We start from the raw sequence: 60,948 nt of genomic DNA, 5'->3' as shown, positions 1-60,948 counted from the left end.
CTTTTGATCTTGTGATCGTCAGAAACACAGTAAGTCAGAACAACCAGACAGTGAATAAGGCATATATAGGATCCAAATTCACTCTGAACAGAGCCACCCACTTTAAAAAAATACCATCTTTTTACGATAATCTCTCGAGAAGATTTTCTCCCGTGTACTTTTTTTTTCAAATTCAATATGTAAATAGTTATATAAAAAACTGACAATGTTGAGGACGGTGACATCTAGCACTCCACCAAAAATTAAGTTCAAATTCGACCTATACATAGAAAAAAATAAATATAGGTGAACTTGTCTTTTTCATATCTTAATTTGTCAGTTGAGTTTAGATATAAAATTTATGAAGTGGCATATGCATATGTTATATGTATGTTTCCAAATTTTTTAAAAGAAATTCTCATCACTATTTGAATGGTTTATAGTCTTGTAGATAAACGAGTGGACATCCACTTGAGAAGAAGACGAGAAAACAAGATCACACATTGTATATGCGGCAGTTGCAGCGATGCACGCATGCATGTATGCAGAGCATGGTTTGAAATTTTCGAAATTTTGGTAATTTCGGCCCCTACCGACAAGCACAAATTATTCTGAATTTTTTTGTTTTTTTAAATATTTGTTCAAATTCAGTCACAATACGTTAATATTAAAAAAAGGGCAAAAAAAATTCTGAAATTATCGAAATTTCTGTGATTTCGGTTCTTTCTGTCCCCACCGGCAAAAACCCATGTTTTGAAATTGCAAACCCTCATGCAGAGAACACCACCGATCGATGGGGGGTAGGAACGAGGATTACGTGCAGAGAGAAGCAAAGCGAGATCGATCAGATTCGCCGATCGAGAAAAAAACGTAGGCAGGCACAGGGGCAGGCACGGGAACGGGGGACATATGCCAGAGACGACGTACGAGTTGCAGAGAGAGAGACAGGTCAAATCCGGGGGCAGTACGTCCCATCCACCGATCCACCGATCCATTCACGTCGTAGAGGACGAGAGAACCAGGGGAATCCGGCAACAGCGCGCGGGGAATAAAGCTTAGCTAGCGAGACGATCGAAGGCCAGATGATGAAAGAGGATGAGTGGCGAGGAGGGGGGAGGGAGGCGTGGGTGACCGGGGGGTGCGGGGTGCTGCTGCCGGGGAGAGGCGCGGCAGAGGCGGGCGGGGGGCACACCGCATCGGTTCCGCCTGTCTGCCCCGCGCTGCCTGACCACGCGCTCTCTCAGTCTCAACGCAAAGCTTGATTTGGAGCCGTGCGGTGCCGCCGCCGTGGTCCCGTGAGCAAGGGGGTGAAAACGGGACGGGTATTTCCTACATAAATTGAGGCTCACAGATGTAGAGGAAAATTAACGGGTGTCACTAGTGTTTGTATCTTAATCTAAAATCTACTAAGGGATTATTTGAAACGCGGGATTATTTGAGCATATGAATATATAGAAAACATGTCATGTAAAACGGGTCCTAGTGTGTGAATGACGAGGATCTCGCCCCTAATTGTGAACTGCGCTATACATTTCGGTATGCGGAAAAGAACATGATCAAGTAAATTCATATCAACTCAGAAGGTTTTGAACGGAAAATTTTGGAATTTCAATAGATTTTTACGAATTCGAACAAACATTTTTCTAAATGCACATATATTTAAAACTTTTAGCCGGTGAAACGTCCTGCCGAAAGGGGTGGTAATGGGCCTAATTTTATAGTTTACAAAATCTGAGAACTGGTTCTAAAATAAGGTGGACTGACCTTTTATACGTTTTTACTTTTAAAATTTCGGATCCACGTGTGGATCCTAATTGTAAATGTTCATCATCCCAAAATTGTAATCTTTCTCGAGCGAAAAGTCTTCTATATATATGTGTATGACATGAGCCCTGGGTCGGCCTATAAGGTCAGTGAAACGCGAAGAGACAAATCCTGAACATGATTGATGTCTAAAAGATCCTTGGTTTTGTTCACACTACGTCCTACGATATATACCACCCAAGTAGTGCATGGCCATGTAGGGTCCCTATCACGTTTACCTCATCTTTTGTTCTTCTGACCGACCAACTAAGCGATCGGCACATTCCCGTGCTCACTGAATCTTATCTGAATAATGACTATGTGCCACCATCAAATTGCAAACATCTGCCGCCCAACTTGAACCTTGCAGCCACCCCTGCACCATGCATGCAGCCACTGCTGAAACGAATGCATCTTGCAACAACATGCTTACATAATTATATTAGTCAAGAGACCAGTGCAAACGTTGATCTAAATCAGGTTCCCTTTCTGTCCTCAAAGATTGATGATGATGCATATCTATATAGTACATATATCCTGCCTACTGGTTGATGGAGAGTTGTGAAAGTCTAATCTCAATTATTTGGTGTTTACTGTTCCAAGATGAGCATTTGAATGTCTCCTGTACTCTTTGGGAAGAAAGGAGAGAGAGGGGACTATATAAAGTGTGTTGAAGGCAAAGTTGCCAACTTTTTTGTATGTTTTCCACTGAGAAAACAAGTGTGATGTGAAGTGATTAGAGTTGTTATTACTACTAGCTTCTAAATAGGAGTACTAACAACTATCAATGTATGGGGAACCATGCATATTTATATATCATCAACAGATCACTTCACCAACCGTTTCTAGGCAGCCCCAATTGGACTACTCCCGACTTGTACTAATACTTCCCTACAAGCCTACACAGAGTCCTACACCATCAGAGGAGGACTGAATAATAATTTAGCAGCAATCAGTACACTCCATGACTACAATTTGTCTGCCTGAAACCCAACCAAAAGTACACCAAAGTAATGGCAATGCAACAACTAAGATGATTTGATTTTGTTTTTGTTAAGAGTTGCTTCGAGCTAAAGATATGATCTACTACTACTCATCGATCTAGTGTGACACGCATGAACATATTGTAACTCTTTATCTCCCTCCGTCTCCTTTGTTATTTGACAAAAGTTTGTAGTTCTAGCTGTCAATGGATCCTAGTGGTGCATATCAAAACTTTGGATCTGCCTTTCTTTTTTGACTGCTTTCATAGAAAAAGGAAACTAATTTGGGGTGATTTTAATATATGCCAAGGCTAGAAAAGGAAAAAAGAAGCTCCACATGATCCATGCTCCAAAGCATAGAACAGACACACTGAAAATGAATCAGGGAATATAAATATATATTATATGATCTAATTTTCATGACACTACAATTTGTTGGCATTGATGGGCCCATGGTTCAGTTGTTCAAGATGCAGAATTATATGCACTCTGTTCTTCTGCTTAATGGACCACTGTCTGGTCTGTCCCTCTAATATTCTGTTGGGACTCTGAAACAGAAGAAACCAGCTCAGCTTCTGAATGTATACAAAATCTAATCAATGTGCTGTGCTGATTGAATAACCTTAAACTTTTCTTAGAAGTAAGTGACCATGGACGTTTTGCCGTTTTCAGTCAGGTATAGTCAAGATCTGATAGAAAACTTACTGAAACCGGGTATTGATCCTAGTTTAGCCTCACTGTTTGGGACCATTCAGCTAACTATGCCAAGACAACAGTCATCTGAAGTAATATCATCATGAGCTTATCATCATTTAATTACTACTTCACTGCTGAAAGTGAAAGTCCAGGAGTCAATCTGAATGCACAGGTGATGAGGTGAGAAAAGATGCCCTTGATTTCTGAACAGGAGTCTCCAGATCGACAGCCCTGAACCTGATGCCTGGAGCTGCATCGATCACTGTTCTTCTGCCTGTTCTACATAGCCCAATTGTCTCTCTCTCTCTCTCTCTCTCTCTCTCTCTCTCTGTGTCCACAAAGAAAAGATACCGACAACCTTCACTGACACAACTCATAAAGAACAGATCAGGCACAGATCACGCAGTAACTTTGGAATGCTAATTGCTAGTAGTAGTCATATTACATGGTGATCAGCTGCAGGTAGGTAGGTATAGATCATAACAACAGGTTAAAAAAAATCACATGAAATCTTGACACTAGCAGCTAGACTATAGCATCAGTAGCAGTGTTAAACTAATCCAATCATGCATACGGTGTTAATCAAATGGAATAATAATGGCTTCCATCTAACGACAAGAAAAGCTGGAGATGGATGAGAGGGAGAGGGACATGGACGCCAATATTCCCGCTGCTTTGGTAGGGAGACAAGCCATGCAGAGGGTGTATGATGGATCACCTAAGAGCCCTACAGGGATAGAGCAAGCATCGCTTATATCTAAGTGGAATCCTGTGAATCTTAGGCAAGATTGTCTAATTAACTAGTACTCCCTCCATCCCAAAATGTTTGACGCCGTTGACTTTTTAAAATATGTTTGACCGTTCATCTAATTCAAAAAATTTAAGTAATTATTAATTCTTTTCCTATCATTTGATTTATTGTTAAATATATTTATATATATATATATAGTTTTACATATTTCACATAAGTTTTTGAATAAGACGAACGGTCAAACATGTTTTAAAAAGTCAACGACGTCAAACATTTAGGGAAGGAGGTAGTAGCATTTATAAATTAATCAGGGCAGGGGTGTTCGATCATCATTAGGGAGGGTTGTTTATTAGCTGGGTGTTGAGAGGGTGAGTGGCCAACTAGTGACATGGGCACATGGCTGACTCGAGGATGGCAATGCAAGACTTTGGTTATTTGCCTCTAATGTGGCAATGTGGACTGAACAAGTGAAGAAAATACATGACTTGATTGGTACAAGTCCTTTGTAAATTCTGATCTTGTAATCTTCTGGATAAATACTGTCATTTTTTATATAATTTTAATATAGTGGAGTAGGAGTCTCTCTTGCTGCTGTTTTTTCGTCCCAAACAATACTGATACTTTATAAACACCTATCAATGTATTATTATATGAAAATTAAGACCTATCAGTCTATCACGATGTTCAGCCTTGTTGGAATATCTCTGGCGTGAAGCAAATTTAACAAACGAATTGTTATGTTCTCTGAATTCGTACTTGAACTAAAAACGCAAGCTGTGCTCCCTTAATTCCTCCATTCTCGCAGGAGCTAAAAACGCAATAAAACTCTACAAGAAAAATACCCGCAAGAATTAAGATGAGATGATGAATGTCTCTTAAGAAAATTCTCTGCAGGGATCCAACACCTCAAAATTCCTATGATTCTGCTTTCTAACAGATGGAAGGCTCACCTAAAAAATTCTATTTCTGGCGCAAGCATGGTAACAATAGAAGAAGTTCATCCTGATTGCAACTAACATAGCAACTAGAACAATAGAAGAAGTGGCAAGGATAAGCAGTTCATGCTATGATTTTGATTTTTGCTAATTAAGCAGTTCCCTGCCGTACGTTGATCCATGACTTTAGTCTTCAATTATATTGCTGCCAAGTGTCAAACAATACTGATACAGAAGATACAACGTAGTAGTTCCTTGTGTTCATCACCAACATAGTTTTTGCTGGATCGTGGATAAATACCAACGTAGTAGTTCCTTGTGTTCATCACCAACATAGTTTTTGCTGGATCGTGGATAAATACCAAGTATCTATTGGGTTCTGTAGTATTTGGGCGTGTAATGCGGCTTGACAACGAACCCGGTTTTCATCTAAAATACAAGACATGACATACTGAAGAATTGCTAGCGAGCATAAAGCTGAAATTACAAGTTCAACGATTCCGTGTGATAAGTTCTAAGTTTCGTCAGAACTGCTGTACATCATAATCCAACGTAACAGCAATCTTTGTGCTTCTCACCAGCTTGGTATAAAATTTCCGTTACAAGTAGCTGCATAGTACCTAAGAAAAAAAGCAGGAATGCATTAGATGAGTAGGCAGATAGTACCTGCTACTAAAAAACGTGCTTTCTCAATTACAAATTTATAATGTATTTCCATAAATCGATGGCATTGTTTCCAGCGATGGTGGTTGCAACAGCTTACAAGCAGAAAGATGGTAAAGGACGTTGTGGACTTTGCAACAAATCTTTTAAAAGCCTAAAAGATGAGTGTTACTGATATTCTTGTAAAAAAAAAAGTGTAAACAAAGGATCGAAATGCCCAACAATATCCCTCCAAAAGTTTAAGTTAGTACAATGTCATATTGTCATTTTCTAATTATTATTGTCATGTTGTCATGGGGATCTTTTTTAGTCTGTAGAAACTCACGGAATGAATCTCGGTTCTATTTGACAGTACAGACAGGGGGTTGCATGAAATAAACTAAAATATTCCGATTCTACTTGATTAGGGTAGAATAAGCCACAACTGACTGACTAGAAACAATCTAATACATGTACTCACATTCTGTTCTGTTCACACCACTTTATGGCATTGTATAAGTGAACTATATTGATGCATGCAGAAGAATGCTTAAAGCTATTTTTCAAAAAAAAAAAATCCTCGTTTCATTAGGTGATGGAACTAGCTAGAAACTTGAACAAATAAATGCCTGATAAGCTGATGACAAGTCTAGTTGACATGAAAAACTATACTGAAACAAGCTAAAAGACCTAAAACCCTAAAAGATACTAAATTGGTTTGTTCCTACGGACAAGAGAATAGATCATCATGTCATCATGTGAACAATTAATTGGTCTGCTACAACTGTTGAGATCAGAAACCTACCCCAGCACCCAGCACATTATAATTAGATCAAGGATACAATCTACCAGCAAAACACAATGATCCAATATGCACAGTAAATACAATAGAATTAGCTAAAGTTTCAAATAAACTTCCACGCAGCAAAAAACACATTGCGCCACGGCATAAACACCATTTACTCATTAATTGTTTACCTAATTACCTTGCTTCCTGGTTCCAATGAAGGTTAATTAGATGACTAGCCAACAAACAAGCAAAGCAAGGGAAAAACCATCATGTCTTTAAACATAAAGCCCAAGCAAAGAATTGTACCACATCCCTAATCTTGCTTTCCTCATGTATAGTAGCCCTAACTCATTGACAATAAACAACCAACATTTCATTTCATTGATAAATTGTAACTCGGCAACAATCAACTTTACTTTTGTCTATGATAAATGGTACAATTTTCTAGATATAGTTTTTATCTCTTGTTAGGCTTGCCAGGCTCAAGAAAATTTCTGGCTCCACCACTGATTGGAGGAGATGCTAGAGCAGGGGAGGAAGTTGATTTGGTGGCACTCCTCTCGCCCCTGGCCTTGAGATACCCCTGGGTGCTCCTCTCTGCTCATTGCTCAATGCTGGCAGGGGTAGTGGGGGCTAGGTTTGTTGCTATAGTATCCCTTCACCTAATGAGCTAGGCCCATCCCATGTTTTCACTGCCTGCCAAATCCATGGGCCAACAATGAACACTCTATCTGTGAACAGGTCGCCCACCTAGACTGACCTTACGACTAATCTACAACTAACCTCGACTAATCACACGACTTGCTATTTGGTCAAGTCATGGCCCTCTAGTAGTGTGGGACCGACTTTACGACTAATCACACGACTTGATAAGATCTAACAAAAACACAAAATATTCAAGTTATGCATCCATCACTATATATAGCAATTTAGCAAGTCATTCAGGAAGTCAGGATGCATAGCTCAATAAAATAAATAAATAAATAATAGAAGTTCAAGAGCATATACCTTCGGGAAGTGATATTGCCAAGCAAGAACTTCAAAGCTACCTTTGACAGCATTCAACACGGAGTCACATTACAAGGCTAACCAGAAACAAACTTGTCATATCTTGCATGAGAACTAACGAAACCCATTGCTCATTTCATTGATTTTTGCGCTTTTGTACTGTCATAGATCAACAAGGGTAACAAGGACAAAAATGTTAACGAAGCATAAGCGCAACAGGCAGTAATACATTACTGAACGAATGTTCACTTACCTTTCTTGGGGTTATGACCACTTGCCAAATCTTCCAATCCCTCTTGCTTCCTCTTCTGAAATAATTCATCAAAATTTTAGAGCACATGACAAAGTGTGAATCAGGTAGGCTGACTTTTGCATCAAGCAGGGTAGATAGAACAACCTTCTCATGATGTTTTTTGGAGCGATCAGCTCCTGAATCGTGATGCGCACTCTTATCCTTCTTCTTTTCTTTTTCCTTTTCTTTTTCTTTTTCTTTTTCTTTATCTTTACTCCGATCTTTATGGCGATGTTTGTGCTTCTTCTGATCCTTGTACTTGTCCTTGTCTTTCTCCTTGTGCCTTTTATGCTTCTTTACTTTGTCTTTGGACTTGATCTTTGATTTACCCGATATAGTTGGCGTACCTTTTTCAGCCTGGTGAATACAACAGCGTTGCGATAAGAAGAAAGAGTAATTGCAGCAAACGAAGTAAATGTTCTTAACAGAAGGCAAATTGCAAGAAATAAAATATGCTCTTAAGAGAGAGATATTACAGAAGGCAAATCTATTGGTGCTGTTTCTCGCAGCTGAAATGCTTGTCCAAGTGTTTCCATGTCAAAGGGTTGAATGTAAGAGGTCTTCTCCCTTAGGTATGCATCCTGAAAGAGTTGATCAAGCTCCATTCCTTCCCCTTTACGTATTTCTGTGTCTCCCACAACATTGTGAAGATAATTTGTATCGGAAATTGCCAGTGGCAAAGGTTTCTTGCAAAAGAAACTATGATGGTTCAGGAGCTTGTAACGGCTAATTAAGTCAACAGCACCAGTGAGCTCCCGTGGACCTGAAATACCAAAAGCAAACGATATATTTTTTTGCATGCAAAACAGTGATAGCACTAGATGGCTATGTGATTGAGTGGCAGCCTTCATACTGTGACAGTTAAAAGGATGTCCTACATGAAGTGACTTTAATTGTTGCGAATGCATCACTGACACATTGTTCTAGTCAAGATCTACAAGTATGACAAGCAGAAAAGATCATAACTTACTCGGATCAAAACTACCATAAGGCATATGCTTCTTTCATTCATTCACTTATGTATTTATCCGATTTATCTAAACACTAAATCTTATTTCAAATCTGTTCAACATGGTAGACCCAGAGATAGCCTACACTTTTTTCCTTTGCTAGTAAGCATTAAAAGAATATAAATTAAAATTGGTAAATATAACTCCACAAATATATATATTTTTATATGGATGTCCATGCACTACCTTATTCCTATGCACCCAATGTGCACTAAGATTTGTGCAATGATATAAAAAATTAGTATGAGATGTTGGCTTCAGTTTTGAAAGTTTGCTTCATATCTCAACGCATATGGATGCATATCCATATACATGTGGAGACCCACTCATGTTAAAAAAGCAACTAAAAGCTCACCTTTGCCAAAATTGCCATCAGAACCCATCCGATTAAACCCTGACATTTGTAGTGTGCATGTCCACGGTCCACCTAAGAATTAGTTTGACAAAAGCACACAATGAGCAACCCAGTAAACAGAAGTGAAGTTAATTGCCACATTCAAGATAAATGTACTAAGACTGGAAATAACTAAACCCAACACTATGAATAGAGGAGACTAATTTGACATAACAAAATTTTAGTATGGATAAAAGGCTTTCTTTCCATACAAATGGTCATATTTGTACATCTAGTTGTTGCTTAATTATGCGTTATAAGAGAAAATGTTCATGATGTAGGTCTCTCAGACAAATACACAATCCTTCAAAATGAAGTCACAACTAGGGGTGTGACCAAGTCAGATTCAATCCATATAATGGTCAAACCATTACCATTTCCATAAGTTTAGTGGGACTCGAGTACGAATAGTATGTATGTTGAATACGAATCATATCGGTAGCAAAAATGAATTCGCTCAAATTAATCTATTTCAGTTGGATTTGAATATCACCATAATGGTAATTCAAGTTTCAACTATATATACAACAATAAGCATATATGCATACCCAAGCAGTGGCGGATCTAACATGGGACGGGGGGTTCAGTTGAACCCCGAAACCTTTTTGGGAACCATCAAACTGTTATTAGTATTAAGGTTAAGGCAAATTTCTAGAACAGAAGCTAGGGTTAACGCAAATTCGAGAAAAGAGTGCGTGGGTGGAGAGAGAGAGAGAGAGAGAGAGAGATGGGAAAGAGGATGTGCGTCACCGATGTGGCGGAAGCAGCAGGACGAGCGACGGTCGCTCGCTCGCTCGCGCGATGGTTGGGGGTCGGCGGTGGCGGAGGATGTGCTCACCAGGATGGATGTGGCAGGAAGAACAACGGCGCCCTGCTCGCTCGCCGGATGGATGGGGATCGCCGGAGGCGGCAGCGGTGGGCAAGGGGGCAAAGTGACGAGGAGGCCTCCTCTATCAGGATAACTCACTCACCCACGACAGAGGCGTCAAAATGGCGAGGGTAATTTAGTGATTTCGCCTAGAACTCAATGCACATGAGCACATCCCATCCTCACCCTGGAAATCTGAAAAATAGACCCATCAGTCCTAATCTTATTTTTCAAATGTAGCCTTTCAGATTGGATTTTTGGGACGATGGATTTTTATTTTATTTTATTATAGGGTTGAGATGGTGGATAAATAATATGTATATTTAGGCATTGGGTAATTAGGCACGGCTCACCGAACGGGTTGTGCCGTGTAGGCCCGCTGGAGCTCAAGCACAACTTAATAAGATGTCGGGTCATGTCATGTTAGCCTGGCACGATTAGATTATATGGGATGTGTGGAGGCCAGTTAGCCCAAATTTAATATATACCAAGAAAAAAATATAAACAAAGTCCGTTGCATCTTGTTGCACAAACTTCGGCAAAGCTCTAGCGAGTCCTCCGTACTCCGATGGCACATTCCTCTTCCTACTCGTCAAGCACCATCGTGGCCCTTCACTTCCTACTTCCTTCGCCCTGACTCGGTGAGCTCACAATGACCAACAATACTTAGTGATTGTGTTCGCAAGTGGGACAGGCCACGCTACGACGCCACCGTGCAGGCCTATGTCGACGAGCATCCACCATCGATTCCTCTGCCTAAGCCCCTGGCTTTCTCGATTCTTCCGATCTCCTTTCCTCATATGTCATGTCCTGATTTTCTTTCGGTTAAATTCTTTGTAGAAATTATATTAAAATTCAAACCAATTTATCAAGTGAAGTAAATGTGGAAAATAAAATTTCCTTTAAAAGTCATGGCTGAGAATAATTTGTAATATTCTCCATGTCCTAAAATACTCTTTGAAATTTCCTGAAAAATTTTAATAATACAAAGTTCATTTCATCAATTATTTAAACTGAAAAATCCCCTCCTTTCTCTAGGGCCATTTTCGGCCCAAGTCTGCTTCCCCTCCCTCACGGCCCACCGTCCCCAAATCCCTCTCTCAGGCCAGTCTTCCAATCTCTCTCTCTCCCACACGGCCTGACCCTCTAGCCTCTCCCCTCTCTCTAGAAGTCTATTTCGCCTTCCTCCTATCTAGCTCTCCCCCATGCCACCGATAGCTGGGGCCCACCTGTCGAGCCCTTCTTCTTCCTCTAGCCGGTGGAGCAACAACCGCCGGCCACACCCCACATCTCCCTACCTGTGTCTGACTTTTCCACGCGTGCATAGCCCTAAGTTGTTGCCCACCTTCCCGCGCCCCACTGGCCCATTTCTCCCGAAAAAAAAAATCTGACGCTCGTTCGTGCCTTTTTCCCCAAGCCGCCATCCCCACTCCCCCTCCCCCCCCCCCAAATCCGCCTTTCCCCGCCCTCCTCACCGCCTCCCGAGCATATAAACCCATCCCCGTGATCCCCTCATCTGTTTTCCTTACTCACCCGAACTCGTCATGCCCAAACCTCCTCTCTGCGCAGCTCTCTCTTCCCGCCGCTCACCACTGTACTCCGGTCACGTGCCACCGCCGCCCTAGCCGCCGTCGCACTTCGCCGTTTGCTTCATAGGCCCTGCCACGTCGAGGGCTAGCTTGGCCGCAACCTCCCGAAGCTAGAAAGCCATCTACGCGCCCTCTCCGCCGGCCACCAGAGCTCCGCCGCCATTCCACCACCTTCGGGCATTGTTCATCGCCGTTCGACACTGCTCTAGGCTGCCTCGTTGCCTCCCCCATCTTCGCAGGGTCGGGTGTCACACCCTAAAATTCAACTAAATATAAATTGTTGTGTAAAATGAATTTCTAGAAATTATTTAATAATTAAAGAAAGTGTTTAAATAAAAATCTATGAAAATTTGAACATCAAATTGAGCATAGAATTTTTAAATACTTTCGTTGTCCAAGTATTTTTCAGGATTTTTTAAAAAAATTATTTGAGCATCGGATGTACTTTTAACAAATGAAACATCATTTCAGCATTTTTTTAAAAAAAATTAAAAACGAAATTAAAATCCCTTCCTAAGTATTGGGCCAGATCCGGCCCATTCCCCTTTTCCTCTCACCGCTGGCCTGCTCCATTCCCCCTCGGCCCAGCAGCTGCGTTGGCCACCTTGTTGCGAAAGTCCACCAAAGCATCTCTTTTGTCCCTCTTCTCTCTGTCGCATGGGGCCTACCCGGCTGTGCAGTCTTCCTCCTCAGCCCTCAAGGTTTACCTTATCGTTTGAGCCGAGGTTGTCACCACCCCACGGTAGCACGATAACCGTGATAGCCGCGCGGTAAGCACCAAAAATCGCACAAAAATCACATCCAAAAATTCGAATTCAAAACTCGGTGGTTTCACGGTTTCACCGCAGTTACCGCGCGGTTATCGCGGGCTGTGTAGCTAAAATCATGTAAATGTAAAACAAATAGGGAAAAAAAATAAAAAATACGGATGAATATGTGTAGAAAACTACTAATTTGAGAATAATTGGAAGAATATGTAGGATACTTAAGGCCCAATATTGTCTTCCTTTTTTCAATTTATAAACGTTTTTCGGTTTTGCCCTCAAATTTAAATTTAGCTTACTCTATTTCAAAAAATTTCTTCATCATTGGCAAGTACAAATCAAGAACTACATCTATGATTTTTTTTCAACTTTTTTCCAGAATTTTGAATTTGGTCAAAATTCATTCAAACCATATCGCCGGTTTCCCCTACCGTACCCACGGTAAGCGCGGTAACCACGGTAATCACGCGATTACCGCGCAATAAGTGAAACACTGGCTGAACTATCTCCCATGCACGCCATAGCTACAGTTAATCTTGACTTAAATAATTAACTATTTTAATGTTTTAGTCCATAAATATTTACAACCGTCTTTATGCAATTAGTCATAAATCTCTCTTTGTCTCTCTTGCACGTTCGTGTCATTGGTGTAGCTTACCAAGTATGGTGGTTGTACTCGGAAGTTTACTGCTTCTGTGCTAAATACGAAGTTAAAAAACCAAGACTTGTTGAATTTTGCTTGTAGAATGTGTCGCCGAGTGATACTCATAGACCGGATGATTAGGGTATTGGGGTACGTTGGAACGAGGGTCTACGTGATACAACATAAAGCAAACAGAAGACAAGAACTATATTGGTTCAAGCCCTTTATCAGGTAATAGCTCTAATTCAGTTTATATGGGATTAATATGAAAAACCACAAAATACAATGGAAGCATACGAATTCGATGATACCAATGAGATCGTAGTCGATGTATTCGACAAGATCTCCCGGCGACTTGGCTCTGTGAACTCCAACTTCGTAGACTATGGTGGGTGTGTTGCCGATGGGATTTGATGCCTTGCACCCCTCCCTGGTGGGCCCCTTTTATACCGTGGATCATCTTGATCTCCAAGTAAAACTCGGAGACATTAGATCACGTACAATATAATATATACTATATCACCTCCGAGTAGGACTTTGTAAATCACCCAACTCGTAGAGATATTTTCCATAATTCGTAACAGATTCCTACAACGCATATAGAAACAACCCATGTACGTGAAGGTATACCATACTCGTATATTCCATAAGTCGTAGGATATGAAGTATGCCTTATTCGTAACCATGACAGAGTGGAACTGAAGCCCTGATAGAATTATCCCCTTTTCCGCTACTGTTTTCTCTTTTTAGTGTGAGTACTAAGTGCCTCTTCTATCATTATTTACGCTTTATTTACGTTTGGATCTATATATTGATTTGTCGTTTGTATACCCTAACTTAATTTTTGACAGAAATTTATATACAAAATAGTTTGAAAATTTGGCTAAATTTCTATTTGTGACATTTACACAACATTTTAGGTTTTCATGAAATTTTAGCCTCCAACGGTTCCTTTTCTTTTCCAAAAAGAAATCGGCATTCCCTTCTCCGTTAATTTTGCTCTCCACGAGTCAGGAATCGCTCTCACTCCCAATTTCTTCTGCTATCACAATTTAGCATGCACCAAATCGAGATGTCCCGTTGGTATCCCCAACTCTCCCACCGTCGGCTAGAAACCCTATGCGGTTTCGCCCCAAGCTCGCCACTTCGGTTTTTCCCACCTTCGGCTAGAGGTCAGCAGTCGACGGCCCTATCTGGCACGCCCCACCCAAGATGGTCAAACATCCGTTGCCTTGATTCATCCCTCCACCTGTCCTCCGACACCGTAGCATTGTTATATATTTCATTCACTATTTATAACAATTATATAGTGAAGGCATGCATACATAATACTCCATGGAGTATATATATTTATTTCTATCGAAATTAAGTACACTTAAAGCAGGTACAATAGCAGGCTATAAGCCAGCTATAAACATATTTTAAATAGATAAAGAAAAAGAGAGAAAAGCAGCGGGCTACAAATCTGTAGCCAGCTGCAGCACGGGCTCCAAAACGTAATGTGTGTATGACAGGTGGGACCAGGTATTAATAGTATAGTAAACAACTATTGTATGAATTAGCTATTATATTGGCTATAGATGATTTAGAGCTAGTAGTGGGGTATACTATTAAATTTGCTCTTAGCGTGTTACAATTAGAGCGAGTGACGTGTGGTACCACTGAACCTGCATGCATCGAAACATGAAAGTGTATAATTAGTTAACAATTAAATTACATTTACGATGCAAACTTATGTGGTGGGTAAAAAATAGGTGCAATAGCTTGCAAAAACATTCAATTGAACGCAATAATTTGCTTAGTTTGTACTCCCTCCATTCAAAAGTCTGGAACTATCTAAAAAACTGCCACAAGGTTTTTAAAGAAAAAACTTTTAAATCTAACTATAGTATAATTGTAATATAATTTCACTATAACTATACTATTACTATAATATAACTTGTATATAAGTATTAAAATAATACATGTAACTTTATATCTAACTTATATAGAAATTACAATATATTTACATATTTACAGTGTAGTTACAATATAACTATGGTGCAGTAAGTACAACAACTATATTATAGTTATATTTGATAGTTTTTATCCAAACAACTTGCGACTGTTTTTTAGCAATTCCAAAAGTATAATTCCTAGTATTTTATTTTTTGATTTTTCCAAAAGTCTAAGTTCTATGTATAATCACTATGTGCTATCAAATTATTGATTGGAACCCGAGAAATCATCCTAGGACTTATTATTGGTTGTATGTTCATTAGTTTTGTCATATGGTGGGAATGAGTTAATTACTTATTGGTCCTGGTGAGATAAAAGGAATAGGGCTTGGATGAAGGGAGTACATAATAGGTTCAAAATGCACCATGCAAGTAAATTAACGACGTTTTACTATAGTAATTACAGTCCTATGTTGGTTTTGCAGGCACAACCCGCCAAAAAAAAAGCATGAAAACCGCCAGTAAATATGATTTTGTCGGCTAACCTTATAAGATACTCCCTCCAGACTAATAATACTCGTCGTTTTAGACAATGGTGGAGGTCAAACTTTAAAATCTTTGGTTATGAATCATTTCTAAAATATTTGTCTTTAAAATATAGTGACTATATGTATAGATTAGTATTAAAAAATACTACACTAAATCATATATCTGTTAACATTTATATATATATTATAATAAAAAATAATAGTTAAAGTTTTTTTTAAGATCGTGCCATTTTTAAAACGAAAGTATAATCAACTCGGTGGGACGTATACCTGCAGTCGTGGATAGTGGAGTTGTTGTATGGGATGGGGCCCCGATCCTTGAAGCGGCACAGGCGAGGCAGATTGGCGACCCTGTAGAGGTAAGGGCGAAGCGACTCGCTGATGACGAAGCCCCTCAGGCAGCGGCACACGAAGCCGAGGTCGACGGCGGCGTCCGTCGTCAGGGCATCGTACACGCTCTCGGCGCCGTCGCAGCACGCGTCGTTCAGGAAAATCAGGCTTCTCTTCAGGTACCCGGTGCAAGACCTCGCCACCGACTCCAGCTGCTCGCACGTCGTCCCCGCCGGCGCCGCTGCCGCCAGCATCACGGCGGCGATCACCACCATTGCCCTGACCTGCAGCTCACTGCAAAGAAGAGCCATATACTATGTCGTATGTGTAATTTGTGAAGATCGAGAGATATATAAGTAGAAATAATCTCTTGAAGATCAATGATTAGTTTGCTGATCGATCGATATAATTTTGTACTATATCGTCATCGGTCGATCGCCCAGGGTATAAATAGGGAGATCGATCGAGTAGCCACGCACGTGCCAAAACATGAATAATAACTCTAATAATTAATTGAATGCATGACCCGACCTGCCTCTTCAGTCGCTGTTGTTGAAATTGATTCTTCCATTTCTACAAGCTACTACCTTCGTCCCAAAAAGAGTGGAGTTTTGTACTGTTTATATTTAACGTTTAACCGTCTGTCTTCTTTGAAAAAAAATTTTAGATTAGTTTTTGTTGTTATTTGATGATAAAACATAAATAGTATTTTATGTGTGATTTTTTTTATTTTTTCATAATTTTTGTAAATAAGACGAACGGTTAAATGTGAACACTGGAAACTTACAACTTTACTTAAATTGGGAAGGAGGTAGTACTATATTAATCCACTCTCTAATCCTTATTTTTTCAACAGCTCTCTAATCAAAGAAATGCCTGAAAAATTGATTATTTTTTCCCCTGCCATACTGCTCAAGAAAAATAAATACGATATATACTGTGGCCACCGTAGCGTTGTCAAAATCGGTATATATGACTATCGGACGGATGAGATATCGATAAGCAATCAATCAGAATACGTACAATCAACCAAAATTATATGGCAATTTGGCGTTATGTGCATGTATAGATTCAATAGTTGTTTACATGGTCATGGATATATTTTAACACATTATATTGTCCGTCCATATCTATGCTATAATATAAATTGGAACAATACTGCGAGCTCGAGGTGCTCGTCGAAGGCGTCCGTGGTGTCACGCCCCGGCTTGGCCATGCACGTGCGCCGGGTGGACGCCGCCCGCCGCGGAGAGCCCGAGCACCACCATCGCCACGGGGGCGAACAGACATGACGCAGCAGCCGCGCGGCAGCATAGGAGCATCAGAGTGCGCGTGGTGTGGCGAGGCAAGGCAGAAGAAGATAGGGCAAAACTGTCATTTTGATCTAGTTTCTCTCTTATTAATTGGGTGAATATTATATTTTAATGCGTTCAGTGTCCTATAGAAAATTACCAAACTTTTGAAGTGTCCTCAGGTAAATTCACGTTTTTGCGATGTCCCACAGCTAATTACATATTTTTTAGGTTTCTGTAGCAAATTTTGCATTTACTTTTAGAACTTCTCATGCAAACTATTATATATATTGTGTAAAAATAATCATATCATTACTAGAAGTAAATAAGAAGAAGAATATGATTTTTTTTGTTGTAGATTAATTAATTATCCAGCCTAGCTAGTTGACTTTCAAAAATGAGGTTGATACATTAATTAATGTATCACAGGAGGTTTCTTGCATCTTCAGTACAAGGCATTATTTAAAGCTATTCAATTTAGACAAAAGAATTATTTTTATTCCTTTCATTTATTAGTCTGAAATTTGGCCCATACGAACGATGCATTTTTGGAAACAAATCGTGAAGTCATTTTCACGTAATGGAGTTTGGAGACTAAGTGCACCCTTGGAGTTGAAAATGCATACATGAATATAGTTAGGAAAGTACCAATAATGTCTCAAGGCGTACCATCATATTTCAATCATTCCACAAGAATAATATGGCTACATTTTCTAAAGAAAAATAACCATTGAGACAATTAAAATTCAATGCTATGGTGGAAAGCCAAAGTAATATATAGGAGAATTCAAAATATCACACAAGTATTAAAAGAATTTAAGAAATGTTGCGAAAATATTTGCATCTGAATGGTTGCATTTATCAACAAAACAGTAGTGTTAAAAGAAAAGAAAAAGACGATTAAGGATATAGCAAACTCTATGCTCCAATGAAAAGGTATGACTACATCTACGTATATAACAATTTATATTTTCAAATAGAAGTCCTACTAAAACAATTTATATTTTAAATTAACTAAAATATATGGTCAATCCTTAAACTTGTGGGGTGATGTCACTTAGATCCGTAAACTTGAAAATCACGTTTAGGTCAACTTGGTTTAATGTACCATGCCCCGGTTCAATAGCCCTTTGACTACTGCGATTAACTGCCAACCTAGCGCTCCACGTAGGCAACACTTTTGCACTCGGCCCTCTCCGCATTACAGCATTTCACAAATATTGCCTATACCCCCCCTCAAGACACTGTAGCAACCCGAACCCACCCCAACCCCCCTCCCAAAAAAAAAATCCCCAAATCAGCCACCCCCCCCCCCCCAAAAAAAAAAAGAAAAATCCCCAAATCAGCCACCCTCCCCCCTCCCCCCAAAAAAAAAAATCCCCAAATCAGCCAAAGTTTGGATGTTAGGTGGTGAGGAGCGGTAAAGTGCGGCGAGGCTATGGTGGGAGGCTACTAGGTGTGGTGGCAAGGTCGTGACGGGAGGCAACAAAATTCTGGCTTCAACACTTAGGTTTCCCATTGCTTCACCAAGCTCGTCATCGTCTTGTAGTCTCCGGACTCGTCGTGGTCACCCTACTCGCTGCTCTCCCTGGGAAGCCTCGTTGAATTGGGAGAAGAATGCGAGGGAGCAAGCCGGTTTGTGTATTTTGGAGGATTCTAGTTACTACAGTGTCTTGAAGATGTTATATGTTATATTTACGGAATGTTATGCAGAGGGGGTTGAGCGCAAAAGTGCTGCCTATGTGGTGTGCCACGTTAGCGGTCAGCGATCAAAGGGCGATTAAACCAGGACATGGTACATTAAACTAAACTTACGGATTTAAACATGTAATAATTTTTAAGTTCACGGATCCAAGCCGCCAATTTAAGTACTTTACTCTTTTAAATTCTACCAGCAAAATGCTCGTGCTTCGCTACGGGTATAATGACGGGTTAAATGATATAAATACACAGTTGACATGTATATAATAATGTTCTAAGATAGATAAATTGTTCATTGGGCTAATGATAATTAGGACTGATAAGAAATACTATTGCATATTGATATACTCATATTGTCATAACACGTTCTCTCTTAACTCTTGTATGGCAAGCGCATGATATAATTTCTAAAATCGAACATGGGCTTGTGTGGAGACGACTTGTTTTCATGGCTCATGCGTGGACGATAGATGGTGCGAACTCTAATATGTCGTTTTTTTTGCAGATGATGAAAAGAAAAAAAAAATTATGTTTAATTTTGAAATTAAAAATTGGTTTATTATAAGATTTCAGAATCACTAAATATCTATTGAAGAAAGAGGTGCAAAACTTTTGATTTTTCAGCCATCGGATGCATGGTAAGCGTTTGATATAATTTCTAAAATCGAACACGGACTTACGTGGAGACGAATCGTTTTCACGGCTCATGCGTGAACGATAGATGGTGCGGACTCTAATATGTCGTGTTTTGCAAATGACAAAAAGAAAAAAAATATGTTTAATTTTTAAATTAAAAACTGGTTCATTATAAGATTCTAGAATCACTATATATATGTTGAAGAAAGAGGAGCAAATAGATGGTGCAGACTCTAATATGTCGTGTTTTGCATATGACGAAAGAAAAAAATAATTACGTTCAATTTCTAAATTAAAAACTGGTTCATTATAAGATTTCAGAATCACTAACGTGCTAGTGGCGGAAAGAAAAAAATTACGCAACAATCTAGCGAGAGGCAAAGTAATAATAGGATTTGGGATGTGGAGGCAAAGTAGGCGGAGAAAAAAAATTGCGCAGCAATCTAGCCTAGGAGAGGCAAAGTAATAATAGGATTTAAGATGTGGGAGGCAAGACTTATTCCGAGTAGTATTTGAAATGTGGGAGGCAAAGTAATAATAGGATTTGAGATGTGGGGGGCAAAGTAGACTTATTCCGAGCAATCTAACCTGAGAGAGGCAAAAAAAAGTAATAATAGGGATTTTAGTTGTGGGAGGCAAAGTAGACTTATTCCGAGTAGGATTCAGATGTGGGAGGCAGAGTAGACTTATTCTGAGACAAAGTAATAATAGAATTTGAGATGTGGGAGGCAAAGTAGACTTATTCCGAGCAATCAGCCTGAGAGGCAAAGTAATAATATACACGTGTAAAAAGGGAGAGGTGGGGGGAATTAAAAGTGGTGGACAGGTTGAAGATTTCCTCCACTAACCAAGTAGGCAAGCTGCTAGATGTGATTGGTGGCTACATGAGCGTTAGATATTGTATATCAATCGAGGTTTTGAAGTAGATTAGAAAAGGTCCGATCCGACTATTAAGCGAAGTAAAACGGATTTTGGCAACGTGATCTGGATGACGGACGAAAAAAAATCCGGAAACCTTACTTATTTTTTTATTAGGTATATAGAGGTATAGATATAGATATAGATATGCTGCTTGGTTCGTTGCTTAGGATAGAGGTGTTGTTTTTATCTCGGACTTTTTTTTAATGAGATTGCTGCTTTGGTACAGAGATGTCGTTTTTATCTCTGCCCTTCTTTTTAAAATGAGACTGCTGCTTGATGGAGGCCCACCACAACCTAATATGTATGGCCCATCACCTATCTAGCCCAAATACAAGGCCCACAAAGAGGGAATAAGTTCACTTTGACTCCATTAAAAGCGACCCGAATCTAATCCGTGACCCTCAACCGCAAACCAGATAAAATGACTCCCCGAACTATTAAAACCGGTGCAATTTGACTCACTTGGCGGTTTTGAAGAGCGATTTCGCTGACATGGCGTCTATGTGGCAGTGTTGACCTAGTCTAACATTGACGTGGCGCTTAGGTGGCATTAGAATTAAAAATATACATGTGGGACCCAATTGTCATTCACACAAAAGAAAAATTTTGTGGGGCCCACTGACATGTGGGTCTATCCCTTCTTCCTCCTCCCTCTCTCTTCCCCTTATCTCTCTTTCCCCCTATTCGGCAGTTCGGCGAGCAGGGGCCAGCACGGCGGTAGAGTGGCGGCGGCGTCGAGAGAGACGAGCCAGAGCTCGAGGGGGCCGTCGGCGCGCCACCCCAAGCTTGCGGGAGCTCCATCAGGACGACGACAGCAAGTAGCAGACGCCAGCAGGCCATGCTCTAGGGGCTCTAGGAGGCAGCGACAGGATGGAGCTCGGTGAGGGGGCTCTAGGGCGGTGGCGCCAGCAGATGGCAGTGACGGAGCGCGAGTCGGCGACCGGTGGTGGCGACGACGGCAGCGGGACAGAGCTTGGCGCTAGGCGGAAGCGTCGCTGCAACCGGCGGGACCAGCGGCGGCGCCTGACGCCCAATGGAAGCGTCGCAGCGACCGGCGAGACCAGTCTCCGCTCCGGGGTTATCGCACGCCGCCGGAGCCGCCGCTCGACCCGCCTCCACACTCCTCCACCTCCCCCCTCCCCACCCGCGCCACCGAGGTCACCGCACACCGCCGGGGCCGCCGCTCGACTCGCCGAGTTCCTCTCCCGCTCATAGAGCGCCTCCGTCGTCGACGTCCCGCGCCCGTCGCTGCTGCCGCGGGGTTTCATGAAGCCCCCCGCCCTCGGCCTCGGCGGCGCTCACCGTCGACGCCCCTCCAAGCCAACCGGCTCCGGATCGACGCCACCAGCGCCCCTCCCGGACGACGACGATGCCCCTCCCCGCCGACCATCTCCAGATCGATACCGCCGGCGCGAGAACGCCCCTGCCTGCCGACTGCGTCACGAGGTGAAGAGAAAGGGGATCAAGATGTGGAGAGAGAAGGGAGGAGTGGGAGGAGGAAGAAGAGAAAGAGAGAGATGACATGTGGGCCCCACATGTCAGTAGGGCCCACAACCTTTTGTGTTTGTGAATGACAAATGGGTCCCACCGATATTTTTTTAATTCTAATGCCACGTAAGCGCCACGGTGGGATGAATACCAGGTTAACACCGCCACGTCAGCAAAACCACCCTCGAAAACCGCTGGGGGAGTCAAATTGCACTGGTTTTGATAGTTCAGGGAGCCATCCTATCCGATTTTGTGGTTGAGGATCATAGATTAGATTCGCGTCACTTTTAAGGGAATCAATGTGGACTTATTCCCGCAAAGAGTCTCCTAAGATGGAGGCCCAGCTGATGGTCGTGCACCTCGACCTCGACGGCGGCGCTTCGTCTTCCTCATCAGGTGGGAGCTCCAGCTCCTCCTCGAAGACACGAAGCCCAGTTTAATCCGAATCGAATCCCCACCCACGCATGGCAGCAACCACAGCAGCAATGAGATCGAAGCAGAGGCTCCAAAAGCCTTCGCTCAAGTTGCATTGTTATTTGGCATTGAGGAACAAAAATGCCTCCAAATAGGTACCAGTAGTAAGTTTGAGTTATTCCCTTCCATTGTTTGGTTGTACTATTCTTGAGATGTTCAATAATACTCCTACATGTTTTCAACTTATACTCTTTTGTTTTTTACGCGCATGAACTGCTAAACGGTATATTCTTTGCAAAAGAATTTATATAGGAAATTTACTTTCAAAAGTCATATTAATCATTTTTATGTTTCATAGCTAATATTAATCATGTGCCAATGAACCGTACCACTATTTTGTGTGTACCGCAGAGTTTTCCAACCTTCACTCCCAAATACACCCATTGAAAAAGCGAGCAGAAATCAAAAATGTTTTTTTTATGAAATCATGCCATGTACTTGAAACACATTGAAAAAGAATACGGAAACTCACGTGTCCTCGAAGTTATAGCAAAAGCGAGCAGAAATCCAAACTGTTTTTTTTATGAGTTGCAAGCTAAGGAGACATCTTGTCCAGTTGGTAATAGGTTGGTAAAGGACCAATTGATAGTTGGGATCTTCTAACCAAGTACGACCCAGTGTAGAACTGGGATCTCAAACACCGTTTCCCTTTTCTTTTTCTTGTTGTCAATCAATTGGTCAACCTTGGATCAAAATCCGTATAAAAACGTGAATATTGGGGAATGACTTTATATCAAATAAATATAAGGGGTGAGGCTTTAAACCCAAGCCGGCTAACCCACCACCTTCTGGAGCTAGCCGGAAGACTCTTAGACGTTTCTCATATCAAAATCCGTATCAAGTAGTGATATGTTTCATCAAGTAGTGTGATATGTTTCATTTAGTAATAATAATCTGTCCCATAAAATGTCCCTCCGCATGATTTCATCAGAGTTAAGATGCTCCCCATGAAAATCCCTTCTCAAATAAATTTGGAGTTGTGCATCCCGTGAAATTTTGCTGCTGCACGTTCAGAAAATTGTTTTGTTACTACAAAACAATTATTATTATTATTCTCTGACAGTTATCAAAGGAACTACCTTTAATTTCATAGTTTTAACCATTTTGAGGCACAACTGTTGCCGTGCAAGATTGATCTGCACATTTTGCCAACACTCTGTCACTGAATTTCTGACGCCTTTCCTGTTCATATGCAATGCAGGTGTGGCCCAAAGCTGCTCCAAAGCCCAAACTGTTGCTGTATCTGTATGCATATGACTGACTACAATTGAACTGGAATCAGCTGTCCTCTAGTTGCACCAACTTATGCTTCTGGAACCATGCGATCCAGCATGCGACCAACAGCAAAAATACCCTACCATCTACCGTACACTACCGTCAGTTGAGGAGGAGTGCCCACTAACCAGTCACATTTGCTGGCACCTCCATTATCTCAAACATGCTTGTTTTAGCTAGCTATCTGTCTCAGCATCCTTTTCTGAATGTCAAATGGTTAGTTAAGATATGCCATCGCATTCGCTTGGCTGCGTTGCCTGTCACTGGTGATCCTTTTGCATAGAGATGTTCATTGGAGTGGAGCCATTTCAAAAAGGTTGTGTGATCAATTTGACTTGGAGGCGGTAGCTAGTTTCAGACAGGCTAAGGATAAAAGAGGAAAAATATGTAGTGCAAAACTAAAAACTATCATAAGATATACAAATGGAGGTCTGAGATTTATTCACGTCATCGTTAGTTTATTTTTTTCTTACGGATTTAACCATAAGTAAGAAAATTACTCATTGTGCGGAGAATCTCAGATACCCATTTATGTATTCTAGAGTCATTTTTAGATTTGCACTATATGTGTAATTTGCACTACATAATAGGGATCAGATCATATCATCCCCAACCATCTTTCAGTTGGGGGTAGCATGCAGCAGCAGCAGCACAGGCCACACCACCACTTTTTGTGTGGTCTCAGACAGCTTGCAAATGCATTGCATTGCAAATCTGATTGGCATGTGATGGATGCTCACCTTTCTGGTACCAGATGATGATCACAGGAAAAAAGTGGCGCAGATATTTGCCGGTATGATATACGTACGCTTCATCGATCTGTTTCTGTTTGATGTTTCCATTTCGTGGAGGCCTTGCCTTGGAACAGAATTTGTACGTTTCCGGATGCTCGTGCCCGTATATGTCGTATAAACTCAATTGCAGCATGAGCGCAATATAATTTGGGGCTCCATCGATTTACCACTACAGTGGCAAAGAACTGTGATAAATGTTCAACTTTGATTATTTCGGATTTGTTATCCTATTAAAACATATTTGTTTTCTTCTCTCAATGAATAAATCAGAGTTAAAAAAAACATTAATGTACTTGGGTATCATATTTTTAGATAATAGAAGCTTTTATTAAACCCAGCTAATTACATCAAGTTGATACAATTTTTCTAAGAACACTTCCGGTCTCTGCATAACTAACTAAGATGCACACAACTGAGTTGAGTAACATATAGTTGTAAGCAAGAATAAAGAATTAAGAGTTTGCTAAAATGGGAATATCATATGATAGTAAAATGGACTGATGAAAATAACAAAAAGAGTATAATTGAAAATTTTAGGAAAATATACTCGAAACATATGGGTAACAATGATTTCAAGTCTCAAATTTTGAAAATGTTAAATAGAAATTAAAATTTGTTCATGTATACAAATTATGTTTAAATCCTACTGTGGAAATATATGACATCTAATTGATTTATAGTCTGAACGCTAGTGTTTTAATATCAAGTTCATCATTAACATGGAGAATAAGGGCTATTTTGAATTGATGCAAAAACGTACCCTACTAATAGATATGGTGGTTTTAATTTAATTAAAGCCAAACCATTGGTATTGTCAATGTTCAATGGGGTACTTTGGAGATTCTACTTAAGGTTTAGCTCATATTGGCATCAAAAGAAACACAACCAAATATAACTCTTGTCACACTTTGGCACTACTAACATTTTGATATAGTATTGAACAAAAATGCCCTAAAACAAAGACAAAACAACAACACCGCTCAGCATATTCCGATGTCAAATTTCCATAACCACACCTCACACATTGGAAGCGGCGGAGCTAGCTCTCGTAAACGAATTAGGTGGCAATTTTGGCTTGATGTTGGCGTATGCTATGATCAGCTGCCGCTTTGGGCGTATTCTTGTAAGATTGTATCTGATGGACTATGAAGTTGTACGGTTGGTGGTTATGACATTTGGCTTGATGTTGGAGTATTAGACAAGTTTGATCAAGGTAGCATATCTATTTTGTTCCTAGACATACTTAACAAGAATCATTTTTTCACCCATACCATTGAAAAACAAATTTGTTGCAAGTTTGTATCGTAGTAGTTAAAGTATGGCACCCACCTCCAGTTCTTCGCCACCACGGCCTCCTTTAAAATGAACTCTGCCATCTTCAACCCTAACCACAAAACCTCGCGGACATTTGTTGGAGATTGTCGGAGCTCATGAGAGTCTGCTAGTCTCGAAGCTAGAGTCTGGTGGTGCATGAATCACAGAGCAAAATGCAAGATCAGAAATTCACATGATTTTGCTCCCTTTTTTAAATCTCATATAGCTTTTATCTTGTTTTGGTCTTCGATCAGTACAAATTTGCATAGAATTTCTACTACTCAAGTATTAATCACCCGACTTAACTAATCCGATTAAGATCGAACTTCAACCCCTAATTAACAAATCTTGTCTTCAAATTAATTAAGGATCGGAGCAGAGCCAGCTGATCGAGTTTTATTTAATTTGCCGTAGAACTGAAGAAGGACAGCTCGCCTCTCCATGTCCACGCACACAACGACGCACGGCACCGATCGACGATCGAGCTGAATAGCTGATGATCCGTCGAGACGGCTGAGAAAGTGGGGAGGCAGGATTCCTGGCTTGCCGGCGCGGGCGCGGGCGCGGCGAGGCGGCCGGGCGCCATGTGCGCGTGCATGGGAGAGCGAGCGCGCGATCGATCGCCCGTGGACTAAACGGCAAGCAACGAATCACGCGCGCGCCCAGGCCGCGGCCGCGCTGACTCTCTCTCTCTCTCTCTCTCTCTCGCGTCTTGTTCGTCGCGCGCCTCGAGCGTTCCAAGTCCAAGACGGAGCGGGATACGGATCGAGCGAGCTGACCACCACCATGGCGTACGTACGTGCGCGCTCCGGAGTTCGGGACGGAAGGCATCTCTGCACGCACAAGCAAAGCTTTTGCTGGCGAGCTAGCTTCAAGAGCTGGAAGGCTATTAGCCAGCTATAAATATATTTTAACGGAATTGTTAAAACTCTGTCGACAGAAAATCCTACCTCAAATCTTGCAAATTTTGGATCACTGGATATGCTTCACGATTCGTGCTATTCTTCTCCAACTCCGGCGACCACCTCTTCTTCTCCGGCGCCGGTGAACCCAAACTTCAGTAGAGAGTCGACGAATTAGGGTCCCGGGGTGGGGCGGGGGTGGGGGGGGAGGGGAAGGGGGAAGAGGGGAGAGTTCGCCGGCTTTAAAGGGATGGCCGTGGGAGGCGGCAGCCCGGCGGTGGGCGGCGGATCAGGCGGGCGGCGAGGCGGCGGCGGCGCCGCTGAAGCCGCGGGGCTGGAGGAAGGCGGGGGTAAAGCGGAAAGAGTGGGGAGGAGGCGGCCAGTGGTGGCGCCCCGCCGCCGGCGACGGGGAAGACGACGGACAGCTCGTCGCCGCCGGCTTGAGGCAAAGGAGAGGAGAGGGAGAGGGAGGGGGAAGGGAAGGGGGAGGGGGCCGCCCGGGGGGGGGGGGCTCGCCTGCGCCATTGACACCATTCGGCCAGCCGGCGAGGTCGGGCGGCGGCGCGCTGGGGTGGCGGCGGTGGCGGAGGCGCTGAGGAGCGGCGGCGCGTGAGGAATCGGGAGAGAGAGGAGAGAGGATTTTTAGGGTTTGGTTGTCTGCACGAATCTTAAAGCAATCGGATGGTCCAAAATTTGCAAGATTTGTGAGGGGGTTTTCTATCAAACGATCTTTAGACAGTCCCATATTTTAATGATATAAAGGAAGAGAAAGAAGAGCAGCAAGCTACAGATATGTAGCTAGGTTATAGTACGAACTCCAAGACACAATGTATGTATGACATGTGAGACTATATATTAATATTATAGTAAGCAACTATTATATAAATTTGCTATTAGATTGGCTATAGATAAATTAGAGCTAGTAGTAGGCTATACTATTAAACTTGCTCTAAGCTACGTATACTCTCCCTCCTTACCAAAGTAGGCCAGCCTCTCAAAATAACTCAACTTAAAATATATAAAATGATTAATCTTAGTATAACAATTATCATTATTTTTGGATATATATATCGCATCATAGAAATAACTTAAGATATGTCGACACCTTTGCTTGTTCGTCGTTGCGATTTGCGATGGCTATGGGGAGGAGGGAATATTTGCTTGCTCTAGACTTCACCGGAGAGAGATCATTAATGACACGTAATACTAATCTATGGCGATGATCAACGCATCATCTTGAGTTGAGGGAAGCAAAATGACACTAGTACTGTATTTAACATCGATCTTAGGTAGCATTGCATGTCGTGAGAATCTTTTCCTCCATTGGAGTGAAATTGAATCGAATGTTTTCCTCTTCTTTTTCTTTTTTTTAATCCACTCGCTGGGAGGTCCATGCATGTACGTGCCGTTTCATTAGAAGGAAGAAGAGGTTTGACAGAGTTCTTACAAGAGCTTATTTAGGCTGGAGTTCGGCATGGAGAGTTCCCAACTCTCATTTGTCGTTTTCTGCGCGCACGCTTTTCAAATGGCTAAATGGTGTATTTTTTATAAAAAAATTTTATAGGAAAGTTGCTTTAGAAAAATCATATTGATCTATTTTTTAAGTTTTTTTCTAATACTTAATTAATCACGCGTTAATTAACTGTTCCGTTTTCGTGCCAGAGGAAAACGTTCCCATTTCCCAACCATCAAATTCGAACACAGCTTTAGAATACAAGAATGTCATGAGATAACACGATCATCGTTTCGATTATACTGATTTTAATCCATAATGATTTGTAAAAAATAATTTATGAATAAAACTTTTATAAGTGTGTGTTCTCAGTAATTTAAAAGCATGGTTGCTTAAAAGTAAACTAAAAAAAACCTTAGTTGACTTTAAAATATTTAAAAAAATTTAGCTTCGACTTATAAGGTGAAGGGTAAACGATGGGAATGTTAATTTAATTTGTCTAAAATTCCTTTAAATTTTTCTCTATTTGGGAAAGAGCCCAAAGGTTATAAAGGCAACTAGGCTGGTTCTCCCTCCATGCTTATACTGCAGGGAAAAATGTCAACTGCTCCATATGTATTGTTTTTTAAGTGGAGTACTCCAGTTCTGCGATGATGGTATGGATTAGTAGGGGTAGTAGCAGGGAACCTGTGCCGTATGATGTGATTAGCACGTGCTCGCATGCATGTCGTCAGAATCACCTGCGAGGCTGTGACTGTAGCAGGTTCCTTCTTCAAATCTCCCGCCACTCACATGGGCATTAGCTGCACCCATCAATCAGACAATTAACTTTGGTAATGATGGTTCATGTTGAAAGAAAGCAACGTACTACTTGGCATAGGGAGAAAATATCTCATTTTTGTTTGAAAAGGCTGTTAATACTCATGTAAAAAGACATTTTTGCCTTTGTCGGCTTGGCTGGTCTTTTCTTATAGACGTATTGCTGCCGACATTTTCTTCCCTCATTTTTGGTTCATGACCATTACAAATTGAACTTTACCATCGAAACTTTATGTAGATAAAAATGTGAAAGTATGTGAACGGTCAATAAATCCAATTTAATTTTAGTAGCTTTCATTTTTGTAAATTTGAGCAAATAAAAACAACTAGTCGTTCGTAAAAATAATATATAGGTCTTATCGTTTATCCTATGGGTTATAAGTCGTCGTCAAAATTTGAATTTTAAAACTTAATTATGAAGTTGATTTTGATGTTTTTAATGTAGTTTCTGTTTCAGCATTGTCTTTTAAGTCGCTAAAAGTATATATGTAAAAGTTCTATCAAAAAAATATTTTTTTAATCACTAATAAGCCGTTATGGCTTCTAATAAACCATAGGCAACCAATGAGGTCAAATTATCTTTAAATATACCAAACCATTCATATCAATACTTGATGTCAACCGAAATTGAATGGTGCAAATAAGGCTATAATTGTTTTAAATACATACCAAGGGCAAAGTACCATGAATTCCATAATATTTTCTTATTAATTTTAATAAATGAACAAATACCACATATCCTATAGACACGTAAAGCCAGACAAAATACGCTTACGCCAAAAGTTTCGTAATAGAGCATAAGAAACGAATTTCGCTATGCTACATTTTTTGGCACCGACAAAACGGAAGATTCCGAGACAACCATGCTATTAGATATCCTATATTTTTGGCCTATGTTAGAACTTGGATAAAAACTGGCTATAGTGTGTCTACTCTTGTGCCATGCCATGAGTAAAACTATTTTCTATAACTCTCATATGTTGAAATAAAACGGTTGAGATTATTATTAGCAAGAGTTATTTTAACTACGAGTGGCAGATTTTAAATATCATGATCATTAATAATACTCCATTTTCTTTAAATCCGACGCCGTTTTAAATTGGAGGAGGGTAAATCTGGGACGTCCTTAAGCCATATTTACCTCTTTGACCCTCTTTTTAACATGAAATAAAAACTGCGCACCTATAATTATTTTTTTAACTTGATGAAGAGGACAAAGCTGTTGCAAATGGATGCACTAAACTACTCCAGCATAAACAAAAGCTGCCGGGCTGTACTGCATGACCCTCTTTCTCTCTCTCATCAGCGAATCTCTGTGCACTCAGCCCCAGATTTCCAGAACTTTTAATGCCCCTCCATTACTCCACCCTGCCCCAACTACCCCATGCTGCCCGCTACCTTGTCTACTCTGCGGTTCACAATCCTCTAATCCTAATTATTCTTTTTTCCTTTTGAAGGGATTCCTAATCTCATCTTTTCTTTCCATTTTATCACTCTTAATTATTTCTGTATAATTGGAAGATGAAGTCTCTCCTTTTTCCTTTGCTGATTCATGGTAGCAGCAGCTTGACGATCTGTTGATCTGACCTTTTAGGATTCCTTTTGACATCTTCTCTTGTTGTTTGGCAGCTTGCTGCTTTGACTCACTGACAAAATTCTTTTTCTTTCTTCTCATCTTTATTTTTTTTCTCCCCTTTTCTCACATAGTACAGTTGGTACTCCTCTCCAAAAAAAAAAAATCTGCCCCCCTTTTTTATTTACTTAAATTTTGGGTCTTGTACTGTACTTGGGACCAAAATCCCTCGAGAACTGAAGTGAAGAAAACAAAGCATCATGGTTCAAAGCTTGATTAGTACACTCAAACCCACACAAAAGAAGAGAGAGAGAGAGAGAGAGTGAAGACAGAATAGAAACTGCCCTCTTCAAGAAGCCCACCACTACCTGCTGCTGGCTTGGCTGGCCTCCTCTCATCTCCTACTCCTACTGCTCCCACCGTGTCAGTGTGATCCCCCCACCACCATTAAACCGCCTGCATTTGCGGTTTCTTGATTCCCCCCATTGGAGTGGTTCTTCGTTTGTTTGGAGGAGTGGTTGGATTAGTTGGTGGCCGGCCGAAAGGAGAGGGCCGTGAATTGGTGAGCCTGCTTCTTCTCTGCTCTGTGGTTCTTGGAAGAGGCAGAGAGAGAGAGAGAGAGAGCTCTTTTCGATGGCGTCCATGGTTTGAGCTTCTGGAGCGGTGGTTGGGGGCTTGCGCGGTTGCGGTTGGGGTGTTCTTGCGTGCCATCTCCTACTTAGGCGGCGGCGGCGGAATCGTTTGAGGTTCAGAGAGATTTCTGCCCGGGATGGCGTCGTCGGTGAAGCTGGGATCAAAGCCTGATGCTTTCAGAAGGCAAGGGCAGGCATGGTAAAGCTCTCGCCTTCTTCTTCTTCTTTTTTAATTTACTCACTTCTTTTATTTTTCATCCTTAGTTTTCTCTGTGTTTTGATGTGTTGTCATGAAAGACTCGCCCTTGTCTGCGTTCTTTGTTGTTGTTTCGCTATCTGGGACCTGAGAGGGGAGACAAATTGTGTGAAAATTTGGCCAAAAAAAGGTTCCTTTTTGGCTGCGGATTCATGATATTTTTGGGGGTATGGATGGGTAGAGAGCTAAGTATTTCTGAAAGTGTGACTCTTCAGAAGTCAACTCGTACTTTGTCTGTGCTGCACGCCTGCACTCTATGCGCGCTCTTTTCGTGATGCATTTCTTGCATTTGTTTCGTTTTTTGCGTACTCAGTTCTCTTCTTCAGTCCATTGCAATTACAAGATGCTGTATTAGCACTTGGCAAAGCTGGTCCAACTAATAGTATTCCACTTGTTGGGAGAAAGTAAAGTTTTGGGCTGAAACCTGAATTAGTTGTTCATAGGTGAGGTTTTGCAAAAAGTTTGAATTTCAAATAATCAAATTATGTAGTTTTTCCCCCTTAAATCAGGTTGTACTTTTCAGTATACCCTATATAACACTAGAGTTGAATCTTGCATATTTCTCCGTAGTCCGTAGAGAAATAAGTGAGAATTCATCTTTATCACCCATTTGGTGCATTATTGCCCACACACTAAATGAATTATGGACATTGAAGCTGGTGGGTTAATCATTCTTATTCAATCCACAAATATTCCAGTAAATTGCAGTTGACTGCTTGTGCAATTAGTTTATGGGGAGGGTGTCGTGAAGCTTTTCGTGGATCCACATCACATTAGTTGGCAGTGAGATGCTGTTGTTCCTCATAACAGAGGAGTTGTAACCATCATGTAATTATTTAGATGGGAGCAGGTTTGGATTTGTTTTCAGTGGACCAATCAAATATTGTAATTTTCAAACTCAATCAGCCTCCTTCCAGCCTGTTGAATCTAAGTATTAAATACTCTGATGTGTCTGTTCTAAGAGAGATAAGACAGTCATGATGTATTGATGTTATATGTTGTCTTGTGGACAATAAATACTAAATGATGTCCCGCGCTTTGCTGCGGGATATATGTTAGATATTGGAGAAATGATGAAATGATTTGGATTGAAATATTATGAAAATGATTCGAGAATGATGATTTAGCATGTGTATGTTTAGTTTTATAATGAAATAAATTGTAGACATAATTACTATATGCTTGCATGTTGAGCTTGTGTGCTTAATGGGTTGATGTGGCATGCTTGCATGTAGGTTTTAAGAGTGCTAATAAATACTATGCTTGAATGTTGAGCTTTAGGTGTTTAGTGGGCATTAGCTTTATGGAGTAGAAAGAAGAGATTAAGAGAAATTATGCACTGCTTCTTAGCTGCATAACTGTTTTTGTCCTGCGAGAAATATATTGTAATAATTACAAATAGTAGTACTAATGAAACATTACATTATTAACAGACTAAAGAAAGATTATGAATGGCTTTTTCTTTATGCAATAGATAGTCAGGTTTATCCAACAATGGTGCATGTTTACTTGTACTTTCTTTCAGAAAATATTTTACTTGTTTCTAAATAGGATGTGCACTGAAAATTTCTTTGAAATTTACATTTGACCTTTAGGAGTCCATTCCATGCAGCATGCACGTTTCAATTTTTTTCAGTAAAATTTGGTGACTCAACTCACTGTGGATGATGACTCTTCTTCCTTCTTGCAAATCTCCTAGGTTCTGTACAACTGGACTTCCCAGCGATGTTACTGTTGAGGTTGGAGACATGTCTTTCCACCTTCATAAGGTAATTATGCCTTTCCCTATGTTTGCTCATAAAAGTAGTAGTCAGCACTGCTAATGGTAGGAATGATAGCTTAACAGTGTCCCATGAGGAAATCTGTAATTATCTCCCCCTTTTTTGCTCCAACCGAAGATTTTTTTGGAGAACTAGCGTAGTGCTCACACCTTATAAACTTATAATGGATAGCAAATAAGTGCACTATATCCTAAATAATAACTAAATGAATGATTAGCATCAGATCCAAAAATAATAATATATTAACATAGGATCAATTAGTCACCTACAGATGCACATGGGCAGATAGTGTTGGTTAAAAAAAATTGCAAGTAATACATATAGTAAGTATGCATGTAGAAGCAAATTTAAATACATATATGTCGACAATACAAGGAAAACATATATTTTAACTAGTAGAACACGCACACACACACGTAAAAATATTGGTAGTAGCTTGCATGCCTTGCACTCGTAGAAGAAAAATTTAAATGCAAATAATGTATGTGAAGATTACAAGCAACACATATATGCTTTCCACTGATAGTTTGCTTGCATGCACTTTAAATACATACTCCCTCCGTCCCATAATATAAGGGATTTTGAGTTTTTGCTTGCAACGTTTGACCACTCGTCTTATTCAATTTTTTTAAAAATTATTATTTATTTTATTTGTGACTTACTTTATTATCTACAGTACTTTAAGCACAACTTTTTGTTTTTTATATTTGCAAAAAAAATTTGAATAAGACGAGTGGTCAAACATTGTAATCAAAAACTCAAAATCCCTTATATTGTGGGACGGAGGGAGTATATGGCAGTGTGCAGAAGATATTTTTTAAAAAAGTGCATCTGTTCTCAACAGCCAGTTGCTTGCATTTTTTAACTTGCATACATTTGACTTTCTCTGGCTGTTCTTAACATGTACAATTTTCTTGCAGTTCCCTTTACTTTCAAAAAGTGCCTTTCTTGAGCGGTTGATAGAGGAGACTTCAGACCAAGACGAATGTGTGATCATACTAAATGATATACCTGGGGGTGCAAAGTCATTTGAGCTAGTAGCAAGGTTTTGCTATGGAGTGAAAATAGAACTTTCATCTGAAAATGTTGTTTACCTGCGCTGTGCCTCTGAGCATCTCCAGATGACTGAAGAAATAGCTGAGGACAACTTGATTTCACAGTCAGAGATTTTCCTTAACCAAGTTATCATTCGTAACTGGAAAGATTCTCTGAAAGCACTGGAAACATGTGAAGATCTCCTCCCTCATGCTGAAAACCTTCAAATTGTGAAGAGATGCATTGAGTCATTAGCATCGAAGGCTACTACCGATCCAAACCTCTTTGGTTGGCCAATAAGGGAACATGGCATTATGCAAAGCCCCGGTGGCAGTGTACTGTGGAACGGGATCAGCACAGGTGCCAGGCCCAGAAACTTCAGTTCAAACTGGTGGTATGAGGATGCTTCAGCATTGAGTTTCCACATGTACAAGAGGTTAATTTCTACCATGGAGTCTCGTGGGATCCGACCTGAGATCATTGCTGGATCCTTGACATACTATGCTAAAAAGTATCTCCCGGGACTAAATAGGCGTCATAGCATGGGAGCAGTGCCTCTGACTGCTACTCTGTCTGAGGTGGAACAGAAGAACTTACTTGAGGAGATTGATAGACTATTGCCTGTTCAGAAGGGTTTAGCATCTACAAGAGTTTTGCTTGGGCTCCTTCGCACAGCCATGATTCTAAAAGCCAGCCCCACTTGCATTTCCAACTTAGAGAAGCGAATTGGCATGCAACTGGACCATGCCACTCTGGAGGATCTACTGCTGCCAAATTTCTCATACACAATGGAAACTCTGTATAACGTCGAGTGTGTGCAGAGGATTCTTGATCATTTCTTGGCAATGGACCAGGCTAATGGTGCCGCCTCCCCATGTTTGGATGACGTCATGGCATCCCCTTCTTTGGCACCAATCACTACTGTAGCCAAGTTAATTGATGGCTATCTTGCAGAGATCGCACCAGATATCAATTTGAAACTTCCAAAATTCCAAGCTCTGGCATCTGCTGTGCCTGAGTATGCCCGCCCGTTGGATGATGGGCTCTATCGTGCCATTGATATATATTTGAAGGTAAATATTTCACTATCTTTTACTGCTGTGCTCCATCTTTGTTTGCAGCAACAACCAATAGTGTTCTGCCTTAAAGAACTGAACATTGAACCACATAATGCATGCATGACTTGTCCCCAATCTGCCTTTGCGTCTGTTTTAATACTACGGATTAATGTTGCTCACAGGCACATTCCTGGCTATCAGAAGCTGAACGGGAGCAGCTCTGCCGGCTAATGGACTGCCAGAAGCTCTCCCTGGAAGCATGCACCCATGCTGCACAGAACGAGAGGCTGCCACTGCGCGTTGTTGTACAAGTCCTCTTCTTTGAGCAACTCCAGCTAAGAACCTCAATTGCCGGGTGCCTGCTCGTCTCCGACAACCTCGAGGGATCTAGGCCGCTGCGAAGCAGCATCACAACATCAGGCGAGGCCGGGGGATGGGCTACGGCTGTAAGGGAGAACCAGGTCCTCAAGGTTGGCATGGACAACATGAGGATGCGCTTGTCTGAGCTCGAGAAGGAGTGCTCAACCATGAGGCAGGAGATCCAAAAGCTGGGGCGTGGCAAGAGCGGTGGGTGGGCTTCCCGCGTCCCCAAGAAGTTCAACCTGAAGCTGAAATCGCAGATGTGCAGTGCCCAGGAGGGATCAGTCAGCGAGCAGCACAAGAGCATGAGCGCGAAGCTCGACAAGCTGCAAGCCAAGGTATCAAGGCAAAAGAAGCAGCTTGCAGGAGATGCCTGAATCCTCTGAACCTCGGTTCGCTTGTAATTTTAGCCCGGTGTTAAATTGCTTTTTAACTTCTTCCATGTTCCTACTAGCTCTTTTAGGTTAAAATGCGTGGAGTGTAGTGGTCTCTGAATCCCTTAAGGTTGAACATTTGCGATGCTTTGAGTGCTAGTGAGAGTGAAAATGTGTAGGTAAGAAATGAGGATCTGATGTTCTCTTTTGACTGGTGTTTAGTGCAACTGTACAAGTGATGATCAGTTCATAGCTGTAAGAGACTTCATCTGTAACTTATGATGTTTCCCTGTACCAATGGTTTGATTGTTCGGCACAAACGGTTCAGTATCAATGACTGCTGTGTAGGTTTTGCAGTTCAGGAAGTACTAGAAGACAATTAACAGCAATGCCGAAATTCAGCTGCCTGTTTAATTTTACTTCTGAAGATGGCATCACTATCTGATTTGAAATTGTGAGATGTAAATGGGCATGTGATATTCAGACCGCCACCACACAGCAAAGGAGGAATCTTTGACTCGAGCATGATAATGCTTCAAGCAATCAAAGATCTGGCTAATGAAAACTCGTTGTCATTTAATTGGGATAGTTTTTGAGTGACCCAGTGAGTAGTATTTTCAGTCGTCAGGGACCTGCCGATACTAGGAGCTGGGTCTTAGATTCTGATAGCAAAGTTGCAAACTAGAGTTCTCTTCTGCAAGATAATATGTCCAATCTTTTTATATGAAACAGTTGTGGACACTTATAATTTTCTCCCTCACTGGATTCCTGCTACCCATAGTATGATTCTATGGTAGTACAGGTGAAAGTATAGATAATCTATTCAAAATGGTTTGGAAATTTAAGGTATGTGTGTGTATGTGTATTGACACATACACACATCCAGAATTGCAGTTACAGAACTGATGAAGATGAACTGGAAGAGAAATAAATCTTCTTTTTTTTTCCATGAAAGATGCAATTTTTAGGTAATGGAAGATGCAATCAGTCCATGACCACCAGGCTGGAGTCCAAGCAAGCCCAAATTCTTGACCAATTCATTGGTGGCCTCTCTTCCCTTCCTCTCGCATTCCTATTGTTGCAATAGTTTTTTAATTATTATTTTTACTATCTTCGTTTCATATTATAAGTCATTTCATTTTTTTTAAGTTAGGTTTGACTAAGTTTATAGAAAAATATAGTATCATTTTCAATAAAAACAAATATATTATTAAAATATAATAAATGTTAGTCTGGATAAAACTAATTTGGTGACGTAAGTATTGCTTTTTTTAAAAAAAAATGGATCAAATTAGAAAAAAAGAGTGACTAGAAAAAATAACTATATTATTAAAATATATTAAATGTTTATATTTTTTGGTTTTTAGGCGTGTGTAGTTAGTGTGATGGGGTTCCCATGTGCGGCGTTGACTTCATGTGGGCCCGTGCTAGTCATTGGGTGATGGCTTGATGCTTACTCCCTCCATAAAAAAAGACAAACCCTGATTTTCGTGCCCAACGTTTGACCGTCCGTCTTATTTAAAAAAATTAAAAAGATAAGTCATACATAAAGTATTAATCATGTTTTATCATCTAACAACAATGAAAATACTAATTATAAAAAAATTTCATATAAGACGGAGAGTCAAACGTTGGCACGGAAATTTAGGGTTTGCCTTTTTTTTAGACGGAGGGAGTACAAGTTACGAGTCATCACCCGTTTATATATACTCAATTAAATTAAATTAAGAACGTAAGTGTGATGTTCAGATGATGCGCGCGATGTAATCTGTTTTTACATATTCCACGCAAAACAACGTGTTTGATCGTATCATAATGCCACGTGGATCGTTGACTTGATTAAGCACGCCACCGTATAGTACTGATACTACTATACGTGCCCGCTTGCTTGTGTTTTGAATTCTCGTTGTATAATACTCCCTCGGTCCTAAATAAGTGCAGTTTTATATTACTTGTCTAACGTTCGACCGTTCGTTTTTTAAAATTTTTTTATGATTACTATTTTTATTGTTATTACATGATACAACATAAACAATAATTCATGTGTGACTAATTTTTTTTTATTTTTTTTTAAATTTTCAAATAAGATGGACGTTTAAACGTTGGACACGGATTTTCATGGTTGGGATGAAGGTAGTACTATCTTCAATTTTTAATAAGATAACACCGTTAACTTTTAAATAATATTTAATTATTTGTCTTATAAAAAAAGTAGTATAAATATACTAAAGTGTAAGGAATATTTAAACCTTTCTAAAGAAAAAATATATTACAACGAAATAACATGATATTAATATTTTTATAGAAGTCATTGGTGCCAATCATTAGAAACAAAGAGAGTACTAGATAAGATAATTTGCGCGGTATACATGCAAGGCAAATTGCTTGCCGGCACATTTTAAGACCCTGCAAAACAAGTAATTAACATCAGCTTATCATCGAAGTCGTAGAGCTCCGAGAGAATCTTCCCCCAAACACTACATGCGAATTTCCAAAAGAGCACAGCTACATTACATTAGTCTCTCAATTAAGTTAATTGAAACAAGAAAATTAGAGTCTTCGATACTGAACCGTACGTCACTAAACTATTCTCTGCTAATCGAGATGGATATCATCTGGACACTCTCCATGTACAAGGAGGAAAAGTTTAACTACAAGAAGTCAAATGTACGAAATAAACAATGATTCATTTCGTATGCATCTCGTGTGAAACATGCATGCATACGATTTGCTCCAGATGCATTCTTCCTGAATTTTTTGATACCTCATTTCATTTTGCCATCTCACTGCCAGCTTAATCTCCTTCAGTACCATTCTTATTTAAGTAGTAGTTGTATTAATTAAAACCGCCGCAATTATCACGTCGTTTGACCTCCCATATCCTAAGTGGCTAAGTGTAGTATTACTATTTCTCTTATGGTCCAAATTATTTCTCTTATTTTCTTCTCATATTAGTTTTATCTTAAGATGGTCAATTTATATTGTCTTCTTCCATTTTCTTCTCTCATAAAATTCCGTATCATATTAGTTTCGCTTTTTAGATTATCATCTATATACATACTAGTAAATTATCATAAATCATTTATAGTCTTTTTCTAATGATCGATCAAAGATGCAAACCGAATAAGGTTATATCGTCTAGTTAATTATTTTCACGATATTTCTCACTATATATTATCATACAAAACTCTCGTAGAAACATGTTGCTGTCACGGGGTTTGTGGTGTTCCATCTAGTATATATATGTGGGATGTGGCTAGCTCCCAGCCTCCCACCCCCATTCTTTAGCATCACAAAGGGAAAAGCCGCCAAATTCATTCGAAGGAGTCCACGAGGAGAGCAAGCTTAGCCATGGCGGTCGGCGATGGCGGCGGCGGCGGAGTGAGGCGGCGAGGGTGCGGGTGCAGCAAGGAGGACTTCTTCCCGGAGGAGTCGTTCTCGAGCTGGGAGGCGTACGGGCGGGCGCTGCGGAGCACGGGAGCGCGGCTGGCCGACCGGCTGACGGCGAGGTCGCTGGACGCGACGGAGCTGCACGAGGTGCGGGCCCGGAGCGGCGCCGACATGAAGCGCGACCTCACGTGGTGGGACCTGGCGTGGTTCGGCGTCGGCGCCGTCATCGGCGCCGGGATCTTCGTGCTCACCGGCCAGGAGGCCCGGAACGCCGTCGGCCCCGCCGTCGTCATCTCCTACGTCGTCTCCGGCGTCTCCGCCATGCTCTCCGTCTTCTGCTACACCGAGTTCGCCGTCGAGATCCCCGTCGCAGGTAAACAAATTAATATTAAACCATCTACTCCACAAGCGTATAATTTGCATGATCGAGCGCTACAAGTATTTATTACTACCTTTTTAAGTCACGATGCTTATTAATAGCTAGTGGTATCAAATAATATGTGAATAAAACTTCCATATGTGTGTTTTTTGCGACTTAAGATCCACAGCTGCAAAATTAACTTGGATGAAAATACATTAAAATCAACTCGAAACGTAATATAAACATTTAAAATTCAAATTCAAACCTTGGAGGCTACTCAAGATTGAATTGCTCTTGATTTTTTTTTCAGTGAAAAGAGTATCTATCATAGTACTCTGTTTTTTCATCATTTACTTGATTGAAAAGTTCTTTTTCACTGAGTAGTAAGGATATGCATCATTTCAGCTGGCCTAGCTTCATGGAAAACGAGGATCATGTAAATTGGAAGTATTCTAATGCGATGCATTTGGAACAAAATAGCAGATTTTTTTTAATATCTAAAAAAAGATGTAGTAGAAGAAACACAAGGTACTGGCTGGCAACTTGGCATGCATGCACAATTTAGTCCATATGAATGGCCAAATTAACCAATAGAGAGAAAGTATAATATCATTTATTGTTCTGAGGATGACTATCACCACATGGCAGTTGATCCAATCTGCATTTGTTTATGTATATTATAGTACTGTACCAATACGGCAATACAGCATGTCACTACCTGCAATACAGTATGATAAGGGGGTATAATTTTATTTATTTTATACCTGTTCGTCTTGTAATGATAGGTCAACGGTGGAATCAACCAAGTGTTGCTTTCTTTACTGTCAAGTTGATCGGATTAGTCAGAGACCCACTCACATTGATTCTTGAATCTTGCAGTCCTGATACCGACTGTTCTTTCATTTGAAAATTACTAGTGCCAGAGGAAAAAAGGATTTGTGTCTCTATGATTTGATCATTTGACCATTCATCGTCAATATTCCTTGAATATTGAAGGGATAGTTCACACTTCATATCCAACAAGTCGGTATCACGAAATATAAATTATAAGTTGTCGAGATTTGGTCAAATTTTCTGAAGTCTTTTTAGAGGAAAATTCTGCTCTTTTGTCTGACTCTATGCGTATAGTTCATTTTTGGATGAGCCCGTTTGACCAGATGCTGTGTTTGTCGAAATAGAGAGGCATAGATTTGATGATTATTTAGTACATTGTTGTTGAAACCTCATCATTTCACTCATACTTATGCTTATCAGCCAAAATTAGAATTTTCAACCTTAAATTTAGATTTGATTTTGAGGTTTTTTTCATCGAAGTTTATTTTTCAGCATTTGTTTATAGATCATTAAGGACACGCATATAAAAATTTTATTCATAAATTATTTTTCGTTTGCAAATAAACCGTTTGGTTTATTCCTAGAATAAACAAAACGATGGAAACTTAATTATCTGCACAAGCACATGACCATTCTCAGGGAATGTGCTTTACAGTGTAGTTTCACGAAGGATTTATCTTACCAGGGGAGGGGTTACCGTACCTTGACGATAAACCTGGTAACCACCGCGAACAGAGAAACATTAAAGAAAGTTTATAAAAAAGTTGAATTTTTCTATAATTTTTTTGAACTTGGTTGCAGTGTTTTCATGAAATTTTGGTGTCACCAAAATTTTCAGGAATTTTGGAACTTTTGTTTGCACAAATTTATTTGAAAATTTACCAAATTATAACTGAATTTGAATAAATATTGACCAAATTAAAAAAAGAAAAATGAATAAACCGAAAAGTTCAGGTGAGATATTTGCTTGCGGGGAAGGGGGGAAGTTTGAAATTTTATAACTTTCGAACATAAATTGCAATCCTTGTTGGTGGGGTGACTAGGCCCTCACTGCCACCGTACTTTGGCTTTAATACTATGACACTATATTAGGCCTTGTTTAGTTTCCAAAACAAAAACTTTTCACTCATCACATCGAATGTTTGGACATATGCATGGAGTATTAAATGTGGAAAAAAAACCAATTACATAGTTTGCGTGTAAATTGTGAGACGAATATTTTAAGCCTAATTACGCCATGATTTGACAATGTTGTGCTACAGTAAACATTTGCTAATGACTAATTAATTAGGCTTAATAAATTCTTCTTGTAGTTTCCTGGCGGAATCTGTAATTTGTTTTTATTATTAGGCTACGTTTAATACTTCAAATGTGTGTCCGTATATTCGATGTGACAATCAAAACCAGAAATTTTTCCCAATTAAACAAGGCTTACATGTTAATTACACGGTAGACAGATGAGAAAATCGGTGTATATGGATTTTTTTTTTGTTTCACGTTTCAAACATATCGAATCAGTCCCTCAAATATCAATTTCTTAATGGAGATAGAAAAGAAACAGAAGAAGAATTAGTACACAACTACACACCCAGTAAAAAAAAAAATGAATCAGCTACATGCAATGATGCAAACATGAAACTAATCAATTTGAAACGGGGCATATATACATAAAAGAGTAAAAGAGTAAAGTGCATTGACGGTCCTTAAACTTATAGGATTGTGTCATATACACCCATAAACTCTTAAAATATATATTTAGGTCCCATAACTTATCAAAGTGTATCATTTAGATCCCAAATTGACACATCCCCTCTACGATCCTATGTGACGTTGATGTGGCAATGCCATATGGACGTGACATGTCATTTTCTTTTTTTTCTTCTTTTCTTTTTCGTTTTCTTCTTATTCTTCTTTTTTTTCACGGGTCACAGAGAAAGGAGAAGAAAGGGGAAAAAGAGAAGAAAAAAAGAAAAAAGAAAAAATTTAAATGGGTTCCATTTGTCAGTTAAAATAATGCCACGTATATATGTATGGCATGCTACATCAACGCCACGCAGGATCCTGAAGGAGTTGTGGCGATTTGAGACATAGATAACACACTATGACAAATCCTTGGAATTAAATATGCATTTTGAGAGTATATGGATCTAAATGACACACCTCCTACAAATTTAAGGACCGCCAGTACATTTACTCTAAACTAGTACATGCATTGGCCATGGATGCATGGATGAATCGACGGATGCGTACGTGCAGGCGGGTCGTTCGCGTACCTCCGGGTGGAGCTGGGCGACTTCATGGCGTTCGTGGCGGCGGGCAACATCCTCCTCGAGTACTGCATCGGCGGCGCGGCGGTGGCGCGCGCGTGGACCTCCTACTTCGCCACCCTCCTCAACCACCACCCCAACGACTTCCGCATCCACGCCGCCTCCCTCGCCGCCGACTACTCCCGCCTCGACCCCATCGCCGTCGCCGTCATCGCCATCATCTGCCTCCTCTCCGTCCTCAGCACCAAGGCCTCCTCCCGCTTCAACTACGTCCTCTCCGTCCTCCACGTCGCCGTCATCGCCTTCATCATCGTCGCGGGCCTCACCAAGGCCGACGCCGCCAACCTCACCCGCGACTTCATGCCCTACGGCCCCCGCGGCGTCTTCGCCGCCTCGGCGGTGCTCTTCTTCGCCTACATCGGCTTCGACGCCGTCAGCACCATGGCCGAGGAGACCAGGGACCCCGCCCGCGACATCCCCGTGGGCCTCGTCGGCGCCATGGCGCTCACCACCGCGCTCTACTGCGCCCTCGCCGTCACCCTCTGCCTCATGGTGCCGTACGGGGAGATCGACCCGGACGCGCCCTTCTCAGTCGCGTTCGCCGACCGTGGCATGGGCTGGGCCAAGTACGTCGTCGCGTTCGGCGCGCTCAAGGGGATGACCACCGTGCTGCTCGTCAGCGCCGTCGGCCAGGCGCGCTACCTCACCCACATCGCCCGCACGCACATGATGCCGCCGTGGCTGGCGCGGGTGCACCCGGGGACGGGGACGCCGGTGAACGCCACGGTGGCCATGCTCCTCGCCACCGCCGTCATCGCCTTCTTCACCGACCTCAACGTCCTCTCCAACCTCCTCTCCATCTCCACGCTCTTCATCTTCATGCTCGTCGCCGTCGCGCTCCTCGTCCGCCGCTACTACGTGTCCGGGGAGACGTCGCGCGCCGACCGCAACAGGCTGGCCGCGTGCATCGCCGCCATCCTGGCGTCGTCGGTGGCGACGGCGACGTGCTGGGGGCTGGACCGGGGAGGGTGGGTGCCGTACGCGGTGACGGTGCCGGCGTGGCTGGCGGCGACGGCGAGCCTGTGGGCGCTGGTGCCGCAGGCGAGGGCGCCGAAGCTGTGGGGGGTGCCCATGGTGCCGTGGCTGCCGTCGGCGTCCATCGCCATCAACGTCTTCCTGCTGGGCTCCATCGACTCCAAGTCGTTCATGCGGTTCGGGATATGGACGGCGGCGCTGCTCGTCTACTACCTCTTCGTCGGCCTGCACGCGTCCTACGACACGGCCAAGGCGCTCGCCGCCGACGCCGTCGCCGGCAAGGTGGAGGACGGCGACGCCAAGACCAGCGCGCCGCCCATGTAACCCTCTCTCTATAGTCGATTTATTATATTCTCCTCCATTTTTTAATAGATGATTTCAACACATGTTTAACCATTCGTCTTATTCAAAACCTTAAAATATGTGTGATAAAACAACTCACAACATAATAAATTATAATTACGTAAAATTTTCAAATAAGACGAATGGTCCAAAAAATTAATAGCGTCATCGATTAAAAAAGGAATATGTAGTATATATATTGGAGAGTATACAAAATGGTAGATAGTGTGGTTGCAAATGGTTTAGAATGTTTTGTGCTAGATGGGTGTGACTGAATCCCGATCTAATAGATTACCGAATACCAGTGTCAATTGTTCATCCAATTCAATAGCCGAAAAGGTTGTACAAAAGAAGTACAGCATAGGGTGGCTCTGTTTCATCAAAGTGATTTTTTTTAAAAGTTTGCTCAACTCTATGAGCAGTTTTACAATGTGTATTGCCACTGTTCAAAGGTTGTTAGTTGAGCTTGAATTGAACGGATCTATGACAAAATATAAATACACTCGAAAACTAATCCTCTAGAAAGTATAATAGTAGCATCCAAATGTATAAATGATGTGGCACAGTAAAAAAAACTCACACATGTACATGAACTACCCCTTTTGGTACCCAAACCATACAATTATGAAGAAGCAGCTTATGTACAAGCAGAAAATGAGAATAACTTGAGAAACATAAGGTGCCTTCCATCAACTCTCCTACATGGCTACAAAGGTAGATTATGGGCAAGCAGAAGCTGCAGTTGCTTCAAGCAGAACATGTCTACGATGAGCTTCAAACTGCTTCGTGCAATCGTGCATAGTATTTTGAGTGGGCCGTTTCTATATGATGGGCTGCTTTCATTACGGGCCAAGATGTTTATGGTTGCTTTCCCTATTTCCATCTAATTACTGTATTTTGGTGGGCTGAACTGTTCTAAACAATTAAGTGATCGTGGGCTAAATTCAATCAAGCCTTATCTATGGGCCGAACTCACTGTAGCCTATGGTGGGCCTTATTTACAAAATACTTCCTCTATATTTTAATGTATGACGCCGTTGACTTTTTGACTAACGTTTGACCATTCGTTTTATTCAAAAGATTTATGTAATTATTATTATTTTATTGTGACTTGATTTATCATCAAATGTTTTATAAGTATGACATAATTTTTTTTATATTTGCACAAAAGAATTGAATAAGACGAATGATTAAACGTTGGTCAAAAAGTCAACGGCATCGTATCTTAAAATACGGTGGGAGTAGGTCGCAGCTAGCACCATATTTGCTAATGAAACGCACCGTATGTGCCCCAGTATACCCATGGACCATGGAAACCGAAAGGGGCTAAATTCGTTCAACTAGGACGAACATTTTCTGGGCCGCTGTTTGTTTTACGTACGGTAGTAGGCTGTGATTTATCTGTGGACTGCAGCCCGACGGCCTGGCCCGACCTGACCTGACCGTTGGGTCGTCCTTGGGCCTCTTCCTCGGCACGATGTGCCTGCTGACATGGCACGCCCAGCTATAAACACTTATGGTGTTTGAATCTTCTGTAGATAAAGATGAAGATTTAAGCCCTCTTTGTTTAGGGTTATAAGCCAACTTATAAGTCAAAAAGTCTAAGCCAAAACAAACAAACAGCCTTTTCATTTGGCTTTTTTGAAGCCATAAGCCACTCTAACACTATTAAGCCAAAAGCTAGGTTGGAGAAACTTTTTTGGTTTATATGAGATAGATGTATGACTCCACCACTAAACTTAGGACATTAAATCCACTGGCTTATAAATCATATAAGCCAATAAGCTTACTTAAAAGTCTAGGCCAATAAACCTAAGCCTAAACAAAGAGGGTCTAAGTGTTTTACGTAAAACGGGGTGGTAATAACGTGTGATTAATTGAGTTTTAAGTATTATAAACTTGAAAAATGGATTAATCTTATATTTTAGAACAACTTTCATATAGAAAGTTTTCACATGAAACACACCGTTTAGCAGTTTGAAAAACATGCCATGAGTATCTAAAATTTAATCTATTTTTTGTTGGAGAAAAGAACAGGGAGCATGCATGTGTACGAATTATTTACTTGCTAGTGATAGTTAATTTCCTGTGGTAGTTGATTGTTTCCTTGTCTTTGGAAACTCCGAAGAATTGAGTGAAACCTTTGGCTTAGGCCTAGTGTAGTAGTGTTCCAAGCAATTGTTCGGAGATTTCAAAGAAGTATTTAATCCGCTGCGAAATTTGTTTTTAAAACTTTCAGGTTTAGCCTATTCAACCCCCCCTCCCCCTCCCTCTCCTCTCTAGCCTACTTTCAATTGCTACGCGCTTAGGTGTTGCCACATATTCCCTTCGTAAAAAAAAGTCAAATGAGTTTGTCCAGATTCATTTTTAGAATTGGACTTTTTTTGAGACGGAGGGAGTATGTATCATGTCGAACCAAAATCATCTAGGAGGAGTATTCTACTAGGGAGTAATTCGTTTTGATTCAAGGGTTAGGGAATGTCAAACATTCGGTATTGTAGTTATATGGGTAAATTGGGTTTTCTCTCGATACTTAACCCTATAAAAAAATGAACTCAAAATTTGATGCATCCATGAAAAATAAAGAAAGAAAAAGGATAAATGATTGCTCCGAAGTCCAAACTCCTAACGATGCACATTACTATTCACGTAATGCTTGTTCTAGCCCAGCTAGTAACCTAGGAGTTCCAAAATTCCATTCGGATAGTCTAGTTTAAATCTAAAGTATTAGCTGTTCTTAGGATTAAATTAAAGCAGTGAGTTTGTTATGATGTACGTGCCATGGGCCATTGGCATTTGGTGATTGGGCAGTTCTGGATCGATAACAGGAGCTGTGCATTACCGAGAAGAATGTTTCTCCTTTAATCGATCCTCGGGAACAAAGCATATTCTACTTGTCCACGACAAAACAACACTGTTTGGCTCCCTAGATGAATCTGCTCAAACTAAGGGGGAGCTTGTCCCAGCTATAGCTTTTTCCAAAAGCTGCTTCTGCTAGAAGCTGCTCCAAACAGTCCACAGCTTCTGAGAATCTGTAGTTACAGATTCTGAAAAATGAACTAAGAAATCAGAAGCTGGAGAAGCTGGGTTTTAGAGCTTTTCCAGATTATCAGAAGCTGGCTATCAAACAGCTGCTTCTCAGAATTTAAAGCTTCCCCAAACAGGCTCTAAAGTACTCTTTGGCTCGCGGAAACAGAGAGGATATACCCGGCATGTACGTACCCTGGCTCTTTGGCTTAATTATTACTACTAACAAAACTACTCCACCTAGATGCCACTATTCCATGAGAATTCTACAGGACGAAACAAATCAAACTTAACAGGAAGTCTGCAACTACAGCATTGCAAAGCTTTAAATTTGAACCCAAAATGATCAAATCGTAGTACTACAAAGTTCCAAAATGACTACAACGCCATATTCTAGTTTTACCACGCATATAGTACTTCCAGCTAGCTAGCTTGGATGCTCGTCTTCCAGCTTAGGATTCCCCTGATAAGCAGGTTAGAAAATTCAAGCTAGTCATGAGAGTTCGATCGCCCAAGAGATTATCCAGGCACACACAGGGGATGGCCTACTGAATTATCTTAATCTCTGCCTTGCAGGCTGTGATTAATCATGCCGGGTGTTTACAGAAAGTGAGACACTGCCACACATGACATATCCTGGCCTGTACCTTTCCCTTAGCTCGCAAGTTATTACTACTAGAAAGCAAAAATTTTACATTTGTCGTAAATTTTCTCCAGTAATTTCATCATCTCAGGGCTCCTTTGCAGAGGAAATTTAAAACAAGGGATAATTAAATAAAGGATTTAAGCTCCTTTGGATTCGGTCACAGTTGTAGTCTTTGTTGGTTCATATAAATAGGTCATTGGAATACCACAGGAAATTTTCCTACCATTAATTGTTGGCAGAAACAATAGGAAATTCCCCATCCACTCTGTCGAGCTCATCTTTTACATCCTTTAAACATAGGATCCAGGCATTATACATAATTTTCTATGTTTTTTCTATGCGCCATTCAAACAGTCGTTTTTACAAATTTATATGGTTTCCAATGCTTTATTTTGCACATATATTTCTATTATATTCATGTCATCCTGTGTTTTTTCTATCCATGTTTTTTTTTCAATCCTAGGTTTCAAAGTATCCCTTACCTAGACAAATTAAACCCATCTCCAAATATATAACAAATATTGTTCGGCAATTCTTGTTTTGTCCGAAATACCCATCTCCAAATCAAATTAAATAATTTATGTCATATTGTTTTTATTGATATAAAGCTGTAAGTTGGCACAAGTGCTTGTCCTGGATCTTATTTATACGTGGCAAGCGTAGATACAACTTAATTAAACACGTATAAATGAGATATATATCAGATCTCTGGCTGAAATACAATAAAGTGAGAGAGTAAACTCCAAATATAGCCTCAATTTGTATGAAATGATGCAACTAAAAGAACACGTAGGGCCAAAGCAGTTATTCGCGTGCAGAAAGGAGAAACTAAAAGATCCATCGGCCTCAGACACGTAGGGCCATGGATATGCATGCACGAGGCTACAAATATAGCTTAGCTGCTAGTCGGTCGCATCTTCTCATCTCTAAACTACTCATCAACAGATCATATCGATCTCCAGACACTATTCACATCTCTAATTAAACATGGAGCACTCCTATTTTAGCAGTAAATTCATAAATATTTAAACGATATTTTATTGAAGCATTTTGCATATTAAACATAACCATACAATTTCATTCAACAAAACACAATAATTTAAAAGTTTTAATAGTCCAAGTAAAAATAGTATTTGGTTAATGGTAACAAGTGAAATGAGATGGAGGAAATAGCTTTTTAAGATTACTTTGTGGGTGAACTCAACCATGCAAGAACAATAGCTATAGCTCCGCCGCTGTCGTCCTAGCAGCCACACGGGAACCTAGCAGCAAGCATGGTTGGCGGCAAGATTGGGAAGAGGGGGCTGGTTGGCTCGTCAGCGACACGCTAGCTAGCTAGGAGAATCGTAGTGGCGCCATGCATGGACCAGGCATGCGAAGGCAGGAGTACAGTCGGTGACTGGTTGGTTCATTAGCGGCATTGCCGCACGCCCCTTGGAGGATGCATCAATGATGGAGGTGATTGCACCGACGATTACAGGCCCCTATGCCATGGATTTGGTAGGCTTCTTGGCCAAATCCTTGGGAGATGGACGCCATGGCGACAATGGAAGGCCGCAGTGCGGTGATGATGGTTTTCCTTGACACCGGTGACGACGGTGGGTGGGTAGATCGGACGCCGGATAGATTTGGCATCCCTCAGGCTAGATTCTAGGATAGGTTGGGCGCACTACTGTGGCACCTCTACAGAGGAGGTGGTCCAAGGTGACAATGGTGCGACGACGGTGGTGGATTCTTTTTCCTAACGTAGTAGGCAAAGGTGTTCTTGGTTTAGAGGTGGTATAGATAGCATCTGGAGAGGGTGGATCTAACCTAGTGGCCATATTTAGTGCCCTTCAGGTGAGCGAGGCGATTGTAGTGAGAAGAGAAGATGGTGTGTGCTCATTAGCGATGCCGACGGCAACTGTGGTGGCTAGATTCAGCCTAATGGCCAGACCCGACATCTTTATAGTGAGCAAGATGGTTCCAGTGGACAGAATTGGGTGCGCGATGTGGCTACAATGAGGTGTCGAATTGGCAGACACTACTACGAAAACATCTTTCGTATCGGCCATTTTGGATTTTTACTGGCGGAATTTGGAGCCGCCACAAAGCAAAGGCCAGTGAAAATCAATATATTCGCTAGCGGTTATCGACCACCAGCAATAATTCGTCTTAAGCCAGCCGCCAGCAAAGATTTTCGCTGGTGGTTGGCTTAAGACGGCCGCCAGTGAAAATGTTTTTTCGCTGGTGGGTTACACTGTGTCAGCCACCAGCGTTACTACTGGCCAAGTTTTTAAAAAAATGACGGACGGAGCGACACCGCTCCGTCCATCTCCGTCAACACTCCACCATTCAAAAATTTCACAGAAATTTACCCAAGCATTCAAAATTCCACAGAAATTTACATCAACAATTTACACTAAAAAATTTCCATTCACCGAAGCATTCAAGCATCACAAAAATCAACAGATTAACAAAAATTTGAGGTCCCCTCCGCCATCACTGCCGCCGAGCCTCGTCGGCCTCCACCTCGACGACGCCGTTGCCGAGCCCCGCCGGCCTCCACCGCCTCTGCCTCGCCACTGGCCTCCCCGCCAGCGCCCGAGAGCCGCCGCCCGCGGCCCTCCGCCGACAGGATCCGCCTCCTGCACCCGCGCCCGCGCCCGCGCCCCTCCCGGCCCCTCCTGGTCACCGTCGTCACCGTCGCTAGTCCCCACCAACACAGCCGCCGGATCTGCCGCCAAACCGGGTCAATGGCGGTGGGGAGGCAGGAGGAGCCGCTGTCCCCCGTCCCCCTGGCCGCCGGAGCTGCTGTCCTCCCTGCCGCCACCACCGGAGCCGCTATCCTCCCCACCGCCACTGCCGGAGCCGCTACTGCTAGACCCGCTGCTGCCGCCGGCGGTGGGGAAGGAGGGAGGGAGGAGGAGAGGGTGGCGGTGGGTGGGTGGAGAGAAGATACAGAGGAGAAGAGACATTAAATGTGAGGAGATAGAGGAGGATGGGGGTGGCGGTGGGTGGGTGGGTGGTAGGTGGAGAGGGATATTAATGCGTGGGTGGAGGCAGCTGGTTTTAAATGTCCTTTTTTTTGGGGTGGCCATGTTTTTCCTGGCAGATATGTTTAGTGGCCGCCAGCAAAAAAAAATGTGATTTTCGCTGGCGGATACTTAAGAGGTCCACCTCAAAAAATATATTTTTTATGCGGATCTCTTAGCGTGGCCACCAGTGAAAATCGATTTTCGCTGGCGGTCCGTAGCCTCCCACCCCTCGTTATATTTTTACTAGCGGTTTTTTTACCGACCGCCAGCGAAAATTATAAGGTAACACCATGAATTTTTTTTTTTTGAGTAGTGAGAATGACAGCGAGGTGGTTCAGTAGTGCCAGTGATGGCTAGGGCGCGATGTTGGATCTAGAGTCTAAATGCCATTAGATCAGGGGTGTTTGTCTAAATGCTCATTCGTATCGTGGTAAGATGCATAAGTACTTCTCTTCTCTACTCCCGATGGAGTAATATTTAGCAAATATATATGTCTTACTTTTAGTTATTTACACAATCCTTCGAGAGGTACTGGGAGATAGCACATTTGCCCGTGTAAACTTTAGAATCTCTTGGTACCTCGGGAATCACAAGATAGCAAAATTTATGCTAAAAATTTGGAGCTACCTATCAAAGGACGGTAATTTTCTCTTATCAACACAGATTGAGTTGGGTGCATCAGTCGGTTAGTTTTAATTATCAACACAGATTGAGTTAATGAGTTTGGTTGGGTCCTCCTGAATTATGAGTGAAGCTGGTTGAGCAGATCGTAGCACGCAAGATACTTGATCGCATTGGTAGCTAGCCGGTTCAAATATATTTTTTTATTTAGAAAATCTTTAGATCAACGGTTTATTTCGGATTTTCAGTAATGTATGTATATTCTAATGATTATTATGCATTGTGAGCGCCCTTCACGTACCGGCACTGCTTAATCATGCATTGCATGCGCGCAGACCCACCCTAGTTAGCATGCATGCATGAACTATATAAATAGGCTTGCTCAAACTCGATAGATATGATTATATGTATCTAACTGGAATTGTTCATCGATCTCAATCATGTTTTGCATACAACCCTTCATGCAAATATGAGAGCATATTCATATTTTCTCCAACAATGATTAATTATACCTATTCAGGATCGATCAAAGGTAGATTTTAAACCCTCGAAAGGCATGCATTGTGCCTCGTGTTGTATATACAGTCTAAATACTATTTTTATTTAATCAATATTAGACGGTGGATTGTTTTGTCACATATGTATCCCTTCACAAATATAAAATAATATTAAACAATATTAGGCAGTGGATTTGTTATGTTCTTCTCCATGCTTGGACTAAGAGTTTAACCTTACTTTGTGGAGACTGGAGAGGTGTATGATCGTAAGAGGACCGCACACGATAATGCATCTATGTGTGCGGTCAGTCAACCGGCCTCGGGGGACCGGTTTTTCCATGCGCGGCTACTTATGGCCCGCCTGGAACCTATTCCCCCTCTTGTACATGAAAAACCGTTTCTATAGTGTGACAGAATTATTTGTATTATCTTTTTTAAAAATTATTATATATTGTAATTGTTTGAACCACATGTAGGAAAAGGGATTTTATAATAAAGTGCTAGATGTAAGAATTAATGAAGAGTCACAAATCTAAAACGTATATCGATCAATCGTCAAAGAAGTTGAAACATAGCAATAGTAGATATATATTGAAAATTAAATGCTACAATCAGTCACTAGAAAGAACGCAGGGTACGTAAGGTAATGGACCAGCTGATAATTTCAAGATTCTGGACGACATCCACAAGGTTATAAAGCGCAAGAGACCAAAGTTTTAATTTGTCTCCTCACCTGCACACTAGCTTAGTCAATCCTGTGGCACGGCGACATCGATGATCATATTCGATCACATCAAGCAGTTGTTGGTGCATGCATGCTTGCATATATATATATATATACATATATATATATATATATACATATATACATATATATATATATATATATATATATATATATATATACATATATACATATATATATATATATATATATATATATATATATATATATATATATATATATATATATATATATATATATATATATATATATATATATATATATATATATATATATATATATATATATATATATATATATATATATATGGAAGAAGCTAGCTAGTCATTGCATCATCTCTGATGGATCACTGAAATTATATGTCGTATATATGCATATGAACACCTTAGCTAGCTAGCTGCCTACCTCTATTTTGTCTCTTGGCTGCGATTCTGTGAACTTGCAAACATGATCCAGAGGCATCATGCATGCATATATACGAACTGAATGAATGTCAATTAAATCCGGCACGGCCGGGCAGTTAAGTTTGACTTTGTGACTTAAGAATCGGAATTTTCTTAACGGCCAAAAACCGCTAAAGATAACATGAAAACCACCAGGACAATATATGTTGTTGGTCAACCGTCAAATCTAAAGTGCCAGGGAATCTAGATCTCTGTGTACAAATAATCATTTTAGATGTTTAAAATTTATTCATAAATATAAGCATTCATAGTAGTATGACTTATATATATCCTATAGATCACTTCTCATTTAGGCTTTGATCCTATATGTCACTACTGGAAAACTGATCTTTGCTCGGTCGCCCCAAAACCACAATAGTCCCGGTTATAAAAAGAACCGGGACTAAAGATGATCTTTAGTCCCGGTTTAAAACCCCATAGCCATTCTACGATCTTTAGTCCCGGTTCATCCCCTGCCAGTCCCTTGTCAGAGGGGCGGGGATCTTTAGTCCCGGTTCATCCCCTGCCAGTCCCTTGTCAAAGGGGTGGAGATCTTTAGTCCTGATTGGTATTACCAACCGGGAGTAAAGATCTCGGTTGGGACTAAAATCACGCGTAGTATATAATTCCTATTCCCTATCCTCTCCTCCACAACTGGCCTCAATCTCCTCAACAACAACCGGCCTCTCCTCTCCTCAGATCCATCTCCCTCTCCTCCTCCCTCTCCTCCCCTTTCTCCTCCCATCTCGGCCCTCTCCTCCCCCTCCTCCCTTCCCATCCGATATCCTCCTCTCCTCCTCCCCTTCCTCCTCCCATCCCGGCCCTCTCCTCCCCCTCCTCCCTTCCCATCCGATGCCCAGCGAGGGCCGCCTCCTCCCCCTCCTCCCTTCCCGCACGCGTCAGGCAGGGCCGCGCCCGGCGAGGCCGCACGCGGTAGGCGGCCGGCGGGGCCGCGCGCAGGCCGCACACGGGCTGAGTAGCGAGCGGCGGCAGGCGGCGCTACCGACATCCATTCTTTTTTTCTTTTTTTTTTACAATTTGTGATTCACTGAGATGTATAATTTTGTGATTTGTTGTATGGATCTGAGATGTATAATATGTGGCGTATTTGGTTTGTGTGTAATTTTTTAAGATTTGTGATGTATTTGATATGTGTGTACAAGTAACATAAGATTTGTGATGTGAATGTTTTGGGATGTTACTTTGATTTGGGTTTGATTTGGGAATATGCATCCCATTCGATTTGGGAGAAAATACAGGGATTAAACTCTGGCTAAAAAATAATGAAAAAAAAGAAAAGGAGACCTAATGGGACTGCCGCTACCCTCTCTTTAGTCCCGGTTGGTAGTCCCGGTTGGTAACACCAACCGGGACTAAAGATAGGTACCAACCGGGACTAAAGATAGCGATCTTTAGTCCCGGATTCGTAGTCCCGGTTGGATAACCGGGACTAAAGAGGGGTTATGAACCGGGAGTACAAAGGGTTTCTCCACCAGTGAGTAATTTTCATGTTTGGCCCTTAAAGAATTGGAGCTTTCAAATCCTATGAAATTCCTTCGAGAAATAGCCTAAAGCATATTTGTTTTGGAGGAAAGTTTTTAAGAGTTTCAACCTCCTACAATATTTCCTTCAAGCCTATCTCTATCTCATCCAATTCCTATATTTGTTTCACGTGGTCTTCAAATGGTTTTTTTTTCTTTTATGTTTTGTAATTCTCTGTTTTATATATGCTTTTGCCAAAATCATGTATTTCAAAGGGGCTAAATGGATTAATGCGTGTATGCTTTCTAAACTAAACAGAGCCACTTTTTAGAAACTTTCTATATATGAATGTATCACAATAATATTTTAGATATACTCTAACTTTACAATAACTCTCACAAAATTATTAAAATTCAGCCATTCGGGAAAAAGAACTAAGCTATCCTATCCCATAGAGGTGTGGCTGCATAGACGCCCACATCAGGCCGGCCGGCATGCTTTGCTTGCACTACAATGCCAGGCCCCCCATATGGCCCATCTCTCCTGGAGTCCTCACCCCTCTCTCTCTCTCTCTATCTATCTTGTGCTTGTGTGGATGCGTGGGACATGGGGATAAGGAGAAGGCATGAGAAAAGTAACATGAGCTCTCATCATGGCAGTGACTCACTGACTGAACCAGTCACACACACACACACACACAACTAGCAGTGGTTCATGGTACACTGCTGCATGCATGTCGTGCAGCATGCAAGCTAGTAGAAGCCTGTCTTTGATAGCCCAGCATTGCATTGACCCCTCTCTCTCTCTCTCTCTCTCTCTCTCTAAACTATGCACAGTACCTCTTTGGTCCACCGGCTAGAGTTGATAGATCATCCATCATGTCCACTAATTGTGCTGTTATATATGCATGGCCGGTTGGTACACTATCGGTGCTCTCAGACTCAGAGGTTGCCATGCATGCATTCTTCTCACTTCCCTCATTTGCATTGCATCCATATAGCATAACTTGAAAAATTATTTTCATCGCTCGAGTAGATATTCCCTTGTTTCATGTATGTCACCTAAATAGTCATAAAAAAAACTATGAAAAGATTAACAAGATAGAGTACTACAAAATATATCACTCTACAGATATACAAGTTAAAATTCAACTTCTATAAATTGTAACAAAAATAGTAAATATAACTGTGAATGTAATATAACCATTTTCAGTTTAATTTTTTTATGTTGCAACTTGTAGAAATCGAATTTAGCCTGGCATGTTTGTGAAATAATATATCTCATAATAATCTGTTTTTACTAATTATTCAGACGACATGCAATTAACAAGGAGACATCTTCTCAAGAAATGAAAATCCATATCCGCATAACTCGCTACCTACCATGGCCTTCTCCTTGCCACATTAATTGTTGCACAGTATACGTAGTAATATGGTACTCTATATGTTCACCTAGCTAGTAACTAAGCAACCAAGATATATGAAACGTGTACGCATATGTTAAAATGAAATACATATTCACAACTCACACTAAATTAACTGTTTCTGGTCCCTACAGTCTGCACACATGCATGTATAATGATGGTTTTTCTACTAAAACAACGAGACAAACATACTCTATATCATTTGTCCATATCCATATGTAAGTAGTATATATTGTCGTATATGTGCTTAGGTGGTGTTTGGATCCATAAGTCCTATGGACTTATTTCAGTCCTAGGACTAATCACTTTAGTCCATGGCTGTTTGGTTATAGGGACTAAAGTTTATTAAATGCACTGCACAATGACCATGTTACCCCTAAAACCATGCAAAGAGAAATGCACCATGCCCATGCATGAGGGCAGCAGGTGGAAAATAGCTACTTCAGTCCCAATAAGCTCCTTCCTTAGGGACTTATGGACTAAAGCACTTTAGTCCCTTTTTAGTCCCTCCTGTTTGGGACTCTACAGACTTAAAGGGACTTAAAGTGGAGGGACTTCTTTTTTAGAGCCTCAAAGAAATAGGGCCTTACTCTATCATAAAATATAACAATTTTCTACATTTAATATTTATCTCAGAATAATATAATAATTTCTACAATGACATCTCACCTTAACCAATCATAACCATCTCTCGTTTAGTTACTTTATCTAGCTGCAGCTTACTCTCATCTCAAACCTATCATAATCGATCATTTCTCGTTCCATTCGACCTATCGTTTTATCTTCATAAAAAAAAATAGAAATGAGACGTACTCGTAGTTATAATGATAATAACATGACACAAATTATCATATAATACTAGTAGTAATAATATGTGTGCGCGGGCCCACACACACACAATATATATATATATATATATATATATATATATATATATATATATATATATATATATATATATATATATATATATATATATATATATATATATGCAGTGTAGTACGATGGAGGACAACGCAAGTCTTATCAAGCTTTAATCATGAGCATAGCACCAAATATTCTCCGGTGTTGTTGTGGGTTTTTGCTTTTGTTCCCTTGTTGCATGCACGCATTGCGTGCCTAAAGTGGTGACGTGACATACGAGTATGTCTTGTATAACATGTAGTAAGCCCCGGGCAGCAGCAGCAGCATGTATGATTGATTGTTCCCGGCTCTGAAAAGCTAGCGTTAGAGAGAGAATGAAAATGTTCTTTCGAGTGGAGTATATGGGGGTATCAAAAGCACAAAAAGCAATGCATTGCATGCCATGTTGTGTGCATGCATGTCAAACCTTAGAAATACTCAAAAAAGTCTAGAGCTTTTCTCTTCTCCCTCATCTCATGCATTCCTTATTCTCTCTCTCTCCTTTTGAGTACATAAAGCCAATGACAAGCTTGGGAGCTAAGGTAGGAGGTGTGGCCATGCCAACACTCTCACTTGTCACCCATGCAATAGGAAAAAAGTGGGGAGAAGAAAGATGAGAGAGAGAGGAGGAGATGAAGAGGGGAAAAAAGGATTTTATTGGGAAGTGATGGTTGGTGCCTCTTCATGCCAAGAAAGCTGTTTTCAGGACAAAAGAGAGGGTCCTGCTCATGCATGCTAGGGTTTTTAGGGCTTATGGTTGAGACAATAATACCAACTAGCTACTTCATGTCTTCCTCTGTTCACAAATATAGTTACTTCTGGTGTTCAAATTTTATTTCATATATAGTTATTTCTTTACCAATTCCAAATCTTAACTAATTACAACTATTTCTTATTTAATCTATCGACTTATTTCCTCATCTCAAATAATCATAATAATTCCTCATTTAGTTTCACATCTCTCTAGTATCCGTAAGAGACTCTAAAAATATTTATATTTTGTGACGAAGAAAGTAGGCAACCACTCTATGTGTGTGTGAGCACACTGAAATGTGTGGCCATGCATTTGGCAGCATAATCTTAACAAATCTCTTTTGCGGTGGATTTGAAAGGCTATGTTTGTAAGGTTCCAAGGGGCAGGAGTGCCTTTTGCTTCTCTTATTTTGATGCCACTAGCTAAGCTAGCTAGCTAGTCAGCTTGCATAGAGTGTGCTCTCTCCTTTTTGTTAGCCTCTACCAAAAGCTGGCCACCCAAAAGCAATTGACAACAACGAGTAGTAAACCGTGGATGCATGCAATTCCTATCGAGAGGAGCTAGCTAGCTAGGGTCGTTATCTTAACTCGATTGCGTAATAACTACTAGTATATGTGCAGCATATGAACAATCATACAAGCCATTACATTTACACGCACCATAGAAATTCAAAGGAAAGCGAAAGAACATGGTGTGCGTATGATTAATCCAGATTGGAGCTAAGATGTGTGTTTGTACAAAATCGAGCTGAGACATATATAGGGTGGAGATCAATCATGGCAGCTCGATCATCAGCAATTGAGTCGTCAAAGCTTTCACCGGTTTGATCGAGTCATGACTCATGACAAGAGGTTATGACGAGGCATTTTGTTCCGTAGCTCGATCTGATCTTCATTGGTTGGATCTAGCTAGCGATAGTACATAACACGTACTTCTTCCATCCCTAAATAAGTATATATAGTTTTAGTATAAAAATTTATCTTGAAAAAGTGTAGTTTAAAGTTGTCCAGTAGACCTATTTAATGCTTACATTGTTCTCTTATCATGTTATTAGTTATATGAACTAATAGTACTCCCTCCTCCTTGTTTTCTTCCACTACTACAGAAAAGCTAATCAGTGCCGGTTGGGAACCGGCCTTAGGTGCCGGTTTTCCCAACCGGCACTCAAACAGTCACCACGGAGGCGGCATGGATGACTTTCAGTTATCGGTGCCGGTTTTAGAACTGGCACCTTTGAGGGGGGGGGGCACTGATAAGCGACTAGTCGCACGCGCGCAGCGCCGTGCGATCAACTGCCCCCCCTCTATTCTGTATACTACTATATCCTGTAGTCTATACTACTATACGTATATACGTATTATATACAATATATACATACGTATAAACTATGTATACATATATACAAAGTTTACACATACAAAGTATATACATACGTATATATAATTTTTATGTGTACCAAAAAATTGATGTATAAAAAATATACATGTATATAAACTTTGCATACGCGTATGTAAACTTTATATACGCGTATACAAACTTTGTATATGTACATATTAAAAACCGAGAGAAAAAAACACGAATACAAAATTTGTATACGTAAAAATACAAAACTTGGGTATACATACGAACATAAAATTTGCATACGTACATCTTTAAAAAAACCGAAAAAAGGAAGAGAAACCGAAAAAATCGAAAAAAACCAAAACAGAAAGAGAACCGAAAAAAACCAAAGACAACCAAAACAAAAAGAGAACCGAAAAAAGAGGAAAAACTCCCTCCCGCTCGGGCGTCGTCCGCTGCCCCCTCTGCACGACACGTGTCCAGTCGCGCGGGGGAGGGCGCGCGCGACTGGTCGCCGATTAGCTTTTTCGACCTTTGAGGCCTCAGGAACACAAAAAAAAAGGCAGCTCGATGCATCCGCTTGAATTGAGCCAATGCATTCGAGCCGATGAATCGAGCAATTTCACATGAAACATGAACATCAAGAACACGAAATGAACACACAAGTCATACACAAGAACACATCAGCACACAAGAACACAAAACACACAAGAACACATGAAAAAATTTAGGTGCCGGCCCCTCCGAGTCCCCTCCCGCCAGCCGTCGCCTTCCCTCCTGCTGGGCCGCCGCTCTTGGCCAGATCTGGCAGAGGGGAGGTGCCGCCGCAGCCACTGCCTTCCCTCCTGCCACCGCCCACTGCTGTTGCTAGATCCTGCGAAGGGGAGGCGCCGCCACCGCCGCCGCCTTCCCTCCCACCACCACTCGCTGCCACTGCCCCCGCCTCCCCTCCTGCCGGGCCGCCGCTCCCGACCAGATCTGGCGGAGGGGAGGGTGCGCCACCGGGCCGCCGCCGCTACCACCTCCGCTAGGCCGCAGAGAGAGAGGGAGAGAGAGAGGGGTGGGGAGGGCGTTGCCGCTCCACCAGGCTGGCGAGCGAGATAGAGCGACGGGAGAGAGCGGAGAGAACGAGAGAGACCTTATCTCCTCATGCGAGCGCCGAGCGGACCTTATATCCTCCACACGTTGTGGTGGGGCCCACCGGCTCGGCTCAATTCATAGGTGTCATTTTTTTTAAAGAATAGGTGTCGGTTTTTATTTAGAACCGACATCTATAGTTGCTTAAAGGTGTTGTTTTTTGCGATTTCAACCCGCGGAGGTGGGAAAAAGCCTATAGTTGCTGGTTTTAGCACTTCCGGCACCTATAGTGGTGATACCTATTTGATGTTTTGTAGTAGTGAACCCTCCTCTTTTTTCTATATTAATGAAGGACATAATAGTCTTTTAACCTCTTTCTTCATATATCTTTGACTAGCTAAAACTATATTTATTCGGGAACAGAGGAGTACAATCCAATAAGCCATATCCCCTTTTATATGTGTCGTCGTTGTAGAAAATTAAAGATTTAATAGTCATTATTTTTAGTCAACTGTAGCATGAAAGATGCCTTTTATGTTTTGTTCTTTAAATATTTGGCCTTCTTTGTGTTGTAATGAGTTTTCACTTGATGGTGACATTGGGTTGTGTAACTACTGTACTACTTCCTCCGATCCAAAACATA

General features: G+C 41.1%; 4 protein-coding genes across 5 annotated transcripts; 2 read left to right on the top strand and 2 right to left on the bottom strand.

Moving 5' to 3' along the window:
* Window positions 1-5,320: 5,320 nt before the first annotated feature.
* Window positions 5,321-10,258, bottom strand: LOC4333548 (mediator of RNA polymerase II transcription subunit 19a). 2 transcript variants are annotated; one of them, XM_015777634.2, is made up of 7 exons: window positions 9,832-10,258; window positions 9,245-9,316; window positions 8,356-8,642; window positions 7,985-8,236; window positions 7,841-7,895; window positions 7,588-7,746; window positions 5,321-5,767 (listed from the first exon to the last, which is right to left on the bottom strand). In XM_015777634.2, exons 2-6 carry the CDS (start codon window positions 9,288-9,290, stop codon window positions 7,724-7,726), a joined length of 663 nt encoding a protein of 220 aa, XP_015633120.1. In that variant the 5' UTR covers window positions 9,291-9,316; window positions 9,832-10,258; the 3' UTR covers window positions 5,321-5,767; window positions 7,588-7,723. The 2 variants fall into 2 exon arrangements, with proteins under 2 accessions (XP_015633120.1, XP_015633118.1); XM_015777632.3 differs by having other exon boundaries at window positions 10,034-10,258.
* A 4,211-nt stretch (window positions 10,259-14,469) lies between these two features.
* Window positions 14,470-16,377, bottom strand: LOC4333547 (uncharacterized). The gene is made up of 2 exons (XM_015774848.3): window positions 15,903-16,377; window positions 14,470-14,814 (listed from the first exon to the last, which is right to left on the bottom strand). The coding sequence occupies exons 1-2, from the start codon at window positions 16,271-16,273 to the stop codon at window positions 14,784-14,786; spliced, it is 402 nt and encodes a 133-aa protein (XP_015630334.1). The 5' UTR covers window positions 16,274-16,377; the 3' UTR covers window positions 14,470-14,783.
* Window positions 16,378-31,088: 14,711 nt separating this feature from the next.
* Window positions 31,089-36,434, top strand: LOC107280491 (BTB/POZ domain-containing protein At1g30440). Its single transcript, XM_015777664.3, has 4 exons — window positions 31,089-31,435; window positions 33,192-33,261; window positions 34,194-35,381; window positions 35,549-36,434. The coding sequence occupies exons 1-4, from the start codon at window positions 31,374-31,376 to the stop codon at window positions 36,101-36,103; spliced, it is 1,875 nt and encodes a 624-aa protein (XP_015633150.1). The 5' UTR covers window positions 31,089-31,373; the 3' UTR covers window positions 36,104-36,434.
* A 2,940-nt stretch (window positions 36,435-39,374) lies between these two features.
* On the top strand, window positions 39,375-44,759 carry LOC4333545 (cationic amino acid transporter 1). Its single transcript, XM_015772831.3, has 2 exons — window positions 39,375-39,863; window positions 42,942-44,759. Exons 1-2 carry the CDS (start codon window positions 39,452-39,454, stop codon window positions 44,309-44,311), a joined length of 1,782 nt encoding a protein of 593 aa, XP_015628317.1. The 5' UTR covers window positions 39,375-39,451; the 3' UTR covers window positions 44,312-44,759.
* The last annotated feature ends 16,189 nt before the right edge of the window (window positions 44,760-60,948 follow it).

The sequence above is a fragment of the Oryza sativa genome, chromosome 3 (genome assembly GCF_034140825.1).
Source record: "Oryza sativa Japonica Group chromosome 3, ASM3414082v1".
NCBI lineage: Eukaryota > Viridiplantae > Streptophyta > Magnoliopsida > Poales > Poaceae > Oryza > Oryza sativa.
Note: the sequence above shows the minus strand (reverse complement) of the source record. Positions and strands in the feature narration are given on the sequence as shown.

Bases quoted from the DNA above. Each gene is read 5' to 3' on its own strand.
- LOC4333548 (XM_015777634.2), bottom strand. From the start codon at position 9,290: ATGTCAGGGTTTAATCGGATGGGTTCTGATGGCAATTTTGGCAAAG. The intron at 8,643-9,244 runs GTGAGCTTTTAG...TTGGTATTTCAG, and splicing joins TGATGGCAATTTTGGCAAAG to GTCCACGGGAGCTCACTGGT. The intron at 7,896-7,984 runs GTTGTTCTATCT...GAATTATTTCAG, and splicing joins CCAAAAAACATCATGAGAAG to AAGAGGAAGCAAGAGGGATT.
- LOC107280491 (XM_015777664.3), top strand. From the start codon at position 31,374: ATGGCGTCGTCGGTGAAGCTGGGATCAAAGCCTGATGCTTTCAGAAGG. The intron at 31,436-33,191 runs GTAAAGCTCTCG...CAAATCTCCTAG, and splicing joins AGAAGGCAAGGGCAGGCATG to GTTCTGTACAACTGGACTTC. The intron at 35,382-35,548 runs GTAAATATTTCA...TGTTGCTCACAG, and splicing joins CCATTGATATATATTTGAAG to GCACATTCCTGGCTATCAGA.
- LOC4333545 (XM_015772831.3), top strand. From the start codon at position 39,452: ATGGCGGTCGGCGATGGCGGCGGCGGCGGAGTGAGGCGGCGAGGGTGC. The intron at 39,864-42,941 runs GTAAACAAATTA...GCGTACGTGCAG, and splicing joins CGTCGAGATCCCCGTCGCAG to GCGGGTCGTTCGCGTACCTC.
- LOC4333547 (XM_015774848.3), bottom strand. From the start codon at position 16,273: ATGGCTCTTCTTTGCAGTGAGCTGCAGGTCAGGGCAATGGTGGTGATC. The intron at 14,815-15,902 runs GTATACGTCCCA...CGATGCATGCAG, and splicing joins TCCACTATCCACGACTGCAG to GTTCAGTGGTACCACACGTC.